Genomic DNA, 63,157 nt, shown 5'->3' on the forward strand with positions numbered 1-63,157 from the left:
GGTGAGAAGTAGAGAGAAAACATGAGGATGAGGGAGAGAGAGACAGAGAGACAGAGAGAGAGAGGGGGGGGGGAGGAGGGATACTGGCATTGAGGGACATCTCAAGAAACCAAGAGAAAGGAAGAGAAAAGCAGCAAGAGGGGGCATGTCAGGTAGAGAAAAGGAAGAATTCAACAAGGGTGAATATACTCGAGAAAAAATAAATGGGAAAAGTTGAGGCAAAATATGTTTGTCTCAAAATTCAAAAGGTTTCTTGGTCATGAGAGGATATGAAATAGTGAGAAGTAGAATGAGAAGGCTAATGAGCTCTAAGGTAGTTCACAATATTTCAGATCAAAACTAGTAAAAACTAAGTAAGAAAAAAAAAACTGTGAAAAGGATTCCTTTATTGAATAAGTAGGAACCAATGATAGTACAATTCAAGTATTGGGCATTATGTTCAATATATTAAAGGGGCAGGTACCTACAGTCTCTAGAAGCACATGAGCTTCCAGAAGAGCAGAGGGAGGAACATTGTCAGCTGTAATCGAAGCCACACACTACACCAAAACATTTAGCAGATTTCCAAGGAGACTAAATCCTGGCAACGTTTCTATTTTCCATCTACCTTTATACTGAGTTGTCTTGCATAATTGTTGCTATAAAGAAGTATTTGATTCTTGGGCCCATTTGTTTAGTCATTTCTTTTCCAGTGAGGTACATAGATGACATACTAGGTAACATAGTTACTCTTGCATACTAAAGTATGTCGATGCAGTTGTCATTTCCACATCGGTGCTAGATATTCTGCAAGCAAACACACTGTTGAAGCCCATTCTATGTAACCAACACCAAAAGAGTACCGTGTAATACACTCATAAGACTGATAACAACAGTCTGTAGGAGTTTTCAAAAAAGTTCATATTGATCTGATACATTTTATCACTGGCAAGGAGAAACCTTCGAATCTGACAGTGAACAAGTTTTTAAACGTGGATTAAATACATGCTGGACATGCTCTGTGGGTACAGTACACATTCCAGAGCTGTAGTCATCATGTGGTTTAATCATAAGCTGACATGAGTGAAGACTAAATAATCCATGTGATCCATATCAATAATCAATGTGCAGCTCTTCAGGTCTTCACAAACAATATCAGAACCCATGGATCCCTTTCTGATCGCAAAAAGAATACTTTTCTCGGGATTGTGACACTCAAATCCATCCATCCAAACATCCATCCATCCAGCCATCCATAGATGAAGGCCGTCATCCTGGCAGATCACCATCCCATCGTAGGGGTCACCATCATATCTAACCCTTCATTTTGATTCTACTATTTCTTGTGTCTGTGTTTCATATTCAAAGTTATTATTGTTTGTTATTTTCATTCTTTTCTTGTCCAGCAGTACTTTCACGAGTATTTGTACCTACGTGTTTTCTGTATTGTTATGTGCAGTATGCCGTTAGAGTCAATGTATTACACTTTGCTGTCGCTGTCTTTGCTACGTCTCTTGTGTTTATGCGAAACCTGAGTTTCCCATGAGTTTCCAACCTTTTGTAGAATAGTTCCCTCCCCAGATTCTTCCCCTCGTGACTCTTCTTCTCTCCTAGTGTACTGGTACATGTGAAGATGTACTAGTACACCTTCACATGTTTTTTTCTACACATCTTAGTATAGGATCTGATTACATTGAACCCTCGTACAATACCTGCATTTGTGTAATGGATATGTGGAAGTTTGAAAGTCGCTTTCTGAGCCCTGCTGCACAATAGACGCACGTATGAAGCCTATTTGAAAAAAATCTCCGTTTTTTTTTTCATACCAGCTCTGCAGAACATATCAGGAAACTCTGAAAAGACCAAACTCAAGATGTGATGCTGTATTTTCGTGGTCGACAACTGGTGATATGCACAATGAGGTCATTCCTGTCGCTGTTTTGGACACGGCTGTCCAACAACACATATTTGTTTAGATTTGTTGGTCCAATACAAAGACTGCTGATGTGAGTTCTTTTATTTCTTTTTTTTATTTAACTGTATTCCTTTGCCTGGTTTCTGGAGTTTTAGTTTATTTTGTGTTCTTTTTTTCCTGATTGGGTCCAGTACCTGTTTATCACGACGACGCCACTGTAGTAATACAGGTAACCGTTATCTTAATTGTTCCTTCTACGGCTTCTTCGTCTGACTCAATGTGCTATCATGGGGCAAACGTAAAAATTTTTTTTATTTCAAACATACCCAGCAGCATTTCACAAAATCGCCTTTAAGGTAGGTTTTTTTTTTTTTTTTTTTTTTCTTCTTCAGTAAGGATGTAGTAAACTATTGGCATAGTGATACCCAGACTCAAATGTACAACAATACTCATTTAGTCGGTTTTATCAAGATCCAGAAAGCAAGGACGGCTCACAGACATAAAGACTGCTGTGGAAAACGTATCTGAAATCGAGTCGCCGTGGCAGCAGACTTAGCAAGGCAGCCCGGGTGTAATGTTGCATGCATGGTAGAGCCCACCAGAGGGATTCATTTGGAGATAGCATCATGATCCGATGTCTGAACCACCTCGGTTAGCTCTAAGCTCCCTCCGAAGGTCTGAACTTCTCACTCTATATCTCCTACGATGGAAACACATTCAAACCATCTGTAGCTGAGATCTCAGTCCTTTGGGCACTAGGTGAGGATTAGAATGTAGATATAGTGGTGAAGAGAGTTTTGCTTTTAGGATCTTCAGCACAGCATTGGAGTCACCATCCAGCTCACTCGCACACATTCCCGAACTTCTCACTTGCAATCAGGACTAATCCAACATCTTTTCGAAAAGTGCCTCCATAAATATTAACATGACAGTCATGTAACCATCAAGTAACCTGTAGTAGTGAGTCTCTCACAGGCTTAGTACTCTTCAGTGTTCGGCTGCATTTCAGTACGTATGGGCAGAGTAGAAGATGATCAATTTATAAAGGAGAACTATGGTCATCATAAGCTGTTAAGCGGCAGCAGTCTGAGCAGCAGTCACATCAATTTAACCTGAAGAAGAATAATCCTTAGCCCTGACTAAGATTAGATAAAGTTAAAAATGTTTTCCTATTGTCCTCCAGATGGTGTGTTACATTTACTAGCAGTGTTATGCCAGAATGGGAAGTTCAGTGGCAATTCACAACACAGTGAGAGTTTTTAATTTAATTGAAAGAATTTGAAATTAATAGGATAAATGAGAGCAACATGCTGCTCAGTGATGTTGCTCAGTTTTATGTAATCCATTATTAAGAGACCTGTGGTCATAACAATTACAAGTAAAACAATGCTTCAATCAAGGCTTTTAATATATTCTTATCTGTTTCACCATAGCAATTTTCCTTAAAAATGGACATGGGCTAGTTCCAGAGTCTTATTTGACTTGTATTCATTGCCGTGCTTGTCGGTGACTAAGTTCACCTTTTCTCCTGCTGCTCCAGACCGTGTTATTAAATTCACTTTGACAGTTCTATCCCAATAGAAATGACTGACAGTTCATTCGGTACAACTGCGCCGGCATTGTTATGTTGTAAAAATTAGTATGTGAAGACACACAGAGACTTCACTCATCACTGCAGCCTTGACATACATCAAACATAGCAAAGCTACAGCAGAAAACAAGCTCTTGTTGATTTTTGGTTAACAGTACGGGAAGAAAAGACTGGGCCCAGTTCACATGTTCAAAGTAGTTAAATAGTTGGCAACACAAACGCTGACACAGCTAAACACACAGAGTCAGACATCTTCAGGCACATATGCTTGTGTAAGGACACACACACACTCTGTCACATGCTGCATGACACTAACATCCGACAAGACATTTGGGTGCCATCGCCTCAAAAAGTAGAGTTATAAATTTCCTGCAAGTCAGCCTGCCTCCCCTGAAATGTATTTTTGTCGATTGACAGTCAGATGTGTGATAATGTGACCTTAATCTTATTTCCTGGTTTTGCCTGTGAAGGATATGAGGGAACAATCACAATTGTAGCAAAATAAAATGCAGCTGGAAACTATTAGTAGTTCATTTAGAAAGGAGTTTGACTGAGATTTATATTAGACTTACCTTGGCTTTAGAGCAAATCAACAACAAAACAAACAAACTATTTGACTCTCTATTTTGTGATTTTTGTGTTTTTGCACAACAATGACAACTTTTTAAAGTCTCTAAAAAAACAAATCTGCTCCCTAAATCAAGGGACGTAGTCCTTTACTGCATGTCTTCATTGTAGTCGCCGTTCTCGTGACAATATCTTCAGTTTAAATCTGATTCAGAGAAATGCAGGGTGTTTTCCTATGGAGTTTCTTCTCCCTGTGCAGACATACTCTCCGAGTACTCCAGTTTCATCCTACCATTGAAAAAGATGTAAGGTCAACGCGCGTGTCTCTCTGTGTTTGCTCCATGATGGACTGGCTTTAGCACATTGTTTGCTGGGATTGGCTCCAGTGACCTATGACCCTGCGCTGGACAAAGCGGGAAAGAAAACGGATGGGACTCTGAGTGATTATTGTCGCTCCGAGACAAGCCAATGTGACAGTGAAAGGACACGTAAACTACATCTTCTGTTAACAGAGCACACTAGGGATGGCAGTCTGTAACTGTTTAAGGTGATACTTCAGAAAAATAGCCATGCACAGATTCGATTTGACAGCCAATTATCTTCCAAGATGTAAACTTCAGATAAGTTTACTGTGCACACTTTTGAAATTTTTTATTTTATTTATTTCATTCATTAAAAAAAAAAAATATACCGGTATATTTTTTTTTAATATTAACACAAAAGTTTACAAACTTCTGAATAAAATGAGCTGTAATATGTGAAAACCACATGGAGCTTTGAGACAAGTCCAGTTCCCATTAGACTGTAGGATAATGTGGCTGGACTATGAGCTGTAAGGTACTTCAGACTTCTTGTATGGAAGAGAGAGAGAGAGAGAGAGAGAGAGAGAGAGAGAGAGAGAGAGAGAGAGAGAGAGAGAGAGACCAATAACCCATCACATGTGTAAAGTGAATGTGTGACCACACACACACACACACACACACACACACACACACACAACGAGCCCCTCGGAGAACTTGGGGAGATCAAACACTGGCGCTGTCATGTGGCTTGAATTAGGGTCAGTCTTCATGTTTCATCATAAAACTTCAATAAAGCAAAACTCTTACGTTGGCACACACACACACACACACACACACACACACACACACACACACACACACACACACACACACACACACACACACACACACACACACACACACACACACACACAAAACAGCCTGATGGTGTGACACACATCATAACAAACAGTGCTCACATAAACCAAACACCCCGACATGGTTAGCGTGTGTGCATATGTGTGTGTGTGTAGTTTGGCACGATGGTGTGGCTATGTGTGTTGTGGTTAGTGTGAATGTGTGTGCACATGTGTGTATGGTTGCGGTTCAGAACATTTTTTCCTAAACCACTGACCCATAAGCTATGAGAGGTTGTGGGCTAATGGGCCCACCCACAACCAGGAAACGCGCGCGCGCGCGCGCACACACACACACACACACACACACACACACACACACACACACACACACACACACACACACACACACACACACACACACACACACACACACCTGCATGAACGCACTCATCTGATGATATTTTACAAAGACACATTATTAGTTTCACACAAGTGAGTGTCTCTCAGTGGGAGTAATCTCCATGATTTGCAGCTTCGCTTCAGAGGTGAATTAGTTACATATGGGCTCCTTAAAAATAACCACTTCTTTTTCAAAGATCAAACATCGAAATATTGAAGACAAGAAAACCACAATGTTTAAGTAAGGAAGTATAACAGTATGTTGATATTTTCCATTTTCAGTTTTCCTTCAGGAAACGTCTTCTTTAACACTTTGCACTATTTAGTTTTATTTTCATTTCTGAATTTGAAACTTAACATGCTGGAGCTAGAGTGCCCCGCCTATCCTCTGAGCCAGTGCTGCCCTGTCGTTGTCAGACTGTTCACATTTACTTTTATAAAATCTTCAACGTATCAAACACTGTACAACAACGTAGCTCTGTTTTTATAGTAAATGGATATAGTAATTATATATTTGTACATTGTGGCTGTTATCTGACAATGTTTTTTTACGCATGTTATTGTGTCCATGCGTCATTTTGGGAAACGCTGCTCTTGTGTAGATTTTCTGCAGGCTTATTGCATGAGCTCATTTGGCTTGTGGTAACTGACTTCAATACAACTGGTTTGGTTTAATTAGACTGAACTCTGATGAGCTTGCTCTGTTTGCCCTTTTCTGTTGTGTTTGAAGAAATGTGTACACTGCCACCTGAAAAGTGATGTCTGCCATTTGAGCGGTTCTCAGTATTTTTCACGAGAGTATTTGGATTGGCGTGTCAATGCAACACAAACTAAAACATGTACGACCAAAAGAAGAGTGTGTGGCAGGTGTTGGAGCCTCGGTCTTTATGCGGCAGGTCTTCAAGAGTCTGTGCCACACAGGAATTCCAGAGTTTTAATTTCTTTGTACATTGTATGTCTTGGTAATCTCTCAGCTGGTTTAAACACCAAAGCAATAATCCCCTGTGTGTGCTCAGCCTTGAAGCCACAGAAGCTCGAACAAGTTCTGTTGCATAACAGGCAACATCAAGCATCCAATTATTAGTCTTATTTCCTTCTTTCACGCGACTGTTAAAATTATCAGTACGAAGAGGCCAGAAGTGACATCAAATCTTTTTCTGTGTCAGTGAACTGCAGTACAAGTGGGATTCCAGTTTTGTTTTCATTGTAAAAGTAATCCATATTCTGCATTAGGAGAATTAGATGCCGTAAAGAATGGAAAAAATGGGCCAAGAAAATGTTGGACTTTAATGTCTTAAAACTACTTTCTGCTGTTAAGTCACTCTCAGTTTTCCTTTGCCCACGTGACTATTGTTGTAACTGTGACGTGGGACCTTACGGGGAACTTATTTAACCCACCTCGTGAACTCGCTGTGTTTAAACTGAACCAAACCCGAGAGCCGATTAATTTCTCAGCGGTGATTTGGAAGGCTTTGAAAGGAACTGATAAATGATGTTGCCAAACTGAGGAAAGTTCAGGCCACGAAGCACTCCTGTGTCTTTTTTAGGGAGCTTTCACTGTTTATTGCTTTGAAGGTTCAGCTGGGGTTCAGGCCTTGTTTGAGTTATAAATATAGATTTCACTTCATAAAAGGTTTTACCAGCTGGAATGTCCAAATGTTGGTTCTCAGTTCTGCGCAGAAAAACATCCAGAAGCTTCTAATTTGAAGCCCACAATTTGTCAATGTTAGTACGGTGACTTCTGTCATGCTTCCACAATCAGTTGTCCGAGCAACAGCTTTCTTCTTGGAACGCCTTTAGTTGTGGAAAAGCAATTTCACTGATGTGGGGTTTTAACTCGGCACCACCAGTGTCACATGCATCATTGCTAACCACTCGACCATCCAACCCCTCTAAAGTGCTTTTAGCTATCAGACTGTGTGCTGAGAATTGTGGCTTTTTAACCTCTCCCAATACAGAGGTGTGTCATCTTTGTTTCATGCAAACAAGATTTATTCTTTGTTTTTTTGTTTTTTCTGATTCCAATCTTTGTGTTCCTGTGTTAAAAAGAAAAAAACGAAACAGATTCTTTTTTATAAAAGTACTAAAAGTCATAAGCATGTTGTCACGCTACCTCACAGCTTGCCTTGAACTGTAGCCTGTCTGCCTTTTATTAGACTCCAATTCACCAAGGAGTGTTTTAAATACACACACGCGCACGCACACACAGAGCTCCACTTAGTGCGTCAGCAGCCGTCCTCTCAGCCACTGTGTTGCTTTGTTCTCGACATGGAAAGTTTCCTTTTAACAACCACAAGTGCAGCAGTGTTCGCATACTGTACACACACCACAGCAGCAACAGGGTACAAATAAGAAGTCGGCCAAAAAAAGATCTACAGTTATACCACCTGCAGGCATGTCAGCACACATGCTTTTCATTAGACTTCGTGTGACACTCGTTTTGCCTCTATTAAGTCACTCTGACCCGTGGCAATGTTGGCGTCTTCAAAGCTGTGAGGTCAAGCCTTTCCTCACATGTCCATGATATGGGTATCAATCAAATGGACAGAACTCATAAAGCAATTATTGCTTTCAGAAGAACTGACAGACCACCTTTACTTATAGATCTCGCAAGTGCATACTGTTAAAAAAAAAAAAAAAAGTAGTTTCAGCAACAAGCTGATATAATTTCACTGGCTCACACAAAACACCCATAGCTCTGAGAGCTTTTATCGCAGATGCATTTGTTCGAATCAGCTAATAGCATAAGTATTCCAGCTTCCTCCCACAGTCCAAAGGCATACCTGATATGCTGAGTGGCGTCTTTGAATCATTCAAAGGTAAATGGATTTCTCTTACATAGCACTTTTCTTTTCCACCACTTGAGCAGTCCCCAAAGCGCTTTACGTTGTTGATCGCATTCATCCATTCACATACCGGTGGAGGCGGCCGCCATGCTCGGCAATCAGTCGACCCATTGGGAGTCATTTGGGGTTCGGTGTCTTGCTCAAAGACACTTTGACATGTAGACAGCGAGGGAATCAAATCTGAGAGACTCCAATGGAGAGACGACCCGCTCTACCAACCGAGCCACAGCCGCCCGGCGTGAACGTGTCCAGTGATTGTGCTTCTCCCTGTGCTGGCCCGATGATGGACTGGTCACGTTAGGGATGGAGAAAGTCATCACTATACAGAATGCATCAATTAAAACAGATAGATCATCAGAAAAGCAGGCGAGACAGAGAAAGAAAAAAAAAGATAAGCAGCTGAGGTTTAGACATAAATGTCTTCTACGTGCTTCAAAATGTACTAATTCAGTGTGAGGAAAAGTGGCTTTTTAAGGATGCTGTGTTGTCACACTTTGCAGAGAGCGGCTAACTGACAAGCCTTTGGTGTGATGCTCCAATCCAAGCATGTAAAGAGAACAAACTACAGCCCGACAAACTGTAAATAACGTGAGTGCGAAAGAGAGGAAATGTTTGGTTTGTCACATTCTGGGCTTTTGTATAAAAATGCAACGTGATATGACAAACAAGCAATCAGCTAGTTATTAACGAAGAAGAAGGGTTCATAATAAGTGTGATTACAGGCTGATGATATTATTTTAGGAAATGTCCATTTGCTGCACTAATTAATTTGATCTGAAATACTAAGCAGCTTCAGTAAATATGTCGATTCGCTCTTCCCTTGTTCAGGGTAATACGATTGTGGCAGTTCAGCTGACTGCTGCTTCTTTCTACTTCTTGTAGAGATCCTCAGAAATAACATCTTTGTTCTCCCTTTTGTTAGGAGGTCCACCTGGATTGTGAATCAAACTGTTTTTGACGCACTACTTAACAGCGGTAGTTTGAACCCGATCCAGTGGGAACAATGACTGAGTTTGTATTTGTCACCATCGGATGCTTTTCTACTTCCACGGTCTTGGAAGTGTGTGTTCAGGAAAACAGAGGTTAAAAGAAAATAAAGCAAAGTCATCAGGAGCTGATCAGTAACAGCGGACACACTGAGACACTTTGTGTTCTCATAATGTCATGCTGAAAAGACAGCTTGAAGAATCACTGTTAGGCATAAATAATCATCTTTTTCCACTACCACAAATCCTTTCCACATCTTTTCTATTGAAGCTGCTTCAACAGAAGAAATTCCAATAGTAATAACCTGCAAAGACATTCACCTTCTTCAGGTTATGATACACGCGAATGGCTTTCATGCAAGCCTTTGATGGAGCACAAATTAATCTGTCTCTCTCTGAATGCACTCACTCACAACTCGCTGTCTTCTGTTTGGCTTGAAGCTTTGTCACATTTAATGATTTGCACGCATACTGCGATTCTCAGTCGACCACTTGAGACTGTCAGGGAGATTACGTACTTTAAAAGAGAATAACATTCAACACATTTGCCCTTCGTGACTTCATGCCTCCTTGAGTTTTGACAGAGGATTTGGACTCGACGTGAAACTGCAGAATGGATTGGATACACTTGGCAGCCGCACTCCCGACCAGCATTTCAGTACTTGTAATCATCAGCTAACATACATGCAGGGACAGCATTAGCGTACTGATTTTTATCTTTTCGTTCACCAAATGGTTTGCTAGATACAGCGGGGTAGTATCTGTACTTTTTCAGGTGTTTATAAAGATTATTGGTTTTACTGCTTGTGCTCTGCTTGTGTTCATGTGCATACGCCAACATGCCCGCGCGCCATCGGGAGCTACTTGGGGCTCAGTGTTTTGACCCAGCGACATGTCTAGACGGGGGTCAAACCACCAACACTGGGGTCGGAACTCAAACAGAGTACCAACAGAGATCAAATCATGAAAATGCCATGGCTTGCTAAAGCAATATGTGGCGAGAGGCTGCATCGAGACAGTTTCCCACTTCAGTGGCAGTGAGCGCACCATGCAGGATGCCGGCCAAACCAACAGGAACGTGTGTTAACCAAAGACTCTTTGACATATGGCTCAGAGGAGTTGAGGACTTTGTTGGTGGTTTTCTGATTATAGGTCGATTCCCTCTTGTAAATCTTAACATCTTACTCCAGTCAACAAATGTAATTTTCTTTGTAGTACCAGTGTAGTACCAGTGGAACATTTTGGACGGTATCAAAATGATTATGACTCTGTCCTCGTGTAACCAAGTTACAGTGTCTTATATTATTCACTGACTACAGCTGTAATCAGCATAATGGAGTAGCTCGGATGTCTTTACGATTTTCAACCACATGTGCTGCTGATTACAGGTGCTCAATTAATCTTCCAATACAGGTTTGATTCCTAACCTAACCTGTGCCGTTGAGCAAGACACGAGATGCGAAATGGCTCTCGATGGAGGCCGAGCACTTTGCATGGCAGCCCTTTCCATTGGGGTTTGAGCATGAGTGTATGAATGTGACTAACAGTGTTTTGAGACCGCTGAAATGCGGAACATGTGCTGACTAAGTGAAGGTCATTTGAGTGGTGGATGATTCCAGCAACCAGCATACTGGACCATTGTCATCGCATTAACGATACCCAAAAAAACACATAATGGAAACGCTTCATTTAAATGTGGGTCTGGCAAGAATATGGAGTGATCTGTAGTGGTTCTTTGCATGTGCATTTGAATTCTGTAATTGTTAGTGTGATTCAGCGTTTTGTACAGTCATTGCTGGACTATGAAGCATGACTAATATCTCAACTGAATCCTCGTCAGCTCCAGTTTATTTAGCAACCATCCAAGCACGTACGTTCCTGGGAGCATCTCGTAGAAATCATCGCATCTCACCATTCCTGGCCTCGGTGGACTCTGTGCTATTTGTTTATTGCTGGGTCAATATTAGTCTCACTTTTTTTTCGGAAACTGTTTGTGGTTGTTTCGTGGCATCTCTTTGTAAAAAAAAAAGAAAAAAAGAAAAAAAAAAAGGTATTTGACTTTGATATGTACAGAAATCAAAGGCGTTATATGTCTATGATTTCCATCTGACATGATAAACATTTAATTCCAAAAGCACACACAGACATGTTTATGAGATTTGAGTGACAGACTTGGATTAAATCACAGAATCATTCTCAAGATGTGTAAAGTCTTAAGAAAACCTCTTTTTCCTTTCCAAACTGTCCCTGTGGCTGTTTCTGTAAATACCAATGTGCAGTCTGTGTGCAGGTTAAAAAAAGGGCTGAAAATTTGGCCTGTGGTTTTCCATTCAAAACCACCGAGCTGCTGAAGTCTCTCCTTCATCTCCTTTCTTCTCCTCCCAGCCCTCTCCCCATCCCTCCCGTGTTCATCCACATTAAAGACAAGCTGCTAATTCAGAAAAGGTTTGTCTCCTGCTTTCAAGTCTCACAGCTCGATCGCTCACCATCCTCCCTTTAGCGGAGTGCTCGTAAAGAAAAGAAATGATCCCTTCAGTCGGACTATTAAGTCTTTAAAAAGGCATTTTCTTTCGTTCATTTCTGGATTTCAGCGTTTCCCCTTTGACCTACACGTCATGTTTACCATCTAGTCAGTTTCATCCCTCGCTCAATCCTCTTTGACTGTCTCTTGTAATGTGACCTTCTCGGAGTGGCGTAATTGGCCCACAAGTGCTGACCTTGTTAAAGCTACCTCCGTTTTATAATGGCTTTCCTTTGCAGGCCACGGCTGGTCTGCTGCCAATAGTGGCATTAGCACAAGTCTGTATTTACACCTGAGATCCCAGCAGATACAAGGCTAGCCATTACACACTGCCTTAATGCTAATCTCTACTAATAGATTTAGCATTGATCTGCGAAGCTGTAAAGCGGTTAGCAAGGTTCAAAAAAGGTCAACGAAAAGATCCACAACTGTGGGTGTGGATGTCTCGCTGAGGCTGCCGGGTTACCGTTGAACATGACTTCATCGTGTCCATGAAGTAAAGACGGGGTATGACAGCAGCATATAGTGCCTTCAAACACACTCCCTTTGGGTCAATTTCTATCTTTGTGTTGATGGTTTCTCCTTTCGTGTTTGAGATGTTCCTTTTCTTTGTCGTTTTGTGCTGCAGTGCTCAGTATAGAGGCCTGGGGAAATTGTGTATGTACCAGCTCAGCAAGAGCCTTTTTTTTTTTTTTTTTTCCAATTTTGATCCCCCTGTCTCCCAATTCGATAAAAAATAATACAACCTGTGAAATGTGAACATGTGTTCATCATCATTTTACAGAGATAAAACAATGGTATGGACTTTTTTTTGCAGTTTATTTGGATAATGGCTAGGGAGCGCTAATGTCGAAAATGTGGCAAGTGGTTTGGTGAAATGACACCACATGTTTATTTAGTATTTGTTAATTTCATAATTTGCCATTTTTACAGGATTAGTACATTGCTTTATGCTGATTGTTTGAGACAGTTGTTTTGGTTGCCCATTTCACGGGCCTTCAATTTTGAAGGGTTAAATGTTAAATGTTGAATGGAAAGTTACCATTTTCAATTATAAAAATAAATCAAACAGTGGAGAGTGAAGCCATACATTTGATGTAGGTTAGTTTGAGCGAATGTGTTTTATTATTCAGTTTCTTATGAGCTTTTATATTCCAAACCAATTCCAATAAGCTATTTGTTTGTACAATGAAACATGCTATACAGCCAGATGGGGTAAATCATTAAATACATAGTGCTGATATGCTGAGAAATAATAGTTTTTCTTATTGGTATTACTTGTGTGTACAAAAATAATGCTTTCTCATTAAATAAAGAATAACTGCAGTTAATTCAAATGCACTAGAAATAATTTTACAGCTTATTTCTGAATATATTTATATCTTTAGCCAGATAAGATGAAGTATGCACATATGTCATTTTTCTAAAATAAGATCAATTGCAAAAAAACTAACAAAATAGAAACTGAGATTTGAACTTCTGATGTTATCAAAGCTTTGCAACATCAAATTGTAAGACAAATGTTTTTACAGTTTTTGTTGAGGCTATTGTCATGTTATTGCTGTATCACGCCGTATAATCCCTTTACACTCCTGAAAATCATTTCCCAACCTCTTCTTTTGTTGACGCTCAGTGTGCTGTGTGTGTGTGTGTGTGTGTGTGTGTGCGTGTGTGTGTGTGTGCGTGCGTGTGTGTGTGCGCGCGCGAGCGCCTGTGTGTGTGTGTGTGTAGGATATAGACTGACTTTTGCATAATAGGATCAGTGTGAAACAGACTGAAATAAGAAGTGGACTGCAGATTTAGTAATTCATGAGACCACAGGGAGGCTCTGTGGGGTGAAAGGTCATATCGAAGAACCTAGTTAAGGCAAACAACAGGAATACAGATGAGGGCTGAGAGGTTACAGTGAGGCATGATTTTGAGTTTTGAGTTTGGCTGTTCTCAGTGATGAGGTGCCATTACTCTGTCCTAATTAGTATAGCGCTCAAATAAAGCAATTTTGTCCGTGTGTGTGTGTGTGTGTGTGTGTGTGTGTGTGTGTGTGTGTGTGTGTGTGTGTGTGTGTGTGTGCGTATGTTCTTTTTAGTCCCCCATCAATCTGTCTTTTATTACCGTACACCCTATTATCAGTGTACCGCCCATGTTTGTCCCTGCATGCTTCACATAGACGCAACATCAAGCCATGAAAAATAAAGCCGATGGTCATTGTAAATATTTTTTTCAGCAAAAATACTTTGAAAGTTAACAGTGCCAGTAAAAAACATTGACTAATACTGGATTGGAGTTGAGAGGACTGTTGTACAAACTTGCTGGAAAAAAAAAAAAGAAGATAATTTTGACCAAAGCCATGCCCGTTCAATTTAATATTTTAACTCAGATGAACTGCATGTTTTTCACAATGTGACCTCAATCTCCCTCTAATAACAGCAATGAAGTAATAGCTTTAGTTCTTTAAGTGGAATTAGCGTCATAGATAGTTTTCTGCTTCATAATAACACCGTTGTGCTATGTGCAAGTGAAAATTTAAACCCAGCAGCTCTGATGTAACTCGCAGGGTTTTTGTGTCTTGCTTGAGGACACATAGGCAGGGTGGACGCCTGTGTCATGAGGTCTAAATCTCTCTTGTTCTCTCGGTACCACCTGATTGTTCTTTGACATAGAGGCCTTTAATGTGCACTTGTTTGAAATCACCACAGCCACGACTGAGAGGCACGGTTTGACAAATTCGCAGGAGGTTAATTCCGAGTTCAGTATTTGCGCAAGTGTATTTGTGTCTGTGTGTCTGGGTGTCTGTAACAGAGCGCACACAAGACATCTATCTTTATCTGCTCTCCCAGTGTGTGCAAGAGCTCAGTTGTGGTTTAACGGTATTAGTGCTTACTTAAAGGGTCGAAAAGAGTCTCAGTGTCTAAGCCTGTCTCTTGGATTAGTACAGCAACTGAAGAGGGTGTGCACATACACACACATACACAAATACACACATACACACTCCTCCCAAACCCAAACGCAGGCAAGCACACACACTCTTATATTTGCATTTCCTTATTGACAGGGGTCATTGTCAAACAAACTGTGTGCAAACTGTTGAAACAAGAGAATTTCAACGTCCAACTATCACATAGATTAAGATGAATAGGATTGCTCACACACACGCACGCAGACACACTCACACACACACACACACACACACACACACACACACACACACACACACACACACACACACACACACACACACACACACACACACACACACACACACACACACACACACGTTGCTATTTGCCTCCCCATGACCATAACGAGCCTTTGATTATTACTCGTGGTGGGTATTCCCCTTCAAGTCTGTTTGCATGGCTGTTAAACAAACTGGGTGTTGGTGTATCAAAAGAGGCATCTTTGTTCCCGTTTTCACACAAAGAGCCGGTTATGAAAAGGTCACAAGCACATCCAAATCATCTGCCAGCGATCCGCCTGACACCTCCTTCCTGCCACACAACTCACAGGTATGCAGGCAAACTCAAACAAATGAAAGTGGTGGATGCACCCGACAGCGGCATAGATTATAAAAAACAAAAGTAAGCGCAAGTGCATGTGCACGTGCACGTGCACATGCCGGGGTCGGGCAGACACACACACTGAGCACTCCACACTCACGAAGCAGCAACAACAAAGAGAATGCATCTCAACAGGCAGGATCGTCTCAAATCCAGGAGCTGCAGCAGTGGAACAACTTTATTTTACATTCTACACTCGACATGAAATAAGTTTTTTTTTTCGTGGCTGAGCGACTTGGCAGCTACAATTCTGCTTTCTGTTTTATCCTTGTTAAAGTGAGGAGGAAAACTAGAGGAGAGCGCTTCAAAAAGAATAGACTGATCAAACACCCAGATCAAAAAGACAGATCAAAATACCCTTGTGGTATAAAGTTTGACTCTCCGCTTTGGACTTTGAACATTGGTCGGTGCTGTGAAACCATGAGATACTATATGGAATAACATTAAATGAACATAGATGTGCAAAATCCTACAAAGCAGCCGGAGAACATTTCAACACCAAAGCGAAGTCTCTCCTTTTGATCCCATGTCCCCAAGATCTGACGCAACATTGGCCACTTGGTGCAGAACTTTATTGTCTGCGTTTAAGGTGATAATTAATACAGACATGTTAATTAATGGGTTGACTCTGTGACATTTATAGCATTAAAAGTCATGCTTCTGAGTAATTGGCAAAGGCTAGTTTTCCACACCCAAATTATGGGTTCTAAAAATAGAGCGTGACGGGTGACAAGTATGACGAAGTATGACGAAGTATTAAAATAACAGACAGTAGTGGCCGTACATGAATATATCTGAACTTCATTACACCACAGCAAATACTTTTTGGAAAAGTATAGTTATTTAAAGACCAAAACAAAATGCGTGGAACAAGAAACAATGTGGAGAGCACAGTGGAAGAAAAGGTAAGATCATTTAAGAATTAAATGAAATAATTTTAAAAAGCATGAAATGCAACTAGAATCAAGATTAAGATTACACTGTTAAAACATTTTTCTTTTTTAATAAAATGATCAAATATATTTGAAGATTTAAAATGGATTAAAAAGGATTTAAATACAATGTTAAAAAAAACAAAACAGTGATGTCTGCTTATTTAATTCAAATGTCATCAGTTTTCATTTTCTGAGTTGATAATGACACAAACTGTGTGTCGTTCATGTGTAGTAGTTTCTGTGTTGTAGCGTCTGCTGCGTCCATGTGCGCCTTCTCCTCCACTAGAGAAACAAAGCTTTCCTAAGGCAAAGTGAATCCAGAGAGATGCAGAAATGACATTCTGCCGCCTGTGGCAAAGCCACATCTCCACAGTTTGGGACTAAACTCTACAAACGCTCGCCTCCACAGAGTGGTGTTTATCGGAGACTACCTCCAGAGTTTGCAAGTGGAAACGATGTGAGGGCCTGCCAGCAGTCATGACCTCAAACCCATTGAACACTTCTGGGATCAGTTTGGAGTGGCTGTCCGTGCCAGAGCGACCAACTTAACCACGCTGGCTGACAAACGCTGGTTGACTGGGATAACATCTCGCAGGAGTGTGTGACCGGGCATAAAGGAGGAGGTGCTGAGCTTATGTTTCTTCGAGATGCTACTGAAACTCCCATTGAGAAAAATCGGTCACATTGTTGAACCAGTATGTGTTTTCTCGTGGCCTCCTATACTATAAGTACTGGAAAACACATATTTAATCAAGTATCTGAATCAAGTGCATCTTCACATTTAACATACTGATATGCAAAAATCCTTTTCTTGACAGATTGGCAAGTTTGCTCCATAAACATAAATCGAAATGTTGTTCCCCGTATTCATTATAATGTTACAACAGCATAACCACGCTGCCATTACAAATTGAGAACATGTTTGTACATTTGACTGCGAGTTAGGCATTCTTCCACAGCTTCATGCTCACTATAAACTCTGAGGCTCCTCTCTTCTTCAGGACCAAGTGAAGATAACCAGATGTGGTCTGTGTTAATCGCTGCATAATGGTCACAGAGTTACATGATGTCTTCATTAAAATTCATTTTTCAGCATTTACGGTGATTTGTTGGATTTTGTCCACTGTGATGTATACCATAAGCCACACTCTCCCCACACAACTCTTTGAAGTGTGTGTGCGAGTGTGTGTCTGTGTGTGTGTGTGTGTGTGTGTGTGTGTGTGTGTGTGTGTGTGTGTGTGTGTGTGTGTGTGTGTGTGTGTGTGTGTGTGCGCGTGTGTGTGGCTTGATTAGACAGTCACTTTTTCAACCATCTGCTGTAGATCATCACCCTGACTGCCGCGACACATATTGAGACGCACAGAGTAACCACCAAAACCTCCTAAGATAACATCCACACTATCCACACAGTTGTGTGCTTTTTATTCTTTGATTCCATCAAGCCCCGGTTCAGTTTGTTATCTCTGTGATCAGAAACACAGACGGACGTCCTGGTGGCTCGCAGCCAACGCACACACGGTACGCACACAAATTGTGAGCCGTCGGTTTTGTTTCATGTCCTCCATGTTGCTCCTATTTGGGTTCGGTAAAAACAGGAAAAGGCATAAAGCGAAACAAAAGAACAGGGACGATGATAAAAGACATGGTGTTAGAAGTTCAAGCAATATGTAACCTCGCGATTCTGGACGAAGCAGCAGAGGTGAGCGCGTCTGTGTGACAGACTGCAACCATCTGGAGCTGATCTCCTCTGCAGTGCCACAGCTCCGCTCCACATGCTGCCTTTGATACGACTCCGCTCACAGCTGGACCTGATAAAAGTGGAGGTTATGTGGTTCTCCAGTTTATGTGTGTATGTCTGTGTGCACGCGTGTGTGTGTGTGTGTGTGTGTGTGTGTGTGTGTGTGTGTGTGTGTGTGAGTGTGTGTGTGTGTGTGTGTGTGTGTGTTTGGAAGTTTTTATGTGTGCATTTTTGCCCCACACTGTGTCACTTCCACATTGCAAACTCTCCAACACCTCACCACACACACACACACACACACACACACACACACACACACACACACACACACACACACACACACACACACACACACACACACACACACACACACACACACACACACACACACACACACACACACACACACGCACACGCACACCCGCCTTCAGCCACACATGTTTTCCATTTATGTTTTTAATTTGCCTCCTTCTCCTCTTTTCCTTTCGTCTGTTTAAACAGCCGGCAAGCGGCCTGTAAAAGCCCTGATCTGTTCACATGATAGGCTGCCTGGTGCTAGGCTGTTTAATGCACGGTCATAAATTATACAAGATCTCAGCACACTGGGAATGAACACCATACTGCAGCGCACACAAATGCCAAAAAATCCTCTTCACATAGCTCAAATCCAGGACGCCCTTAAACTGAAGCTGGTTCTTGGGAAATCTTTAGAGGTGTAGTAGCATCAATTGCCCAGTGCGTCTAATACACGGAGAAAAATGGAATTAGCCATACATAATCAATCATTTCTCTGTAATGCAATTAAAATTAAAGCACATTCTTTTTTTTCTTCCAGAAGTCCTCCGAGCACATTTCATGCAACATCAGTCCTTCACTGTGCATTTGAGAGCATTGCAGATTACATGGGAATCAATTAATCACTTTCTGATTGATATGAGCTGAGCACACAAGCTATTAAACAATTGCTCCTTTCACAACATCAAAATATGGTGAATAAAATTCATTCTTTCAGATTTCACGTCGACCTTTTAGCAGAATCGGTTCTTCTGGCATCATGAGAACTGATGTTAGTCCAGGACACATTGCAGAGATAATATGTGAAAAAAAACAAAACAAAACAAAACAACACTCTAACAAAGTACAGTAACTGAAAAAAAGAGAGAGAGAGAGAAAAGCAGCCTACAGCGTCGGAACAACAGGCTTCTGTTTATTTTCTCAACACTTCTGTTTATTTCTGTACTGACGTGAGTCTGTCTGAGCTTCTCAATTCATCTGTGAAAAAAAGTGTTACTGTGAATGAGCTGATAACAGCTGAAATCCACTGTGAAATCGCGTTCACATGTGTTATTGTCATCATCTGGGATTCTCCAGTTTTCAGTCACATATCACATTATCCCCTCTCTGAAGGCTTGAAACCAGAGACCGTAGGGGGTGATATCATCTCTGGGCCAATGCGGCGAGTGGGACACGATGGGAACTCGTGACGGCTGTGATTTACCTGAGGTACGGGGGGGGAGATTTAGTGGACAAGGTTCATAGCCACGGGCTGTGCTGTAAAATCGGACTAGGTTACGGTGCGTTCACAGCTACTTACATTTCATAACACGCACGTACGCCAGCACGCACACACACACACACACACACACACACAGCAGCCTACTGTATGTCAGAAATCCAGTGTGAATGACAAGATGACATGTGATAGTGCTCACGGTGAAGTATTGGAGGTTGACCAGCGTACACATTAGCATTGTACATGTGACACAAGCCAAGGGGCAAAAAAATAAAAGATAAAAAAAAATCCATGCTGTTCTTACAAAGCCTGTACAGTCAAAGTCAAACCTCTTGTGAATTTACACTTTTTTTCATTTAATATGCAATTTTGCAAACTAGGCTGTTTTTTTTTTTTATCAAAATACTTAACAAAATTCACAAAACCACCCACCCAAACTACAAAATACCTCATATATCCTGCAAAATGAAGCACCGCAACCAAGACTACATACAGCATCATCAAAATCAAGCTTCTCAAGTGTCTCTTTTTTCTCGAAAGGCACGTTATAAAGTAGTTTCACTCTGACTTAGTTTCGCTTGAGAACGCGAGCCAATGTGGACAGACTGACTTGTTGAATGTTGTTGAACATGGTACATTGGATGATGTGTGTGTGTGTATATATATATATATATATATATATATATATATATTTAAAGCTATGTACCTGTGGTCTTTTTACTGTGCTTACTTACTGATTGATGCAATGAGGCGTTTGACCAGGTGGCACATATATTTTCCATTTCGAGCAGGAAGTGTTATTTTAGATATCAGTGTTTTGAAATGGAAAATGTGACCAAATTTGTAAAGAAATGGAGTATGTTGCCACAAGATGAAAGTATTTGCTTTATATGATGGTGTTTCCAGTAAAGTACCGGTAACGAGCGAGGACCGTTAATCAGTCTTGTTTTTAAGGTTAGTTTATATTTATTTCATTCTTTGGGAAAAAACAAACAAACAATTGAATACAATAAAATGCAGAATAAAAGTTTACATTGCAGAACAAAAGTTTTCACATTCTCAAATGAAAGGGAGCAAAAGGAAGAATAACTGTTTGACCCAGCAAATATAGCTTTTGTTGCAATTGCATCAATTAATGGTGAATAAAATTACAATGTTGCCTTCTAATTAACAAAAACACACTGGAGAGATTATGTCAAATACATACGGTGTTTAGGCTCATTGTCTTTTATTTACATTATTCAGGCTATTTATCTGAAACTTGTAGATTAATAATTAATAATTTGAAGTAATGCTAAAAATATGAAACGGTTGATGTTTTCCGTAGGGAACGGCCCTACCCCTATCAGCCATAACATTATGACCACTGACAAGTGAAGAGACAAACACTTTATTCTGGCACCTGTTAATGGGAAGACTACATCAGGCAACAAATTAACATTTTGTCGTTGAAGTGAATGTGTAAATATATATAAAAAAAAAAAAAGGAACTGCAGGGATTTGACCCAGTTTGATAAGGGCCAAATTGTGATGGCTGGCCAATTGGGTCAGATCATCTCCCCAAGTGAATCTCTCTTAAAGGGTTTCCAGTCTTTGGTGGTCTGTATATCTCATCCAGGTGGTCATAATGTTAGGAAAGATTGGTGTAATTTCTGGGCTTGCTCACACAAATATCATCCCAGCTGTTCTCTGTAGAGGGCGCTTAAACTAAAACAGGACCCAGTCAGTGGTGATGTATAAGGATGAGCTGATGTCATAGGTCTGAGCTGGTAACAATTGATGTTGACATTCCAGATTAGATGGTTTGTTCCCTGCATGGTTTTGGTCCTTGGGTTGATCCCGACCTACTGAAATACTGAAATAGGAGGGCAGTCTCTTTTTGTATACCCTCCTTCTAGATTTGTAAGATTTGAGGCTGTAGATTTGCGGCTTTATATCTCGGTCCAAACTGTGCACAAGAAGACTGGATTTGGCACAAAGGGACACAAATTCTTCCAACCAGTGTCTCAAACTGCCTCTGCCAAAACACAGAGAAAGTGGCACACAGGCAGAGCTGATGTTATTCAAATTACGTCCTCGGTTTTCCATTAAAAACAAAGGAGTCAAAACAAAACAAAAGCGCTCTACGGTACAGCTCGGCCAGAACCCTCACGCAAATCATCTGCTGTTGACACACATACCACTTCATGACCATGAATACACTCTTTAACACCCTCTCACACACACACACACACACACACACACACACACACACACACACACACACACACACACACACACACACACACACACACACACACACACACACACTACCCAAGCTAACCAAATACGCATATAAACTCATTCAAATAACACACAGCCCAACAACACACACGTTTGCATATAAGATCTCACACACACACACACACACACACACACACACACACACACACACACACACACACACACACACACACACACACACCAAAGCTCTCCTTCTGACTGATAAGTGGGATGAGAGTAGGATCACTCCATTTGTCGTCCCACACAAAGCTGCTTGTTCAGTCATTATCTGGGAGAGCCTCTTCTCTCCTCTACAGGCAGGATGACCAGGTCACTGTTAAAATAGCCACTTCTCCCTCCTCACTCCTCTCCCATCTCTCATCTCTACCCCTCCCCCCAACCCCACCCCCCACCTCCCACTTCCTTTATAAACAAAGCTCAACCATTTGTTTTAGCCACTGAAATCAGAAAGAAATTGGACATTTGCAAACCAAATGAGGCTTATATGGCAGGTTCTTGTACCCCATCCAAAGCAGAGGCTAATTGTGTGCTTGGCCACTCTAAACAAATGACTTAGTGGGAGAAGGAGGGGGAGGGAGTGGGGAGAGACAGAGGATGGGTATTTGTTAAGGAAATCGGGAGGCCAGTGAGCTTGTGTGTCTTTGGCACTGTCGCCGTCTGATCACTGAGGTGGAACACAAAGTATCATTGAAGACTTTGAATCGGTTCAGAAACACACGCTATTTACAAGTTGTAATTTCTTCATGATATCTGAAACATCTAAGGCATATTCATCAAAGTATCCATGAACACTTTCTCTCAGTGGTCCTCCATTCTCCATGTGCATAAGCCATTAGTGGTTACCTCGACGTACTAATACTACTGTCTCAATTGTTTTGCCTTGGCTGCACTGAACGTCATCCGACTTAACCAAATCTGCCACCAGCGTGAACTGAAGGGACAGTCTGAGTGAAATAATGTTCCTCGTTGGACTAAAGATCCTTTTGAAATTGATATCATGATAAACCTTTAATCACATTGCATCATTGTGTAAACATTTTAGACAGTACTACAAGTTTTCAGTTTTCTTGCTCATTCATGGGTCCTACCATTGATGAAAGCCCTCTTCCAGGTAGGAACAATCACTTTTTCACTTTTACAGACAAAGTTTGCACATTTATGCTATTCATGGATTTCTCCAGAACAAATAGCCTGGACAGTTTTGCAATGTTTATGCGTGCTCTCATTTGTCCAAGCAAACTGAATAAGGTCAACTGGACTTGGATTCCAAGTGCCTGCATTACTTCACGTCTGGCTCGCCAGCGTGAGCTGATGAAGCCACTTGGATCAGGGGCAAAACCTTTTCCAAGACATGACCAAGTCCAGTTGACCTGACTCAATTTGCTTTGAGAGGTTTTGCAGTTTCTTTTGGCTTCAACGTCGTTATAAGCAGAAAACATTCTGTGTTTTATATGTGATTAGATCATGACCATGCAGCTGTTAATCTGTACCAATCAACATTTAAAACGTGAACCAAAAAGAAATACTGTAGAAAAAACACGCTTCTTCACACTTTGGCGTGACTAAATGTGTTATATTCTTGGGTAAGTTGCCACTTTTGAGAAGCCTGGTTCTAAGCAAGGTGTGAAGGATTTACAGCTCACATGATCTTGGCAAAGCGATTATGTGCTTTGAGTAGTGTTAAGGTGAGAAGAAGATGTTACTTGATGGGAATGATGTGTGGTAAATATGAGGGAGAATCAAAAAGTAATGAGTCTTCAATCGCCACAACTTCATCAGTGTACAGATCAAACCCAAAGTCCCACAGCTTTTAGTCTGAAATGTCCTCAACACTACTGGTTTCCAATGTGGATCGCGGGTCCCCAGGAAGTCCCAGATTCTCACATGTAAAAGAAAATCCGACAATGAAACTTCCCATTACTTTAATTGAAGGCCCTTGTGTATATTAAGGAGAAGCATTGATTGGCTTTACTTTTTAGACAAATCAGAGATTGGACAGGGGCTTAACAGTCTTTCTTAGACATACTTTAGACATCCATCTTTTATGGTGCTTTATCAACTATAAACATAAGTTTACTAAACGTATGGGTGCTGGGCCGGAGAGCTGATCCCACTTGACTTTGGATGAAGGCAGACTTCAGAACATAGGCACAGGGCAAGCAAAGCCTTGGGGTCTTTGATCGATTTTATCCCCCACATAAGAAGGTCCCATACCCCAGATTTGGAACAACTGCTGAAGACAATGCCACGGTTAATCTGAGTCATCATACCTTTCAGTTTGCTTTCCTCATCATGAAACCCAACAGTCAAACTCAGTTAGAAGAATTCTGGAGTCGGCTCCTTCACTACGACCTTCCAGTTCAATCGGTTGCTGATGATCAGCAACATGAAATAGTCATACATTTGCCATCTGTCTGGCTTGGGATGTCACAGTTTTGATATCCCACCTGAGAAATGACTTCATGTGCAAAACCGTTTGCCACACATCCAATGTATTTGCAAAACTCCGATGGCAGGAATACAAAGTCCTTTTTTCCCCCCTATCTGGTCCAGTTGACCTGGTTCAGTGTTGAATGATAGGATGGTCCAGAAGGTACTTCAGGCTGGAAACTGTGTGACCTTTACTTTGATATCTTTATTATGAAATGTATGGCAACGAGGCAGACAGTAGTTTCAATCCTACCTTGAGTCATTCAAGATCGAATCTACAATGTGGGTGAGGAGAAGCTCTTTCCACGACTGCTGTGTTAAAAGAAATGAGAAACCTGGAACCAAAAATGTTCATGATTTCCTCTTTTTTATAGGAACCTCTAGAAATGATGTGTACTGTGTAGTCGCTGTCTTCAGTTCTGCTTTTATTTCCATTTAAAAACTCTGGGGGGAAGTTCTTTGAATTCTGGATTTATGTTGCAGGTAATTCAAGTAGTAATACATGACTTCACTATTTCATCTGGAATTAGTGTTATTTGAAACCAATAAACCAATGAATATGACAAATAGTTTTAGATGAACATAGTACAATCATGTCAAGGAATGTTTGGGGTCGGTCATGAGAGATACGTGGCAGATGAATGTAAAAGAAAAGAAAATGAGAAAAAAAAATCAAACACTACAATGCAAACTGTTAACCACTATGGTCCATTGCCTGCCAATTGTTTTTTTTCCATGTCCAAGATTGAAAAAACACAAGTGAAATGTGATAAATGACCAACGGCCACAGGCCTCACAAATTCTCTAAGTCTCGTGGTGAAGGCTTACATTGTGGGTATACTTAAAATACACTTCAGAAACTTTCTAAAGTGTGGGAGAACTGTATAATTCAGAGCTTTATTTCTGCTACAAAGCCTTAAATATGTCCATATTGAGGCATTATATAATATTTATTGCTATTCTCTTTTATGGCCATCAACAGTTCAAGGATAGATCATCTATCTATCATTTATATCCATCTTATCAATCATAGATGATGCAAAAAAAAAAAAAGGAAAAGAAGAACTGAATAAAACCATGAATCGTCCACAAAATGTAAGAAAGCACAAGAATTGCATCAGGCTGAGAAAGACACAAATAGGTGGACACTGTAAGCTGCTTATACTAAAAGGCAATCTCATTGTTCAGCTCATAATTTTAAAGGTCACGCAGGTTAAAAGCCACTAAAGTCTCAACAAAAAGGTTGTAATAATACAGACTCTGATCAAACACATGCAGACAAATGTGTAGGTGAACTCGCAGGCCACCGTACCGCTACCACCCACTGAACAGCACCTGTAAAAGCTTGCATGTGTGTGCATGCATTTGCATGCGTGGGACCTGAGGAAAAAAAAAAAAGGTCATGGCTGGTCACAGTCAGGAGTCTCTCATATGGACTGGATCAGCCTCTAGAAAGGTCAAAGGTTAAAAGGTCAAGGGGCAAGCGCTCTGAGCCAATCATAGGTCAGCGTGGGGCTGAGGGGCTCTCCATGAGAAGTGAGCAGTGCTTAGATGGGATAAGTGGCACGGAGAAATCCCTGAGCCTGCTTTATGACCCAATTTCAGCCACCTTACCGATCATTATGTGGTCACTTTATCACGTCTGTTGTTTGTCACTCTCCCGTTGTTTCTTCAGCTAAGTAGCTGGTTGGGTTTGTCAGATCTCAGCATTATCAGGTAACTACACAAAACACTTAAGTACAAGTCATGGACGAGTCCAAAGTTTCTCCCTTGTCATTCTTCTTTTTTTGGACTGCTGTATGATAACCATTGCAAATTATGATATTTAGAAGTAGCGGGTGTTCACCTCGGCTTAGTATTTCGTATCTGCATTTTTCATGTGGTCATAAAATTACCGGTGGATGATAGCATGTCCAGTGTGCTGCTGCTTTATAAATATTGTTTGATATTAAGGGCATTTTAGATATGGAGACACAATACTTAGTAGTGTTGGCATTAACATTTAGAATATTTAGAGCACTATACACTTCAAAGTAGTTGCTTGTCCAAAATCTAGAAGTTGAAAAGCCACAGAAAATGTGGACAAAGTACTTTTCAACACGAGCAGGAATATCACTTACTTCGTTATTAGATTTAAGTGCCTCATTAGTAGCAGACATTTGATCCACCTTCCCGGAATAAAAGTGCATTTCGCAAATAAACAACAAACTACAAAAGAAATGCCCAATAGTGAATAAATGACGCACGGTAGGGATTTTCTCTGCCAAGAGAACAGACTTATTGGCGACAAGAATGTTGATGAACAGATTTGAATATTTATTTAAATTGTGGGCGTATTCTGAAATGATTTGATATTAAAAGTAGTGAAGTAGTTTACATTAAAAGAGTATCTAAACGTCATCCTTATTATTGTTGTTTGTGCTATTATTATCACACTATATTATTTCATGTATTTTGAATATTTGCTTTGCCTGTTCAGTCTTTCCATTTGTTAATTCAGTAAATAAAGAATTCCACTTATGTACATAATGTGTTAATAATTCCCATTTTGTTTGTGGAAATTTTCCCCCATCATATTATATTACATTGTATTTTTTTTTTTATATTTCCCAAATTGGGACGATTAAGGTACATCTCTTTATACATTTGCCCTGATGTTTCAAATGTATTCAAATTCAAATACCATTAAAAATAATGAACAATACTCATCATAATATTAATATCTTAGAACACTACTTAATTATAGCAATGTAGGTATTTGTAATTCACTACTTACACTGTTGGTGTGCTACAACACAGCACATTTATTTTACTGTCCAGTAACCTGTAAGGGTGTTGATTCCTCAGCAGTTTCTCTCTGGCTTTGAGGGCGGTGAGCAAACAAATCAGGATTTCGTCTGACATGTTGCCTTTGTATAGAAGAATCTCATCCACACTGGACCATTATACACTTATGAATATAACTGGTACCAGGACCTCATGATATCCCATTAAAGTCGATGTGAGGTTTGGGATTTGTCCCTGGATTCCCATACAAGTGATGTAAGCTCTGAAGTATCTCTCCAACTCACTCCTATAGGAGGTCTGCGCGTGAAAATGGCAATAAAGTGCAACAGATGAGCAGCATAATTAGATTTTTAAGATAAGTGGAACATACAGCGAATTCAAGTCCTACTATGAATTCCCACGCTGAATATTATTACAGGGACAAGAGGAAGAGGGAGAGATTTGGGGTGATTTGCCATGACACTTGTTGGGAAGGTTCACAGCAGCATAGAAAAACAGTTTTTGTCTGAGTGTGTGTGTGTGTGTGTGTGTGTGTGTGTGTGTGTGTGTGTGTGTGTGTGTGTGTAGACCGGTTCATTTGCGTGTCTGCGTCCACGCGCATGCTTATGTCTGTATGCGTAAGCACGCGCACACTCCCAACAACCACTGCGCCTGTTGAGCCCACGTTACTTTGATTGACAGGCGAGACTTGCCTTCCCCCACCGCAATGCCCGCCCCGCGCGCCTCCGGAGGGGCGGCTACTTACGACGCACCGATTGGTCAGAATCCGCGTAGCTCAGCGAGGTCAACAGAGTAGGGGAAGTTTACGGAGCGGCTATTGGTCAGCTGTACACACTCCATCATTATCCCCACGTGGAGCTGCCGCTCCGATTGGCTGGAAGCTGTTTTATGGGCGGAGCTTAGAGTTTCGGTTCGCTGGGGAGCGTGAAACCGCGTGAGAAAGTTGCCATTGAGGTAAAGCAGAGCTGGACGGTGAACTCTTCCCGCCGCTGTGGGAGTTGTTGTTATCTAAACTAACGACATATTTCCTCCTTTTTTTTGTGTGAAGTCTATTTCGAACGACGCTTTTGAATCCGAACTCAACTGGGGAAGTAAACATTTCTGGTTTTGTTGACTGTTCGACAGCCAGTTCGAGCGACCGCGGACGAGTCAAGTGGGAACTCTTCAGCGTAATTAACTTGTGTGGATGTTGTTTCCGACGGCCGGACGGTTTGCCGCTGAGGCTGTCTGCTCGAGGCTCGCTTCCTCTCCGGTGTTTGCTTGTTTGGTCGTCTCTCTGTACTCGGAATACACCCGTCAGGACACCGAGCGAACGCTGGAGTGATTGCGAGGAGGCGGCTCCGGAGCGTTTTCATTTCTCACCTGGTCTCTTTACTTCTCCCGCCCTCCACCTCTCCCTCCGGATACTTCCAGCTAATGAGCCCTTGCCCGTGTTTTTCCGGCTGATTTACGGTCGCACAACCTGCTGGAGCAGGAGGAGAGACGACGACCCGGAGCCGGGATTCACGTTAAACGCTCGTTGAGCTCAGACGGCGGCGGCAGCAGCAGCAGGGACGTCGTTCTAGTTTGTTGTTTGAAATTAACCAACATTTGGTTGAAGCATTGGGGGAAGGAAGCGGCGGATGGATCTGTCTCCATGACCGAGGAACTCTCCGCTGCTATTCGGTGTCCTTGTTAACGGTTAGACGGTCGCATCCTCCAGGAGAGAACGATGTTTCCCCAGGGGCGACACCCGGTAAGGCGCTGCGCTGGGTGTTCACACTGCCCGGGTTATTGCATTACTCCTTTGTTTGACTTGCGTTTCCAGTTGTTGTTTTTTTTTTGTTGTTGTTTTAAAAGCCTCCAGGCTACACACTTGGAACTGCTTCTGCATGTTAATTGGGCCGGGCACTTGCCTGGAGGTGCAGGGTGCAGTTGTTAATGCTGTTTATTCAAGAGCTGCTAATAATTAAAAGTTATTGACATTACATGTGAGCCAGAAGATGATCTGATGCATATTATAGGACACATCCTGAAGTGTGTGTGTGTGTGTGTGTGTGTGTGTGTGTGTGTGTGTGTGTGTGTGTGTGTGTGTGTGTGTGTGTGTGTGTGTGTGTGTGTGTGTGTGTGTGTGTGTGTGTGTGTGTGTGTGTGTGTGTGTGTGTGTGTGTGTGTGTGTGTGTGTGTGTGTGTGTGTGTGTGTGTGTGTGTGTGTGTGTGTGTGTGTGTCAGACGCCCCACCAGGCTCCCGGCCAGCCATTCAAGTTCACCATCCCAGAGTCACTGGACCGCATCAAGGAGGAGTTCCAGTTCCTTCAGGCACAATACCACAGGTAGATAGCCCTGCTGTTTTCTTTTTTTTTTTTTTTTTTTTTTTTTAATCACCACTATTGTCATCTTAACATTAAACTTCAGTCTATAACCACAGTCGTTCCCATTTGCCATGATAGACAAAACCCCAACTCTGGCCTCAGACTAACCCATAAACCTGGATTACACACACACACACAAGTGCACACATATGCAGTCGGCATTAGTGTTAAGGCTTCACACTGCGGTAGGTCTAAGTCTTGCTGATGGTTGAGAGCCAGAGGGTGGCGTGTGGGCCCAGGGTTTCATAAATCACTCCTTATTTTCCTTTCTCTCTGTGTGAGAAGCCGTGTGTCGGGAGGAAAAGGCTGTCTAAGTATGTGTGCGATTGTGTTTTCCTTTGCTCTGTCCATTTGTGTACACTGCAACAGGTGACGGCTCCAGACCTGAATGAGTATTTGTTTGTTTTTTTATTCGTGACTCGACTGACACAACAGTAAATGAAAACAACATTTATTTGCAAATGTCAGCATTTCATGAGAAGACTTTTTATTTTATTTTGTTTTCCAACCAGTCCCACTAGGCTGCTTTGTTTTTGTAGGTACTTAAATCAGAAAAGAAAGGGGAAGGGGTGTCATTAACAACATCTGTTTAGGGCCAACTGTTTAGGTGATGCTTTTGGGTTAAATAAATGTAATTTCCCAATGCAAGTGCTGTGTATTTCTTGTTTTTCAGCCTCAAAATGGAATGTGAGAAGCTGGCCAGTGAAAAAACGGAGATGCAGAGACATTATGTCATGGTGAGATGCATGTGCTCAGTAAATTTGTCCCACAACATCACATAGTGCTATTCAACCACCGTGGTGTCTTTGAAATATGCTGTGTTCTCGTGAAGCTCCCTTGTGAAGATGACTAGAGAACTGCTTTTTTCCATAAGACTGATAAGTGAATAAGAAAGATAATTAACTCAATGAAGGGAAGAGGTGATAGAAAAGAGAGAAAACTGCACATGAAAGCCACACATTTAAGAGGTTTAGTTATTCCTTCTTCTGGCATGATATTGAGGAAGATGAGTGTCGGATTAAACTTGCATGTTTACAGTTTGTCAGTATATTTATTTTTGAATAAACCTAGCTGCAGTATTTCAGTGAAGCCAGCAATCCATTGGATTGAAAAAGTTAAGTCTCCTTCTGTCATCAGAATGTTCAAAACTCTGTCTAGTTTAACTGTAATGCTTGTTTATGATTTAAATTGCCTGCATAACATTACAGTTAGACACATTGAATATTGGCTTCACAGTTTGAAATAATGAAGTCGGCTGCTGAATCTAGTAGCTTCTACCGGCTTGAACTGTGCCGATGTCAACCTGTCAAAGGATTCCTTTTTTGCTCATCTGATTTTTGCAGAGTGCCAATCTCCAAGTCAATGAGGCTGGAGTCAAATTACAAGCACTCAGCAGTGCATTTTGAAAAGACCAGCTTTGTTTTGAGGATTCCTGGAATCTGGTCCATCAGGAGGAAGTGAGCTGAAGGGATCGAAGTTCAAACGGTTCAAAGTGGTTGTAGACAGTTAAACAGGATCAATTGAGGGGTTTCATTAAGTGCCAGTATAGAATATAGTGTGTGAATTAATTAATACATTTTTTCTCAAATAATGACAGAAACTGCAGTATTGTTGTTATTCGTTGTGAAAAGTCACTGAACATTTTAAAGATTTACCTTGGCACATTAACATGATGTTCCTGGTTATGCGTGATTATCTAAATTGACTTCAATGTGACACACACCCTGATGTAAATTGAACTTTAATTTGCATACTGTGTTAGTAGCTTGATTGCTCTGTGAGGAAGTCCTGCTGTGACATTCAATGTAAACTGTGTTTGCTCAGTGAGCCTTGTTTTACATTATCTTCTGTATGGTTTTCTTTGAGCTGCGAAGGCTTTTAGCTTTAAAAATTTAGGATTCCTTTCAATTATCTGACAATCTGACTCTCTGCCCTCCACAGTACTACGAGATGTCGTATGGCCTCAACATTGAAATGCACAAACAGGTATGGCTGCTTATCTGTCTGGCTCTTGTCTACCCTCTGCATCTTCTAGTTCTCTGTCTCTCTATTCTCTATCTCTATCTCTGTCTCTCTGTGTGTGTGTGTGTGTGTGTGTGTGTGTGTGTGTGTGTGTGTGTGTGTGTGTGTGTGTGTGTGTGTGTGTGTGTGTGTGTGTGTGTGTGTGTGTGTGTGTGTGTGTGTGTGTGTGTGTGTGTGTGTGTGTGTGTGTGTGTGTGTGTGTGTGTGTGTGTGTGTGTGTGTGTGTGTGTGTGTGTGTGTGTGTGTGTGTGTGTGTGTGTGTGTGTGTGTGTGTGTGTGTGTACGTACACACACACAATTGTGCGGGTGTTTTACTGTACGGTTGTGTGGATGTGTGTTTATTTGTGATCGATGGGCCTCTGTCTCCATTTCCCCAGTTAGGGCCGGCCGGCTGAGCCCAGAGGCAGGATGAATGGCTCTGTAGATTGATTGGTGCTGTCTAGGGGAGCGGCCTGCTTTATTACATTAGAGGGGCAGGGCTGGGGAGGGCAGAGGAATCGATCACTGCGAGGCCGACAGAGGAGATGCATTGAAGCTCCCCTTTTAGAAGCTGGGAGGTAAAATACCTTGTCCCACTTTAGTCAAGCAGAATGCAAACATAAAATTGAGAACAGGATGAGCACTTATTTATTTTAATGTTTGCAGACAGAAATGTATGTGCACTTTTGTGTGGCAGTAAGTAATGTATGTAAGGACAGGTTAAGAAGGATCATAAATAGTAATGTGCACACAAACGCAAAGTTTAACATGTTTACGAGTGCCTGCGCTTTCACAACGAAAGGCAAACACTCATGTTGAAAGTGTGTAGACACATGGATGAGGAGGGAAATCTCTCACCTTTTCCCTCGCACACAAACACAGATTTTCCCCACAGGAGTGGTGCAGGGCTCAGAGCGTTTACCAGTAATTACCACAGCTATCGACCAGTCAGACCAAAGGAAATTGGAGGTGGATTGGCTTGGCTGCTTCACTGACGGTTGGGGATGCTTCTCTCCTTCTCTCACTCTCTCCCTCTCAGTGTTTTTCTCATGTTCCCCTTCTCCTCTTCTGTTATTCTCATTTTTTATAGCCAACATTCTCTCTCTGTCCTTACCCTCTTCTCTCTCCAATAACAGTTATAGGATCTCTTCTCTCTTGTGCTACCAGCTCCCCCCACCTTTTTCTTTTTTTTTTTTGGCTCTTGTTTCATTTCATCTCCATGTGAAGCTACTGTTCTTCCATTGTGAGGGAGATGCATCTTTTCCTATTGTCCACACCCACATAAACATACACACAGACACTAAAGCTCCAGGGGAGGTCATTAGCTTTGGGGCTGCAGTTGTCAGAGCAACAAGCTTCTGTGGGCGGGAGGTACAGAGGGGGGGGGTACAGACTAACAACCTACCCCCTGCTGTGGATGTACAGGTTTTTGCAGAGTAGTGTGGCAATAATTCTCCAATTATGTGTAATAGAAGCCTGTGTTGTTGTCACATTCTGTGTGTATGCCTGTATTTTTCACACGTATTCTCAACTTCGGTTTGTCTGTCTCAATTAAATGAATCCTTGTGTGAGTGCTCTCCACAGATTCTCCAAGTCGGATATACATTTGTTGAGAGATTTGTTAAAGAGAACACTAAAATAACACATCCTAGATCTCAATTAATGAAATATTGCAGTTGAAAGGCTTTATTCAATATATAGTAGAATAGAGAACAAAATAACATAAAAATGATCAATGTAAATCAAAATTATTGTCCCATGGAAGTCTGGATTTGGAATCATACTCAAAATAAAAGTGGAGAATCACATTGCAGGCTGATCCAACGTTAGCGAAAATTCCTCAAGACAAGTCCAAATGAGGCTCAGTAGTGTGTGTGGCCTCCACATGCATGTTTAACCTCCCTACAATGCCTGGGCATGCTTCTGATGAGGCGGCCGATAGTCTCCTGAGGGATGGCCTCCCAGACTTGGATCAAAGCATCAGTCAACTCTAGACAGTCTGTGGTACAACATGTGGTTGGTGAATGGACCGAGACATGATGTCCCAGATGTGCTCAATTGGGTTCAGGTCTGGTGAACGGGCAGGTCAGTCCATAGCATCAATACCTTCATCATGGAAGAACTGTTGGCACACTTCGGCTACATGAGGCCTGGCATTGTCATGCATCAGAAGGAATATTGGTGTTCTCTTGCAAAGGCCAATGGCCCTGCACGGTGTTGGGCTGTAAGAACAGGCCCCACTTGTGGACGTCGGGCCCTCATACGACCATGGTGAAGTCTGTTTCTGAGCAGAAACATGCATTAGTGGCTTGCTGGAGGTCATCTTGCAGGGCTATTGCAGTGCTCCTCTCGTTCCTTCTTGCACAAAGGAGGAGGTAGCGGTCCTGTTGCTGGCTTGTGCCCTCCTATGCCCCCCTCCATGTCTCCTGGTGTACTGGCCTGTCTCCTGGTATCTCCTCCATGCTCTTGACACTGTGCTGGGAGACTCAGCAAACCACCTTGCCACAGCTGATGCGCCATCTTGGATAAGCTACACAACCTGAGCAACTTCTGTTGGTTGTAGACGCGCTTCATGCTGCCTTTAGGACTGAGAACACGAACAAAATTCAAAAGTGACCAAAACATCAGCCAGAAACGATGAGAACAGCGTAATGGTTTGTGGTCACCATCTGCAGAACCACTCCTTTATAAGAGTTGTCCTGCTAATTGCCTCTCATTTCCACATGTTGTCTGTTTCATTTCCACAACATGTGAAATTGTGTGAAATCAACCTGTCCAGTTCGGAAGCATTACTAATTATCAATCTAGTGTGATATATTTGGAGTTAGATTGTGTTGTTTAGGTCTTCCCTTTATTTATTAGAGCACTGTATATATTGCTATTAAAGGTAATATTAGCTATTTCTAACCATATTAGCTATTTTCTCATCATATGTAATAGATGCTTCCCATATATATACATATATATATTAGTCTTTTCTGTGACATTGGACATCGGGACACGGCTTTTTTTTTTTCTTCCCCTGGCCGTGATTTCTCTGACTTCTTTTTTCACCCCCTGAAGACTATTTCTCATTCTATTTAGTAGTGTGCAATCAGGTGCTGGACAGTGTCTAGGAATGCATCTGTGCTGATATCTCCATCCCTGCTTCCTCTCGTCATGTACACATATACAGAGGCATTTACCAGTGTTCGGCTACTTTTTCAAAGGAACTATGTGTCTTTATGTGTAAAAATACATTACTATTCATCTTACCACAAGTGGTAAATAAGGATGGCACAGACGTTTACCGGTACGTCCTCAGAAAATGCTTCTATATCATTCTCCAGATGAGTGGCTTCCCTCAAGTTTCCTTATGTCAGTGTAAACACAGGTACACAGTTTGGACTTATCTTCATCACTCATATGTTTTAAAAAGTATCACATACATGGATTTCCTGTCATTAAAAATTACCCAACAGGACTTACAAAAGTTACCACTGCTAACCAATGAAGTGGTGGTCATTTCATTCCTTGCTGCATTTATCTTTTACTTTTATCTTAAGTTCCCCACATTTTGTCTTAAGTCTCATTCAAGAGATGTTGCTGTTTGGTGTAATTGTGTAAATTGTTTGTAGTGTTGTTTATTTAGCCTAGATTTACACAATTGACCTAATGGTGCCTAGTCAGACTATTCTCAGACAGCCTTATCACTGAGCCTTTATACAAAGCTAATTATAGGCTTACAACTGAGAGTTCTGAGAATGGACGTGCAGGTATAGTCTGCCTAAAATAGCTCTTTATTTAAAGCGGTCTCGGTTTGCAATATGATGGCTGTGTTGTACCGTGATTTATTATAGAAAGGCAGTTATAATGGGATCATCATCTCTGCATCCATTCCGGCAGCAGTGAGAGCTGAATGGATGCATTAACAAGGACATTGTGTGTCCCACAAATGCTGCACGGTCTGGCTTGCCAAAGTGTTTAAAATGTGAACATCAGACTTTCACCAGCATCTTATTGTTTGGTCCAACCTAGAACTCTCGATGAACATGTGGTCACAGCGCTTCATGTACATGTGTAAATGAGCATTTTATACTTCAGATGATTTTATTCCTGTGGACATTGGTCAGGATTGCCTCGGTGTCCTTGAGTTGTTTCCATTCTCAATCTGTGACTTGGGTCTCAGTTTTACTTGCCATATTTACTTACCGACTTTATTTGCAATCTTCTTGGTAATGTCCTCTGTAATCTTGCCAAGAGTTTTTTTTTTTTTTTTTTTTACATTCAGCTAAACTCTTAAGTATTATTATTATAAATGAGGCACTTACTTGTATAATTGAAGACTCGTTGTGGATACACTACTGCTTGATTTAGCTCGTCCAAGTACATAATTGGCTGAACTCTGTCTCGGTCGACCAATTAGCCAGCCCTTTGGTGTATGTGTGACACGGAGATCCAATGAGAGCAAGTGTACTACAGCTAAAGAGGATGACTCTACTTCAGATTTTCAGGAACCGTTAGACCCATGTAAGCCTTTAGATAATTCATTGCCTGGGGAGACTGGTTTTAGGGATGAATATTCCTGACAGCCTCTGGCCTTTAGTGCAGTATGAGACTGTAAGCAGCTACTGGATTGTTATTTTGTTCAAAACTTGTTCTGATCATCTTGGTTACCAAATGATGAACCCTGTCAGGGTTGAGCGGTATACCCTAAAACCTATATCGTGGTATACTTTGAAGCATGTGTGGTAACAATATATATTACGATGTTCTTTTTTTATATTCTGTCTTTATATGTCAAAATGACTGTTTCTGAGCATATTCACATACCAGATACATTTCAGGAGAATAAACACACTTTAAAATACTCCAGAATGCCATTTTTAGAACATTTATTGTGCAAGTGCTGATTGTTTTATTGTACGAAATGTTTCAAGTAATTTTTTAAGGTGTGCAACAGCTCTTTATCCAGGTCTTTTTTTGAAAATAAAGTGCAACATTAAAAAAAAAAAAAAAAGTATTTGGAGTGGATAAATACCTCACAACATGGATCAAGTGCTCCATGCTTGCAGCCGCTGCCATGCTTTAGAAGAAAACAGGTGCAACTTGATGACATTATCAACACCCGCTATTGTAGTAGTCCTGTAAAGTTCCTACTATGGGTCAAATTCATATCTCTTTTCTACCGTATACCATTCATATCGCCCACCCCTAAACCCTGTAGACCCGTTGGCAGTTCAATGTTGCCATTAAATCAAATTATTATTAATTGAAGGAATATCTCTGAAACTATTAAACTCTTCTCACATGGGACAGACATTGGTGTCACATTGTGGATGAACTCTAATAACCTGAATCTTTTGGTTTGTTTGCCAGATCCTTACATTTGACTCACTCTGAGATGTTATTTTTAAGTAGCTCTTATTAGTTAGTGGTTGTGTTCTTAACCAAGGAAGATGTGATGGTAGATTAGTAAAACTATTTAATTGTGAAAAATCTTTGAAAGAAGTATCACTCTTGAAAGGGTAAATTATCCATCACTTGTTTCTCCAGCAATTGAAGTAATTTTGGATGAGTTACACCCTCACAGATGGTTGTCTTGCATTGTGAAATATCAAGAGCCTTTTCAGCTCAATGATTCCGTTTTGGCTTCGTTTTAAAATTTCCATGTTCTAATTTCAAGACAGGATGAGGAAAACTATCCAATTCCTTCAAAGTTTTCATGCAGCAACAAAATATGGTCCCTCTGAAGCTTTGTAGTCCAGCATGTATGTGTCTGTGTATCTATTTATGTGGGATGTGTGTGTCTGATGGACCATTACTACGTTTCATGGCTCCTCCAATTCCCTCTTCACCCTGGACGACTTCGTATCAATTTGATTGGGTGATATGTAATATGAGTCTCTTTATCTGATTTGATGCCACTATGGGGGTATCTGGTTTCAGCCAATTGTAGCCACCTCCGGGGGTTTAGGGGGCAGGCGGATGTGTTGGCATGGATACTGGGGGAGAGCAAATGAAGTTAGTAGCTGATGAGATTATGTTGAAGTGCTGATGGGAAGAGGGACAAGAGCACAGAGGACAGACAGTGAGCAAAAAGAAATGGAATAGGCAAGAGAACAACCTGCGCTCAAACTGATAATTAGGGAGGAGAATATCATTGTACTGTGCGTGTTGATAATCCTGAAAATGGCTCACACAGGGAGAAGTGGATGCGGGTCGTGGTGTTATATTATCGAAGAGATTTCAGTGTTGCATGTGTTTGTTGGCTTGCTATGGAGGCGGCAGTTCCCAGTCTGTTGATGTGTGCGCGTGCACTTGTATTACTTTATTGGCGTTACTAGAACAGCTGTCTTTTCTAAATGAATGTAATTATGTTATCAACAATTAAGTCTCTTTCTATCTGTGTGTCTCTTCCTTCATCAGACTGAGATTGCCAAGAGACTAAACACCATCTGTGCACAAGTCATTCCCTTCCTCTCACAGGAGGTAAGTATCTGTGACTTGGAGCGATAAACTGTGGTTTGTATGCCATTTGTATACTCTCCTTGACTTTGCTAGCTTTCGTCATAAGGCCTCCTTTTGTTCTCGCTCATCAGCAGCGCTGTGTTGTCTCTGTTGTTTACAGCATCAGCAGCAGGTCGTCCAGGCTGTGGAGCGAGCTAAACAGGTGACTATGGCAGAGCTCAATGCCGTCATCGGGGTACGTGGACTGCCAGGTCTTCCACCTACAGTGTGTATTTTTTTATTTACTCTTCAAGTACATAAACTGTTACTGTGAATGAAGAATCTTTTCAAGATGGATGAATTGATCAACCCTTCTGCCACATCAGTATTCGGGGGAAGAGTGCTTGTATGATACTTTGATAGGAATTAGAAATGGATGTTACCAAGAACTGCCCTTCTTTTGAAGAGGAATAACGTATATTCTTCACATTGCAGTGAATACATCACAGAAGTAGGTCAAAGTAAGTCCATGAGTATAACTTTTTTTTAAATTTTTTTATTTAAGTTGAAGTTTTCAGACATATTATTGCTTTTTTGCCTTTTTCGTGTCCCAAACAGCTTTTTGGAGTATTGTGGATTATACATGCTCGAATAATGTTCTCACCATGTTTTAATTTTAAAAGTTCAGATTTCAGTCTTCCAAGCTATGGTACATCCAGTCATTTCACAAAGGCATCTCCAACATGCTTGAAAATCCTGAAGCTTTTTCACCTCTCAGGCCTTTTTCAGTGTGACAGAGTGATAAATTAGGAGTTTGCACTTGTTGAGTCATTAACCACTGAGGTGTGGGTAATCACATACACGGCAAAGACTAACTGAAAAATCCTCTCAAATAAGAGTGGAAACTTCGATAGGGCAATGAAGTGAACCTACAGAGCTGATTTGGAAGAGGTTTCACCATGTTTCACATGAGCTGACATCAGAAACGGTGATTTCAAATGGTCATCTGCCCAAGACACGGCAGGAGTTTGCTATATGATCACACTGGCACCAATTACAAGCACTTGATACTGCATGTCAGCATCTTTGAGAGGCTTCTTGGAAGCTGATTGATCAGAAAACGGTGGGCTTTTAGTTGTGGGACCTTAAACACTCAGAAGCCACAACAGCTGGTTTTGAATTTAATGTTTGGATGAGAACTTCCATCCATCTTCTATATATGCTTTATTTGAACTTGGAAATCATTTTTAGCTGAGCTATGAATTATTATAGATCGCACACCCAGCAGAAATTGGTTTACATGAAATATAAAATTTCAGGAATGTGGCCCACAGTGTTGGGAAGGATTGAAGTTGTCAGTCTACTGATCACCAAACCCAAGAACACAAAATAGTTCTCTTTCCAAGAACTACGGGCCTGGAAATATAAATTGATTGACGGATGTGATCATTTTCACAGCACGGGAGACGAGAAGAGAGGAAATGATTCAGGGATGATGAGGGGTGTTTATTGGAAAGATGTTGTCAGCCTGAGATGACTGATGGGGCATGACCAGCTATTCAGACCAGACTGGAACAGAAAGAAGCTTTGGCAAAGTGAGAGTGAAAAGAAGTTTCTGCTCGCTTGTTTGGCAGTGATACTCTGCTAAAGGGACAGATGGAGAGTAAGCCGAGCTGTTGGTGGGGATGACTTTTTGGGTGGAACCGGCAAATGGTTATTACTCAGCCTTATAGGAGCCATAGGAGCTTGACTGGCAGGGGGAGAGGCTCTGGGTTTTAGTTTTGGGAAATGTGGAAGGAAGGGGGGGGCTGTGTAGGTTTAGTTTGGGCAGGGGGCTTGCAGTGTAGTTTAGTTGAATGTGGGATGAGCTTGTTAGTTGGCGTGGACTGATGGGGGTCTCTGTTGGTGTGTGATGGGGTGAGAGGTGGATTTGGCAGTTGCTGTTTGAGTCTTAATTGCAGGACTTTAGTGTTTGTTAAAGGGGGGGGGTCACGGCGTTGCCCTCAACCCCCCAACCCCCCTTTTCTTTTCCATCTCCTCTCGTCTCCCACGCCGGCCTGTCATTCACCCTGTTTGTGAGTTAAATGAGTGTAATGAAGCATGTTGCCCCCCCCCAAAAAAAAGCGCGCGCGCGCACACACACACACACACACACACACACACACACACACACACACACACGTATGCACACACAAAACCCCCAATACATGCATGCACACCAGCTCACACTAACATCCCATGACAAACCAGGCTTCTCTTGCCTTCACCAACACTTCCCCTCCATTTACTCCTGTCAGGGGTCCTGTTTGTATACCCTTGGTGTGTCTGTTTTTGCATCTGTTTGTTGGTGTGTCTGTGTAGCAGAGCATGCATTTCTGCTTTTTTTCCCAGAAAACAAGAAGCAAGGGATGGCTGGTTGAGTGAGGGTGTGTGTGCCTTCCTTGTTTATCTAGACTCTGTGTATGTATGTTAGGGTGATCAAGTGTGACGTGTGGGTGTGTTTATATTTGATTGTTTGGCAGGCAAGCCAACTCTGGAAAATGTGTGTGTGCAAGCAGGCATTGGAGCTGAGGCTAAAAGACTACTTCACTGTTTAGCTTTCATTCATTGGGGGTGGGTGCAGAGGGTGAAGGATAGACCGAGAGGAAGAAAGAGGACAGGGGCTTGGGAGAGGGTGGGTTAGTCAATTAGGTGAGATAAAAGTCGGTTTGACCTTCAGCACTCCTTCCACCCCTGCCGAGTCGCCTCCTGTACCCCCCCGCTCCTTCATTTCTCCTTCCCCCTCCCCTCCCTGCGGCGAATCAGTGAGCCTGGATTCCCGCGGCTACTGTCTGAGGAGGCAATAATGATGTTTTGGAACACAAAGGCATTTCACGCTCAGACAAGTGCCTGATTTGGTGTGAAAGAGAGAGCAGGGCTTCAAGCCAAATTTGCTCTACTCTCACTCGCTCGCTCCTTCTCTCTCTCTCTGACCCTCTTCTCTCCCCTCTCTCTTCAGCCGCCTTACTCTTTCACAAGACCTGACAGTGCAAGCAGCAGCTGGGGCTCGCTGCTCTCTCTCTCTCTCCCTCTCCCCCCTGTACTTCTCAGTCATTCCCCCTATCCTCCCCACCTCCCTCCTTCCACATCCTCAGGCTTTGGGCTGTGATCCCAGCTGTCAGTATTGTTCAGTGTTTGACCCCAGAGGGAGGAGGGTGGGTGTGTATGTGTGTGTGTGTGTGTGTGTGTGTGAGTGAGGTAGTGTGTAGGGGGAGAGGACGTGTTCACCACCTCAACAAGCTGCCGCACTCTACAAGGTGGTGTAAACTGAAGAAACTGTCATCTGCTGAAGACTTCTATAGGGCGAGAAGTGTCCATTGATTTCATTACTGAGTGCTATTGATTTTCACTTATTGGTGTTTGTGAAATTTTGCTAACGTTCACCTTCCTAGTCTTAACTATCAACCAATTACTTCTCTGTTTTTTTTTTTTTTTCACTTTGTGTTTTAGCAGCAGCATCTAACCCATAACCACGGCGGTGCCCCTGTGCCCCTCACACCTCACCCTGCTGGTCTCCACCCTTCTCAGCTGGGTGGTTCAGCTGGTCTCCTTGCTCTGTCCGGAGCCCTCGGTGCCGTTCCTCCCCATTTGATGGGAAAAGACGGAGGTGATAAAAAGCCTCATCTGTCTGGGCCAGATTCACATTCTGCAGGACCGGAGCACCTGAGAGGTAAGGAGAAGCATTCAACTTGGACTTTGTTTATGATTTGCCTCTCATACGAGGATCTCAATAGATTGAGGTATTTTTGTGTCATAATATGACATTTTCAGTTTGGTCTTCTCTCTCTCTCTCTTTTTTTTCCTGATTTGCCACCACCTAACCTGATGACTACATGTGCATCTGTATTGGCAATAGAGCGTGAACCCGGCACAGTAAGTAGCACCTATTCCTGCAGCAGTGTTTGCTGTTTTGAAGAATTCCTCACTTCCTTATGTTGTTTTTATTCACTGGAATATTTTTGCTTTATTAAATTTAATTTTGTTCTTTGCTGCAAGTTGACTAATATTAATTTTTCTGGCTCAGTAAACGCCTGTCAGGCTGCCTTTGATGTACTTTAAGTACTTCCAAGTAGTGATCTAGCTGTTTCTATTTGTAATCACATATTTATAGAAAAGGTCATTTGAGGCAGCCATTAAGTAATCTTGCATAAGGTAGTTCATCGAAACCAAAATATATAATCAAAACTAAAATAAAGTCATTTGAAAATGAAGACATCAGACTTTAAAACTTTAATCCCTGCAAAGCTTACCTGTGACTGAGGCAGATTCTTACTTATTTAGCTGTTATATAATTATCTGCCGTTGCAGTGACCTATTTTCTCCTCAGTGATCGATAAATTCATCAAATATCTCATAGTTTCCTCCCTTATAGTTCTCCATTTCTTCACCGGTATATCTTTGACTACGTTTGTGTGTTTGAGGATCTCTGGGTAGAGATTTGGCCCGACTGTTTAGTTCTGCTCCAGATCTGCTCTCAACTGTTAGCTTCCCTTTCTCCCCCCAAATGAGCTTTTTAGCATGGACACACACACACACACACACACACACACACACACACACACACACACACACACACACACACACACACACACACACACACACACACACACACACACACACACACACACACACACACACACTTCTCAAGCCTAGGCTGCATTGTTGTGTCTATTTAACACCTCAGTGAGCAGATTACCACCCCCACCCCCACCCCACCGTCCCTGATCTCGCGCTTAAAGACTCTCATTGTGTTTAATATCACCACCACAGAGAGGGGGCTTGGGAATGGGTGGGGGTGAGGGAACTCGGTCTCTCTCTCTCTCTGTGTGTGTGTGTGTGTGTGTGTGTGTGTGTGTGTGTGTGTGTGTGTGTGTGTGTGTGTGTGTGTGTGTGTGTGTGTGTGTGTGTGTGTGTGTGTGTGTGTGTGTGTGTGTGTGTGTGTGTGTGTGTGTGTGTGTGTGTGTGTGTGTGTGTGTGTGTGTGTGTGTGTGTGTGTGTGTGTGTGTGTGTGTGTGTGTGTGTGTGTGTGTGTGTGTGTGTGTGTGTGTGTGTGTGTGTGTGTGTGTGTGTGTGTGTGTGTGTGTGTGTGTTAAAAGCAAGCAGGACTGAGGGGGAAATTGCTTATGTTTTGCGGGTCAGTGCTTCTGTGCTCAGCTCACTAAAACCTTTCAATAAAAGGAGGTGGGGGTGGGGAGCTGAAGGAAGGGGCCTTTGGCAGAGTACAGATTTCCTCCCCCTCCTTACGCCTCCTCTTTTTCTTTCCCTCATTTCTTGTCACCCTTTCTTCTTCTCTACACTCTCACACCCTCCCTCCATCTTGTGCGTCCTCTAATCTCATCCCCTCCCTGTACCCATTTTTTTCTCTCCTTTTCCTCCCCTCTTAGCTATTCCTCCTTCATTTACCCTTTCCCCCCCTCAAAGCCCAAGCGTTCTCTCCCTCGCTAGTTGTGTGCATGTGCATGTGTTTGTGTATGTTGGATGCACATTTCATTGACAGGCTGAGACTATAATGGACTCAACATGAAGCTTTAATCCATTAACAATAGGATCCGTTGGTCAGGAGGCCAGGGGGAGACAGCTCTGTGTGTGTGCACATGTGTGTGTATTTGTGCACGCGCAGGCGTGCACACGTATATGTGTGGGACATCGAGTGACACAAGAGTGTTATGCAAGTAATACACACTCAGTCTGTTACACACTCGATCATACACACAGGCTTTCACAGTCAATTACACACACACACGCACACGCACACGCACACGCACACCCCATTACAGCCAGTGCCGCTTGTCAGAGCCAGGAGAGGGAGCACTGATAGATTCTGAGAGCCACTTAATGTAATCATCAACTTCAGAGGCATGTGTTTGTGTGTGTGGCGCTGACTGGCTTTGGTCAAGTGAGAAAAGAGGTTGCTATTTAAGTGTTAGTGCTGCTTAATTCATGCTTCTGTGAACTATTAACCTGTTGGCAAGTAAGAGTCTGTTTTTCTAACCTGCTCTACATGTGGATGAATGGCTCTTGTAATCAGTGATAGATGAATCAGACCATTTAGTGTGCTTTTGCAAAATGCACATTCGACAAAGCAGAACCTAAAATGTAAATGTAAATTTTTTTTCTCAATTTTCAAACAGTTTTTCTCCTTTTGTCCTCCAAACTCCTTTTCTTCCAATCATTTTCTTACTCTCCTGACCTCATCTGCTCTTGTGTTCTCCCTTTCTATTCCACTCTTTTCTTCCACCGACAGAGTAACTCACTGCTTCCTGAAAGTCTTAGGAACTCTGATAAGAGACGCAACGGACCTGACTTTCCAAATGACACCAAGAAACGCAAGGTGGAAGACAAGGATTCAAGCCACTATGTAAGAAATAGTTCCTGTCCGTGTGAGTGTTTTCCTGGTTAAAGTAAGGAATAAGAATTTATAGTGTACTGCCTTTTTAGTCTCTTAGAGAGAGAATGAGGCCTTTAATTACAGTGTTCTATATAAAATTACAAGCTGAGATGTGTTGCATTAAATGGTGTATTGACTGTCTACCTGATTGGCTTCCTTTAGGACAGTGATGGGGAGAAAAGTGATGACAATTTAGTGGTGGATGTCTCAAATGAGGTCTGTATGTTTTCAGCATATAAATGTTTTTCTTGTCATTGTAACACAATGCATCTCTTTCATGTGAAAAAGATATTTACAATTGCATATAATACTAAATGGTTTATCAACTGGATATCTTTTCAATGACAATATCACTCTGATGCTTTGAGTTTGTCTTCAGGTAGTTAACTGACTTCTCATTCATCTCCCAGGATCCAGCCTCCCCTCGTGGAACACCGCTCCCATCCCCCAGAGAAAATGGCCTGGATAAAGCACGTCTTCTCAAGAAAGACCCCTGCAGCCCAGCGTCTACTGCATCATCAGCCAGCTCATCTTCCCTCAAGTCTAAAGAGATGGCCATGGTATGAATAGAAACATTTTTTAACTTGATATGTTTGAGCATTTAGTCTGAGAGACCAGGTAAACCATATAATTCACTAAACATGTGGTTGTTAAATGTCTCTTGCCCTTCTGTGTACAGCGCGATAAAGCAGGTACACCTGGGTTAAAGTCAAGCACACCCACTCCAAGAGGTGACTCCACCCCAGGACCGAGCTCCACTCCTGGAATTCGGCCAAGTCTGTCGAAACCCCCCTCCATGGAGATACCGCATCCACCGAGTAAGTGCAGAGATGAGATGATGGGGAAAGTTAAGGATTTATAATTTTTATAAGCAAGCTCAAAGTTACATCTTGTATATTATTAGATAAACACAACCACGTCGATCAGGGCGGTTTCACACTGGTCTGCTTGAAGCGAACAGAACAGTGCCAGAGTTCACTTGTTTGGATAGTCTGCGTCTTTGCCCTGTCCAAACAGAAGTCTGGTCCACTTGAAGATGTGGGTCACTTGCAAATGAACCGTGTCCGCAGCAAATCAAAATCAAGAAGTGAACTATGTCACCACAACCGCATACTTCTGTCTCTTGCTCATCACTTCTATTTTTTGTACAGCTGCTTCCTTTTCGCATACACGGCAACATGCTGGCTCACTAGCTACACCGCCTGCTGTTCATACTGAGCAACATCGAGACAAAAATCATTCGGTTTGAATTCCAAAGTAAAAACTAAAATGTTTTGTTTTTTTAAATTATTCACACCTTTTCTTTAACTTTTCCAGCTAACAAGCAATAAGAAAATGGATTTCCATTGGTGGTTCATGTTGACCAATGAGCTGGATTCTCTGATCCTTTTTCAATTCCTAGTCAGGGTTTGTTGAGGGCAAGTGCACCCCAAACAATAGCTGACTTAACTACATGACCTTGTTACAACGGTTGATTTTCTCTTTCAACAGTGCAATGTGAATACAAACCAAACTAAATGAAGGCGTATCATTTTTCAGCCTTCCCTGGGCTCTCATGAAAAATTAATTGCCTGCTTCCTGTTGAGCCGTTGTTTTATAGGCTCATTTCACATCTTTACTTCAGAAAAGTAAAGACTTCCTAAGACTGTTAATTTTTACTTTATTGTATAATTAATTTTTTTTTTTTTTACTTTTGAATGATATAAAGAAGCACAAACAAACAAAATTTGATTATAAAAGCTTTTGTATCTAATATGTTTTGACAAATCATAGTTCAACAAGTTATCTTCAGAGGGGATTTGGGGAGGCTGCATTGACGATGGTTTGGGAACCACTGATGATTTAACAAAGTGAATGCGCTCCTATTTAGTTCCAGCTTATATGTCCCACTCTCTTTTCCTCCCTTTTCTCTTTAGCTGCAGGATTGCGAACTCCCCTGGCTGTACCTGGCCCATATCCGGGTGCGTTTGGTATGTTGCCCCATGCAGCAGGAATGAATGGGGAACTCGCTGGTGCAGCTGGGGCTGCAGCCTATGCTGCTGGACTGCACAACATGTCACCTCAGATGAGTGCTGCTGCTGCAGCTGCTGTGGCTGCGTATGGCCGTTCGCCCATGGTAAGTGAAGCATAATGACAGTTAGTTTTTTGAGATGCGCCAGTATGCCTTGCCCTTCTATATATAGATGTCTGAGGGAAAGTACACCTTTAAAAAATTTGCTTATTACACATGCGCAGAAGTATTTCAATCTGATCAAGCAGGAAAAACCTCTGAAATCTCATCTCATGAAATTTAGCCATAATAAAACATGCTTGAATGCTTGGTTTATTTGTATGAGATCTGATGTAAGATGCACCTGTAAGTATTGATCTCCTTTTAAGATCACATTTAGCAGAAGCGCCCACAGCTGTGACTGTCGGTAGTGTCGTATCAGGCTCTTACATGTGGACACGTCAGTTTTCATCCCACTCTTCACTGTAAAGTCTCTCCTGCCTATTGAGGTGAAAGTGAGCCAACAGAACAGAGTGAATTTTTAAGTGAAGCCTTCAGTTTTATGTTCCTTCATTTGAGTATTCTTCTTTGGCTACAGCTTCCTCTCTGCTCCTCCCCTCAACCACTCGGGCAACACTTGTTGCACACAGTGTTCATAAAGCTCACGCAGGCCATGAAACCCTGCAACTTGCTCCTGGCATATTTTCATCTCTGATGTAGTTTCAATTTTTTATCTGACCGTCTGCCACTCTGAGAAAAATATTCAGGGTTGCTTCAGTCTCTTGTACTTAAAAAAATTTTGTTACAGCAAATTAAACAATTCCTTGTTTGGATAATGTCAAATCTGCATGTAGCATTAACACTTTCACCCTCAAAAATGGAAATCTAAACTAAACACGTGGTAACATACAGCTTATGTATGTAACTGTACAACAGCGAGTTCCTTTGAAGGTCACATTTTATGTTTTAATGAAATTGAATTTATATATATATATATATATATATATATATATATATTTGCAGAAGCTTTGTTTTGACTGCATGTCACATGTCAGTATTATGTCAACCTCAATTCAGGTTTTTAGAATAATAAAAGTTGTGAATGTTAAGAATTGTCTAAAAGTTTTCATACCCACTGTATGTTTTACATTGTGAAGTGTGTCAATAGTTGCACAGCTGTATTTCTGTTTTGTGCGATGGTATTTATACAGTGGGCATGCTAGTATGTGTTATGTTCAATCACCTCATCACTCTTGGCTCTATTTGAATAGTGTTCATTACACTGTTTAAATAGGTTTAGTCGACTCACAGCTGTGTCTGGGCAACACTTGATAGCAACTCGGGTGCTGATAGCTGGGCTCCTGTGTGTTTGCCGTCTTCTACACTTGTCATTCAGATTGGGAAGGGTGTGTGTGTGTGCTTGAGTGTCTGTTTGCTTTGTGCTCATGAGTGTTTGTGTTCTCTTCCACAGGTTAGTATTGACTTGTGTGCATTTTGCCAATTCCCATGGGTGTGTGTTTGCACTGGGCTCATAAAGCGTCTGTGTTCTCTCCTCAAGGTTGGCTTTGATCCTCATCCTCACATGCGAGTTCCTGGAATGCCTCCTAGTCTGACAGGAATTCCTGGCGGCAAACCGTAAGTGTGTTTTTGTCTCTTTCTATTGGGGAAAAAACATATTTGCATCCTCCTGCTAATCTTCCCTCCATCTATTTGTACATTTTTGTACTTTTTCTGCGCTCCCTGACATCTTTCGTAATTGATCCCGTTCCTCCTCCTCTTTCTGTGTCGTTAGTGCCTATTCCTTTCACGTGGCGGCTGACGGACAGATGCAGCCAGTGCCGTTCCCCCCAGATGCGCTGGTGGGGCCGGGGATCCCTCGCCATGCCCGTCAGATCAACACACTGAACCATGGCGAGGTGGTGTGCGCCGTTACCATCAGTAACCCCACTCGACACGTTTACACTGGAGGAAAGGGTTGTGTCAAGGTGTGGGACATCAGTCACCCAGGAAACAAGAGCCCTGTGTCCCAGCTGGACTGTCTGGTAAGTGGAATGATGACCTAATGATAAACTTGAGTAAGAACTGATCAAAGCACTAATTGTAAGCTTTTATTTCATTACTTTTACATCAGAATCGAGATAACTACATTCGCTCCTGTCGTCTGCTCCCCGATGGCCGAACACTTATCGTCGGAGGTGAAGCAAGCACTTTGTCAATCTGGGATTTGGCCACGCCCACTCCCCGGATTAAGGCTGAGTTAACCTCGTCGGCGCCAGCGTGCTACGCTTTGGCCATCAGCCCAGACTCCAAGGTCTGCTTCTCTTGCTGCAGTGACGGGAACATTGCAGTCTGGGATTTACACAACCAGACACTTGTAAGGTGAGACTGACGTCCTTTTTTTTGTTACAAGGACAGAAACGGCGTGTGAATCTTCACATTCATTGAGTACGGAGAATTTGTACATTAAATACACATCTCAGGTCCACTTTATCCTCTTATACAATCAATGCTTGGCCTCACAAACATCCTCAAGGCAACATTATTGACTCAAATTTGCAGACTCAGCCCTGGTTGATTCAAGCCATATAATAGCAGCTAGAGACAGTCCATTTAGTTTGAATGACAGAACTGACTGGTCATGAGAAATCCTGTTAATGCTTCACATCTGGTAGCCTGTGATGCATACCAACGGCCTGGGCAACCCGATGCCTTGTGTATCATTATTTTTACGCGTCTTTATTTGGCTGAGAATGTATACGTGTATCCTGCAGGCAGTTCCAGGGCCACACAGATGGAGCCAGCTGTATAGACATCTCCAACGATGGCACCAAGCTGTGGACCGGAGGCCTGGATAACACTGTCCGCTCCTGGGATCTGAGGGAGGGGCGGCAGCTGCAGCAGCACGACTTCACATCACAGGTACGCTCTAAGATAGCAGAATATTGGATAACCTTGGCAAAGGTTTCCCTTTAATTATTTCTCATGTAATAACTTCACTGGAATGAAATTACTTGAACGTGCTCGCCATTCATACAACTCCTCTCACTCCTTTTCAGATCTTCTCTCTAGGATACTGTCCGACAGGAGAATGGCTCGCCGTGGGAATGGAGAGCAGCAACGTGGAAGTTCTTCATGTCACCAAACCTGATAAATATCAGCTTCATCTACATGAGAGCTGTGTCCTCTCCCTGCAGTTTGCCTACTGTGGTAAGCAACTCACCATCACCGCTCAATTATTTCATCTAACCTTATAAATACTTAAAAACATCTGAAGAAAAACTAGTTAAGTCATCTTTTTTTTTTTTCCTTTATTTTGCATTTTAGCATATTTGTCTTTTGCACTCCATAAAAAAGGTAGACCTGAAGCAAGATTATAGCGCCTCTACCTTATTGTCGTTACTTTAGTCTTATCTTCTTCTTTCATCCATTTCATTGTGCTGTTTTCCTTTTTCTACTGTTCACCTGACATGAAGGTGTAATTTTTGTCTCACGCCGCATTATACTTTATCATGTCTCCCTCTTTGAAACCAGCTTCATCTAGAGTGAAATCAAAAGTGATGGAGTCCAGTTAAATTAATTGTATCTTACTGGAAAAGTTCAGGTTTTATGACACAATGACATTACTCTCTTCAGAGCATTGAGGTGTGCATAACATGCCTATCCTACAAACAAAAAGCTGTGCAGAAAGAAAAACTACATTTAATTTAAACAACAAAGGAAAACAAATGTGGATAAAAATCCTCACCAGATCTCAAGAATTAATAAAATAAGGATTAAGACATTCTATGGCCAGAAGTATATTACAATAGTCAAATTGAAATTGTGTGTTTTTATCTATTTTTAATAATCCTGATCAGTCATTCATGTTTCTTTTTCTCTCCCATGGCGTCTTACTGTGGATATTTGTGTTTCTCTTTGCAGGCAAATGGTTTGTTAGCACAGGAAAAGACAACCTGCTGAATGCATGGAGAACACCGTACGGAGCCAGCATATTCCAGGTTTGCAGATCATTATGTTGAATATACAACTTAGGAAATGAACAGACCTTTTCTTAAATTGCTTGTTTGCAGCAAAGACGTAGAATAAAACCGACTCTTACCCCTTTTAACGACACCTTAAAGTTTCCTCCCTAATCATGCAAGTATGTATGTTACTGTGACAGTTTCTTTGAGAGCCACACGCACATCAGACATCATTTTGTTCAGTTGATATTTATTGGTGGCTGAATTCTTTTCTCTGTTTGTATCTTTCTCTTCAGTCTAAGGAGTCCTCTTCAGTGCTAAGCTGTGACATATCTGTGGATGACAAGTACATTGTTACTGGCTCCGGGGACAAGAAGGCCACTGTTTATGAAGTCATCTACTAAAAATCTGGAAAGCGAGCGAGAGCTTTTCTATCTCACACACACTCTTAACTGTTTCTGAAAATGTTCAGGTGGCGCCAGAGATTACAGACAGTGGCTGTCAGTCCTACTTGGGTTTCTATTAGCCGAAAGAAGCATTTTTACCTGCACAAATCTGACGTGCCTGTGTAGCTGCCTCCATGTCCGAAGCAGTTTGATGTTAGTGGGCACAGAGGAGATGCATTAGTGTTGGTATCCACTGCTTTGTGCTGCTGACTCACCTGGGATCAGTAAGAGGGACCCGATAATGACCAAAGGACACTGTGGATTGTTTGGACTGCCACCAGCACTTCTGATGACACTGTACCGACCACCAAATGCTGAAACGTTCGAAGATCAGTGTCACAACCAGCGACAGAGACTTGAGAGCCAAGTCATGATTGTGGACTCAAACTGATGAACACAGTACGCATAGTTTTGGAGAGACGGGAGAAGAAGCACTCACTGATGGACAATTGCAGAGACTACGAATGCAGAATATTTAGTTTCAGACAATTCTCACAGCCTGTTGATCTCTCAGCTATTACTCTTTGACCTTAGAACCTCAGCTTGCTGTTCTGATGCGCCTACACTGTCTAAAAAAAAAAAAAAGTACCTTTTCTGTCTTAACAGTAAGTCCTCTCCTCACTAACTGCACTATAGTGGTAGCTGTCCACCTCCAAGTTGTACTTAAACACTTAAAAGTACCTAACCGGTGTGTTTTAAACACCCTGGTCGTTCTGCTGACTTATCTAACACAATGCTACTGTCAATGTCTCTGTGGAGGTTTTTTTTTTTCTTCATCATGTGACAGTTAGTTTGCCTAATTCATACAAATTCCAGGAGGAGAATAGTCTTAACAAGCCAGGAGAATGTATTTTAAATGTTGTTACAGGAGGCTTAAACTCAAGTTGTTTCAGATAAACTTGACCCTCTTTTTCCGCCGACCCTCCATGTTGGACCAATTGGAGAAACGAAAGTTGAGTTTCTTTCAGACCTCCTTGCCTAATTCAAACGGTTTAACAGTTTGTTTCCTCTCTCATATTTTTTTTGGTTTTCCTTCGACGGCAACAAAAGCCTTCATACTGTGACTTTCCTGCTCATACGTCTTCTACCTGTGCAGCAGTGTGCGTCAGCCGGTTGTTTCCATTAATGTAATGAGCCACTCTCCTCCTCACTGTTCTCCGTGAGTCGACCTGAAAACGCTGCCTTTATTTCTCTTTGAAAAGGATATTGTCTTATTGAATGGACAATTAATTATGATTCCCAAAAGTCAACTAAGATTATCTTAATGTGATTTAATCTTGTTTTTTTGTTTTTGTTTTTTTACTTGGATTATTAAACTGGGAAATTACCTATAATTACTTGAAGAAAAAAAAAAAGTGCTTTTGTTTTTTTCTGGATTTTTGAAAATATTGTAACCATGAAAGCGAGTTTTAATTTTTGCGGTCTCTGGAGGGCAGAGAAGGTTCGGTCGTACTTCACCTTCAGGATAAAATTCATATTTTACGACTTTGTGCTGACTTAAAAAAAAAGAAAAAAAAAAAAAAACTGTTTCCGCTGTAAAAATGTATATACTATTCTTTTCTTACAAGACATGCTCTAGAAATATTTGTTTTGTACGTCTTTTACATGGATGAAAACTGAGAAATTCTAAATGGTCTTAAAGCTAGTGAATCTAAAATGATTGAAATGCCTGAACAATAAAAGTGTTTTCGTTTTTTTTTTTCTACCTTCCGTCTTTAACCCTTCATTTGGAACGACACATGTAGGCCACACCCATAATTCAAACAAAGCCAAGTCATGTTTTGTTTGTATTAAGTAGATTAAGAACATTTTCTAGGAGTTTGGGGTCCATCTGCGCCAATGTTAAACTATTGTAATGCAGCTGGTCAGCGACGACGCAGCACTTCGGTCATTGCAGTGACACAACCTGATTACAAACATGTAATAAACACACCTGACTGAACTTTAGATAAAACACTTGAACTCCATTTGAAACGTGATATTTTGGAGGAGTTCCATTTTTGAAACCACAACTACAAGTCTTGGCATTCAACCATTATTAATTTAACGCCATTTAAATTTGTCATCATCTACAGCTTCAGAAAAATGAGATTAAAGTACAGCTACATGACGAATCTTCATGATTACCGTCATGGAGTAACAATAGGCCACTTTGTTACTTGCCGAGTCTGAATAACAAGTTTCAGTTGTGCCCTCCACCTGTTCAAATAACCGAAAGTAATTGGACAAACTAATATAATTGCAAATCAAATATTTGATCGCACATCATTTTCAGTCCATGACAGTTTGAAGTTGATGAGTCACGACCTCTCCAGAGACAAGCTTTTGTCTCCAGCGTCCTCTGCTCCAGGTGACCTCTGAAGCTGTCTCCTGTTTTTTGGGGGCATTTTGCTGTCTGCGTTGTCTTCAGACTGAAAGATTTCCTTTGAGGTGATTGCAGTACCTGGAGGGAGAATTGGTCTTGGTGTAGTCTCACATCTTAAAGTTACAGAAGAACCTAATGTTTGTTTCAGTCAATGGGCTTTTCGTCTCTGCTGGAAACAATCGAAATGGTCAGTCCTTCCATTTTTTTCAAACAGCTTTCTGCAACTTGGTGTTGCAGGGGTCTATTTAGACAAGTTGCACATGTGATCTTAATGCACCTTTCCACGTTAATAGCGTTGATTTTTTTTTTTTAGTCTCAGCAGTTTGAATTCCCCAGATTGAATTTAAGCGGAATTCTCTCAACTCGTAGGGAGGATAACTGAATTGGACAATGGGCATGTATAATTGGATTATTACTTTGAATGTGAAAAAACAGACCTAACTTTAGTAGGAAATGCTCCTATGATGCACCTGAAGGATCAAAGCCCATTAATTTAAATGAGCTCGATTCTTCTTCTACTGGAAAGTTCATAAGTTGTCGGTTTTGAGTAACCTTGCCTTTTTTTTTTTTAACCTCTGGCAGGTCACCACATGCCTTTGTACCATTTGTTTTAGTTTATTCATTTTATTCATCGTAAATAAGAATAATTTAAAAAAAGAAGACAATCAATGTAATAGAATATAGAATAAAGTTTTCAAAGTCCTGAATGAAAGGGAGCAGAAAGATTATCTTTTATCAGTTAATCATTTTTCCTTTAAAATTAAAAGCAAACAAAAAAAAACCCACTTGTGTTCTTGTCTAGTTTCTTCCATAACTGGACCCCATTTGACTGAAACGCAACTTTCCCTTACTTTGGTTTTAAATTTTGTTCAGTTTTTTTTTTTTGAAGATTTGTTTCTTTTAAGTTTTAATTACCCTCTCTTTTCAAGCTACTCATTAGAATTTAATGACTTCAACTGCAACAAATAAATGGGAATGAATTGGGGCATTCTAACACTTTTGACCAGTCACGTACATTATTGTTACTGATTATTCAGGCTTACTGGGGATGAAGATATACACATTGTCTTACCAGCAAATCACACCACATGATGTTAATGCAGCTACAGTTTTAACTGAGAGTTGAAGACACAATACAGTTCTTAGTTTTACAACAATGGTGTTATCAACTATTCATCGCTTTCTGGCTCGGCTGGGTTATCGCAGCAGAAACTGAAATATAAATCCGGTTTCAAATCGTCCATTTTGACAAATCTTTACGTTTCCATTTGCACCACTGTATCTCAAGCACAGCGGGGAATCCTTGTGTTTGGTGCACACATTCATTCTGACAATACAAGCTACAATGCACAGTGGACCATGTTGACCCACATCTTTATTCTATGACAGTGTTTGTATGATTTGAATACGTGTTTTTGTTTTCATATTCCTTCAGAAGCCTATTTTGATATTTTTAAGAACTGTTTCCACTCCACCGTGCTATCACAACCTCATGTGGACTGAGGTGGAAAGAAGATATAGACTGGGGACTGTCATCACACTGAAAGGTAAATAATAATTAGTTTTTTCTGGATTTTTCAGCTTCCCCCTGTAACCCACTGACTTGTGTGTCAGGTTTACTAGTGACTCTGAAGTCCCTGTTGGTTTGTGCGGTATGTGTCTGCCCCTCTGTATTTACAATGAGGTGGACTATCAGTCAATCCAGAGGCAATACCTGCTATTTACCCAAAGATCAGTAAGATGGTTGGATAAATGACAAAATGAATTGAGTTTGGTCGCTAAAGATCAAAGATCAGAGTCACCGTGGCATCAGCTTCATGCCATTGTTGAGCCCTAAACGTCTTTAAAGTTGGACCTGAAATCTGAGGGGAGTCGATTGTGGTGGTCAGCATTCATTTTGATTGTGGACTCAGATGTCACAAATCACAACAATGAAGAAGGGTTATTAACAATAGCTTTTTTTTTTTTGTCCTTGTCCCAGAGCTTTTTATGTCCTTTTCACTGTGTACCAACGGTGTCCAGCAGAAAGCAGACTGGCTTTACAGGGAAATGATTCACAGGCGATACAGTGCAGCAGCAACATTGAATAACCTTCTGTTCACTAAATGTAACAACTTGATATTATTTCATTGCAGCCTTTCACCGTCATCGCTGCATTTGTTGTGAGAGTGGAGGCACTTTGGGGTGAGTTGCACTCTGCTGGTTGGTGAACAAGTTAGTAGCTTTACTTGTATCCTCTTTGAAATTTGCCACTGATAATGGACTTCTGTGGAAATGTGGCAAATCGGAAGAAGAATGCACAAGGAAAAAGAATGTAGTCTGACTGTGTACCGAGGCACTGATTTGAAGGCTGCCGACTGAACAATGTGAATCTTTCTCTCTTTTATCAGCCACTTCTGGACTGTTTGCACTGAAACAATGAGCACAAGCTGCTGGTTGCTCTCAGTGTTTGTGTTTTCCGGGGAACATTTTCAGTGCCGTCTACTCCCGGAACACCAGATGTTACGGACAAGTCGATCCCTGTTTTTTCAGCCTTAACCTTTGTGCTACTCCACACTGTCAGAGATGAAAGGACATTTGTGCATGTTTATTTATGATTTGTCCATTCTCTTTAGAGTTTCAAGTCCAACTGCGATGTGTCTGAAGCTCCAGAATAGAAAAAGAAATCCGGATTTTCCGTTTGCGCATTTTTATGGAATTCAATTAGTGCTTTCCACCCCCCCTCCCCCCTCATCTAACATGAAGATACTGTCTCTGACAGCAGGTTGATTGTCTGCAGTGTTTCTGCTGTGGCCCTGAGAAGAATGAAATGAAACAATGAACAGACCAGCCTGCAGAAAAGAGAGAAGTTACCAGCAATGTACTGAGAATTTAGTGGGTTTTTTTGTTTTTTTTCCTGTGTTGCATTGATATGGAGGTATAGATAGCAGCAGAACAGAACAGCTGTTCAAACCAACTGTGTGTTGAATAACTAAGTCCAATCCCCTGCTTAATACTAACACCAACAACAAACACTAACTCTCTCTCTCTCTCCCCTGATGTAAACTGTAAATCTGATTAATTACTGTGAATATATAATTCTCAGTCTATCCCTGGCTCTTGAGCGCAGATACTTGCACAAACACACACATACATGCACACGCAGTGTCGTACAGTATGAGCTGATTATGTGGCAATTACAGCAGTCACAGACACAAAATGAAAGCTGATCCTTTGAGGGGAAAAAAAACAAAAAAAAAAAAACTGGAGGAAATGTCACTCCAAGTTTTCAGTCCATCCAGAGATTTCTGAGCTCTGAATCACAGCATTCTCTTTTTGATCATCACTGCTGCTGCCTCTCTCCGATACACAGACGGATTATTCCTTCTAAATCTCCCAAATCCCTAATCCTATTTATCTCAACGCCACACAAAAAAAGGTGCTCTCTTCCTACTGCTCAGCTTATGTGTACAGTATGGATGTGAGTGTGCAGAAAGGAATTTCCGCATTTATGAGGACCCGCTTCGGGACATGAGAGTAATATTTCAGACTGTGCTCACTCTAAAAACTCTCAGTTTGAGGACAAGTTTTAATGTTGAGTGAGGATTTCGATTCATATAACTTCTTCATGGATATAACTATAATGTTAGTGGAAATATTCGATCAAAAAAATAATCTGTTTGTTTCCCAAATCCATCCTCAAGGCTTATTGAAATAAACTACATACCAAAAACTCTCAAGACAACTTCAGTTCATTGAGCATGAATAATGCATACTCGGATCATTGAAAAAAAAAGTATTATAATACAGGCACTCAACAAAAGATTTTGTAGATTCATGATGTTTATCCACACACATTTTTTAAGACCCTGGAGCAGCAGGACAAGCAGCATGAGCACAGCCCAATATGTTTTTAATTTGGCAAGACCAATAGAATAATAGCACAATAGCCTATGAATTGCATAATGCCCTACACACAGCAGCAAAAAGGGCTGCATTTTGAAAACATTTGCATTTATTTAATCCAGATATGTCAAAAACAATCTACATTTTGCTCCAGAATGCAACATTCAACGAGACATTAGCATGCACGTTTTCACAAATTGTTCTTAATAATAATATAAAAAGCCATTAAATGTCTAAAAATACACTTTTTAAGGTCATGTCACCTCCTTGTGGGACAATTATATTTAGCTCCTAATACCTTATGCAGATCATTAACTTGGCAATAATCTTGACATTGGCCACCATGTGAACATAAGGTCATAAGGCAAACTTTTATCTTATTATGGCACTTTCATCTGGTACTGAGTAACTGGCAATAATACAGTATATTAAGAATCAAACTACAATGTTTTGCTATATGGAAACATTTACACAATGTTATGAGATGGGTTAAAATGTGCAAGAAAGGGTTAACTCATTAACTCAGTTTGTACACTCAGCAGGTGTTCCTCTGGTAAACACTTCACAATGTCATCCCATCTGTTTATATGTTAGCTGCTTACTTTTCTGACTTCTATTCTTAGTCTGTGCATTTCTCCAAAAGACTGGCTAATTACAACTGAGTATAACTGTCCTACTGTACGATGTCGTCTTGGAAAAAAAAAAGAATAATTTACTAATGGTGTTGAACTTGAAAACTTGCTCGACTTTTATCTGTACAATGCTTTGCTCAAGCAGTTTGTTTTTTTTGTTCGATTCAACAACATGTCAACTGAAACTGAAGGTGGGGAAACATACCAGGAAGCGCCTATTTCAATGTTTTCTTAACAATTGTTTAACTATCCTCAAAATGCAAATATTAGTTCAGAGGGAAAGCTATTATTTCCAAATATGATCACTTGCCAAAATTTAAAAAAAAAAAAATTTAATAAAGTATATAGCAGGCATCACCAAACGGATCTGGATCCGGACCTAGACGCTGTCCCATCCGGACTCGGACCAACCTCCGGTCCAAACAGAAGGTTACTGACGGAGCGCCTCTCCTTTTGCTGATGGTTGATCTCCAAGCAGATGTGTTCTGAAACAACAGTTTGTAAGAACTGATGCTTGATAGAACTACTGGGCTACTTAAATATATATCCATCCCTCCATCTTCTAATCGGTTTAAAACTAGTCAGGGTCGCGGGACGCCGGGGCCAGCCCCAGTTTACTGTGGATGAAGACAGGATACACCTGGACAGGTCGCCAGCCCATCACAGGACAAACACACAGACACAGACAACCACACACTCACATTCACACCTAGAGGCATTTTAGTGTCACCAGTTTATCTCACAACATGTTTTTGGACTGTGGGAGGAAACTGGAGTGTGTGTGTGTATATATATATATATATATCTCAATAAAATGTATATTATTCAACGTAAATGGTTAGACATTCTGATCTTCCGGACATTTGGCTCAAGACATTTTGTCAAACTGGACCTCTGAACCTTTTAATTAAATACCCCTGGTATATAGCCTGCAAACCGATATGGGAACAGGTTTCTTGACAAACATCATTGTGGAAGGGGGGATGTGGCTGAGCGCAGGTGCAGCGGGGAGCTGGAGGAGCGGCTCGGGGGAGGCGCTGGGGAGGGAGGTGGTGCAGCACACCTGGGTCCCTTCAGGGACTGATTGCCCCCCTCCCCTCTCTCAGTGGCGTGGGGAAACATAAGAGGGGAGCACGGAGAAGAAGCTGGGTGGACTGAAAAGACAGCAGGTTTTGAGTGTGTTTTTGAAGAAATAGCTAAAAGTGAGCTGGCGCCGCAGCTCTGTGACCCAACCTGAGGCATGGAACTGCGCGTTACAATCAATTTAACAGGACGAAACTCCGGAAGGAGGCAAACTACTGATGGGACTTGAGCTGGTAGTTGTTAAGGCACAGTAAAGACATAATAAAACAAGACAAAGTGCTTTTGTATTTGTACTTTCACAAAAGGTGAATGACATCTGATAACAATTCAGTCACTGAAAAGGCAATTTAATCCGAAGTATAAATGGCCTGGTGCTTACATGGTCTTTTGTCAGTACTGACATATTTACAAGTACAGCTTTAAGTTGAGAAATGACACTGCTACTTTTTGAATGTGACTCTGGCTAATGAGCCAAACTGCCATAAATACACGTGTATCTGGCTCTAAGTATCATGGATGTGTCATTGATAATGATAATCAGGTTCAACATCATTTCAGTGTCCTTTAGATTTTTTTTCTTCTGAGTATGTGGATGTCTGAAAGTGCACAGTTGTAGAGTAGAGCAGCAGAAGTGAGGCATGCTACAATAGACACAGATTAAATTGAATTCACACAAATCCGAGCAGGGGATAACGAGAGTGCAGCTGCTGCCAGTGTGAATAAAACCAGGCCTTTAAAGCCATTGCATTCTGTTAGGCTGTCTTCAAGCCGCCTCCTCCTTTACCCTTCCTCCACCATTTCTCTCCTCCTCGCCGAAGACTCATTTATGTTTGCCTCCTCCCTCTGATCTACCTTCTTGCAAAGACTTTGCCTATTAAGGTGCTTTTTGCTTCTATTTTTTTTTTCTCTTCCAGTCCCTCTGGGCTCCACACCCTGCCTTCTTCCTTAATCTCTTTCTTTGTTTTTTCCACAAGTCCCTTGTTGTCTTTTATGTGGTAAACTAATTTTTTTCGCCTCGCCTCGCCTCTCCTCTCCTCTCCTCTCCTCTCCTCTCCTCTCCTCTCCTCTCCAGAAATTGACTTTGCTGTCCCTTCCTCTATCTACCATGAGTCATTTGCTGTCCCACCTCCCCTTTTACCCCAGGTTTTATATTTTCCTTGGTCCCCATAGATAGCGGACTGCTTACATACAGTGTGTGTGTGTGTGTGTGTGTGTGTGTGTGTGTGTGTGTGTGTGTGTGTGTGTGTGTGTGTGTGTGTGTGTGTGTGTGTGTGTGTGTGTGTGTGTGTGTGTGTGTGCGTGTGCTAATAAGCTTAGAGCAGTTTCCCCAAGGTGAGGTAACACGCTGAGGTGATCAGCACTGTTGGAGCTGAAGGTATCAACCACAAACACCTGCCTTGAACACTTTGTACACACACACACACACACACACACACACACACACCCCAACTCCGTGTGTCCGACTCCATCTCCTAGGAAATGGAAGAAAACGCAACTTTTTGAAAACGCTCTGACTCTGGCTCCATATAAATGGGAAAAACCAAAACTTTTTGACAACTTTGTTTCTGTGGAAACTCGAGATATGCAACTTTTTGAAAATGCGCCATCTAAGATTGGACTGGGCAACCAGCAGTGTCAGTGTACAGAACTCTGGTTCATCCTATTAGATTTGTTTATGAAAGACAGAAAATCAATACATTTTTAACATGAGACTGGAATGATGTGTTTTCAATTAAAATGTTGTGTAAACACCAAATGTTTCGGAATGGAAAAAGCAAAATTGTGTTTTATTGATTGAAACATTTGCATGGAAATGCAAACCTTTTTGAAAATGCTTCATCTCCGTATGAACGGGGGGGGGATACAACTTTTTCAAAAACTTACGTATCGATGGAAACCCGGGAAAACACAACTTTTTGAAAACGCTCAGACTCCGAGGAAAGCGACACAGTTGCATGACCAAGGTAGATGCTGAACTTGCAGAGCCTTTGTCAGAGGACAAGACACATACAGGTTATGAATGTGTCCAAGCTGGTCTTGTTGAGGAGACTGGACTGATGGCAGAGGAACTTTACCAATCAATGGAGCCAGTCAGGAGTTCTCCAAAGAGCCTGCAGCTCAGAAGGGGCCCACTTAGCCAAGTGGGGAATAAGATCAAGACTTACTTCACTAAGCAGTTTGCCAAAGTGGCTATACATCGAGCTGTAACAGCAGCCAGTCAGCACAAACAGTGACTGACCGCATTGACGCGCTGCTGAAAACAAAGGAGGAGGAAGGAGATGGGAGAGAAGGCTGAAAAACAAGACCACAGGCAAAAGTCCTGAAATTTATTGTGGGCCGGAGCGATTTATTCTTCTACTCTCTGGCCAAAGGAGAAGTCATTGTAATGATCGGAAAGCAGAGCAGGGGGAGAGGATCTGGCACACCTCCACCGCATGGCAACATCCCCATTGACATCCAGTACAAAGTGAGACGCTTCCTGGCAGTGACGGGCTGGTGGTTCAGGATGCAGAGCGACAGCCACAGGGACAGGCTGATCCAGGCCTGAACACACTCGGAGGCCAGACCACTGCTCCCATTGCCTCCTTCCACTTCTGCATCAGTGGTAGCTGCATGTGAGGTCCAACCACTGGACCTGCAGAAAAACCAGCAGAAAGAGCGGCTTTGGGTTCCAGGTCGTTCCAGAAAGCTGGTTTGAGTCTGCTTCCCACCAGAACCAGGCAGGACTACGGTAAACACAACTTTTTGAAAACGCTCTGACTTCATCTATGTGGAAACAGAAGTAAAGGCGACTTTTAGAAAATGCTCTGTCTCTGTGGAAAACACCTGGCCTCCATATCCATGGAAACAGGGGAAAACACAGTTCTTATTGTATTCTTTGACATCCTTCACTAGAGAACCAGAACATGAGGTATCAACCAATCAGCTTGAACCTCTGCAGAGGAATTATCCGGAAATGCACTGGACTTCTTTCACTGATGTTCACGAAGTGAGCCTCCAACGCAGCAAACCATACACAACACATGGACCCACCTGGAACACACACACACACACACACACACACACACACACACACACACACACACACACACACACACACACACACACACACACACACACACACACACACACACACACACACACAGCTGACTGCTGCACAAGTGTGATAGCACAACTCTGTCCTGTCAACACGCAGGATAATCAGCTGCTGGGGATTGTGGGTAAGCTGTAATAATCCCTTGCATGGAATATGGAAAGCATCAGAGAGTTATTCAATAGGACAGAGATAAAGGTGTGTGTGTGTGTGTGTGTGTGTGTGTGTGTGTGTGTGTGTGTGTGTGTGTGTGTGTGTGTGTGTGTGTGTGTGTGTGTGTGTGTGTGTGTGTGTGTGTGTGTGTGTGTGTGTGTGTGTGTGTGACAGAGAGACACTTTTCCATCTTTAATGTGCATTTTCACCTGAAGCTGACTGTCAGTCATGGTATTAAAAAAAAAAAGAACCCCCCCCCACACATCCATCTGTTGTTAGAAAATATCATCCCGGCTTTGTCTCCAGAGAAGCTGCAGTTATTGAAATGTTCCCTGTCAGAGGGACAACGTCTTAATTAGAAGCTACATTATGAACACACCTCATTTAGCTTGAAGAGCACCAGAGAACATTGTGTCACATTTACCCGTCAAGACGCAAACTCCAGCTCTCACTCCCATACAGTGGTAGTCACATTAGGACGCATTAGAAGAGGATCATCTGACTGTCAAGCAGATTCCTTCTGTTCTTTCTCTTCAAGTAAAAAATCCTTTCCCAGTGAAAGGGTGTGAAATATATTATTGTTTATTATGCCTTTCCAAAGATTCATCAGCATGAAGGGTTTCTCACTGGTTGAATGTTGAGCTCTGTTTTGGGATTGTTCTTACCAAAAACAAGTGTCAGGTCTCCATCCGTCCAGTCTGATCTCCTGGGAAGTCTGTGTCTGTCTTCTGTTTGTCTTGGTGTGTTAACTGATTCCATTTGACTTGGTGCATGCGTGTATATATGCTTGTGTAGTTGTTGTGCGCGTGTGTCCCTGTTGTGCGTGGAGTTCTGCCTCTGTGTGTCAATTGTCTTATTACTTCCCCTCTGTGTGTTTAATTACCTCATGCAATTCGCCTGTGTCTCCTCCTTTTCCCTGAGTAGAACTTCCTCCTTTCCTCATGTGTGCACTAACAGATCATCTCATTTGCGCCGCTTACAGAAGGCATCCAGCTCCTATTTATTTATTTATTTATTTATATATACTGTATTAATCCTGATGGTTAAACTTCTTTGCTGAAGTGACCCATCAGTAGCTGCCACACAAAGATTCCAAATTCCTGGCATAGCAAGGCATGGAGTTTGTCTGGGCTTTCTTTGGGAGACAGTTT

The 63,157-nt window shown here is 41.7% G+C and overlaps 1 protein-coding gene across 3 annotated transcripts; it reads left to right on the forward strand.

The window, feature by feature from the left end:
- The first annotated feature begins 28,133 nt into the window (after nucleotides 1–28,133).
- On the forward strand, nucleotides 28,134–52,498 carry LOC308111889 (transducin-like enhancer protein 1). Of its 3 annotated transcripts, none has more exons than XM_080466993.1 (20): nucleotides 28,134–28,923; nucleotides 29,400–29,500; nucleotides 30,213–30,276; nucleotides 31,481–31,525; nucleotides 37,949–38,011; nucleotides 38,151–38,192; nucleotides 41,459–41,678; nucleotides 41,865–41,881; nucleotides 44,253–44,366; nucleotides 44,559–44,612; nucleotides 44,807–44,956; nucleotides 45,076–45,214; nucleotides 46,313–46,512; nucleotides 47,945–48,021; nucleotides 48,179–48,428; nucleotides 48,518–48,765; nucleotides 49,158–49,305; nucleotides 49,443–49,593; nucleotides 50,308–50,384; nucleotides 50,645–52,498. In XM_080466993.1, exons 1-20 carry the CDS (start codon nucleotides 28,900–28,902, stop codon nucleotides 50,750–50,752), a joined length of 2,292 nt encoding a protein of 763 aa, XP_080323119.1. In that variant the 5' UTR covers nucleotides 28,134–28,899; the 3' UTR covers nucleotides 50,753–52,498. The 3 variants fall into 3 exon arrangements, with proteins under 3 accessions (XP_080323119.1, XP_080323118.1, XP_080323120.1); XM_080466992.1 differs by having other exon boundaries at nucleotides 28,137–28,923; nucleotides 38,151–38,255; XM_080466994.1 differs by having other exon boundaries at nucleotides 28,763–28,923; nucleotides 41,462–41,678.
- Nucleotides 52,499–63,157: the final 10,659 nt, after the last annotated feature.

This window comes from Lipophrys pholis (assembly GCF_963383615.2).
Source record: "Lipophrys pholis genome assembly, chromosome: 7".
Classification (NCBI taxonomy): Eukaryota; Metazoa; Chordata; class Actinopteri; order Blenniiformes; family Blenniidae; genus Lipophrys; species Lipophrys pholis.

Coding starts and splice junctions, on each gene's coding strand:
- LOC308111889 (XM_080466992.1), top strand. CDS start 28,900: ATGTTTCCCCAGGGGCGACACCCG. Junction 28,924..29,399: donor TTCCCCAGGGGCGACACCCG/GTAAGGCGCTGC, acceptor TGTGTGTGTCAG/ACGCCCCACCAGGCTCCCGG. Junction 38,012..38,150: donor TTCCCTTCCTCTCACAGGAG/GTAAGTATCTGT, acceptor TGTTGTTTACAG/CATCAGCAGCAGGTCGTCCA.